Source organism: Procambarus clarkii, chromosome 45 (assembly GCF_040958095.1).
Source record: "Procambarus clarkii isolate CNS0578487 chromosome 45, FALCON_Pclarkii_2.0, whole genome shotgun sequence".
Taxonomy (NCBI): Eukaryota; Metazoa; Arthropoda; class Malacostraca; order Decapoda; family Cambaridae; genus Procambarus; species Procambarus clarkii.
The window spans coordinates 22715467-22787555 of NC_091194.1; positions in this window are offsets into that span (position 1 = coordinate 22715467).

The following is a 72089-nucleotide window of genomic DNA, read 5'->3' on the forward strand; positions in this document are numbered from 1 at the left end:
TTATGCGTTTGCATTATTTTTATCGTATATATAATGAATTAATAACAATAAACTGAAAATTCACAAAAACGTGGAAATAACGGCAAAATATTGCCTAATTCGATGATATTTTGTTTAAATCACATAAAGGAAAAGGGGTTTCGCAATATAAAGCAATATAAACGTCAAAATATTGCTAAATTCGATGATTTTTAGTACGAAACAAAATGCAAGAAAACTTGCTTAAAATGCAATATTATGCGACATTTTGAGATTTGAAGGCCAAATCACATATTGTGATACTATATGAAATAGTATCGAAATATTGGTAAAAATGAATATATTTACGTAATATCAAACTACATGATTAACGTGAAAAAGTCACTATTTTAACATTTTTTATGATTTTAGCTTCAAATCATAGAGCGCCGTTTCGTATTATTGAGATCCAAGAAAAGACATATGACAATGTTGTTTCCAATAAAAATGATAAAAATCAATGTGTTTTCATTAGAATTACCTAAAATGTTCCTGATTTTCTGTTTATATTACCGATGGAAAATGTACACGTAAAACCGCTCTAATCCAGCTGAAACGTCGATATATGCAATAAAAACCGAACTTCTCCCCTTTTCAATATCCTACTCAGAATTTTAACGAGAAACAAATGGTTGATTGAAAAAGAAGTATTTAAGGTTAATTTCTAATCAATTATGTGTTTGCATCATTTTTATCGTATATTTAATGAATTAATAACAATAAACTGAAAATTCACAAAAACCAGGAAAAACGGCAAAATATTGCCTAATTCGATGATATTTTGTTTAAATATCATGAAGCAAAAGGGGATGATAAACGTCAAAATATTGCTAAATTCGATGATTTTTCGTACGAAACAAAATGCAAGAAAACTTGCTTAAAATTCATTATAATGCGAAATTCTGAGATTTGAAGGCCAAATCACATATCGTGATACTACATGAAATAGTATCGAAATATTGGTAAAAATGAATGTATCAAACTACATGAAAAACGTGAAAAAATCACTATTTACCCATATTTGAGTATTTTAACTTCAAATCATAGAGCGAGATTTCATATTATTTAGAACCAAGAAAAGACATATGACAATGTTGTTTCCAATACAAATGATAAAAACCAATGGAATTAACTGAAATTTTCCTGATTTTCCGTTTATATTACCGATGGAAGATGTACACGTAAAACCGTTTCAATCCGGCTGAAATGTCGATATATGCAATAAAAACCGAACTTCTCCCCTTTTCAATATCCTACTCAGTATTTTAACAAGAAACAAATGGCTGATTAAAAATGAAGTATAGAAGGTTATTATCTAATCAATTATGTGTTTGCATCATTTTTATCGTATATTTAAGGAATTAATAACAATAAACTGAAAATTCATAAAAACGTGGAAAATTGTCAAAATATTGCCTAATTCGATGATATTTTGTTTAAATATCATAAAGGAAAAGGGGATGATAAACGTCAAAATATTGCTAAATTCGATGATTTTTGGTAGGAAACAAAATGCAAGAAAACTTGCTTAAAATGCATTATTATGCGAAATTCTGAGATTTGAAGGCCAAATCACCTATCTTGATACTTCAAGAAAAAGTATCGAAATATTGGTAAAAATGAATATATTTACGTAATGTTAAACTAAATGAAAAACGTGAAAAAAGTCACTATTTAACCATATATGAGGATTTTAACTTCAAATCATAGAGCGAGGTTTCGTATTATTTAGATCCAAGAAAAGACATATGACAATGTGTCCGATACAAATGATAAAAATCAATGTGTTTTCATTAGATTTAAATAAAATGTTCCTGATTTTCCGTTTATATTACCGATGAAAGATGTACACGAAAACCGCTCTATTCCGGCTGAAACGTCGATATATGCAATAAAAATAGAACTTCTCCCCTTCTTAATATCTTACTGCGTATTTTAACGAGAAACAAATAGATGATTGAAAATGAAGTATTTAAGGTTATTATCTAATCAATTATGTGCTTGCATTATTTTTATCGTATATATAATGAATTAATAACAATAAACTGAAAATTCACAAAAACGTGGAAAAACGGCAAAATATTGCCTAATTCGATGATAATTTGTTTAAATCACATAGAGGAAAAGGGGATGATAAACGTCAAAATATTGCTAAATTCGATGATTTTTCGTACGAAACAAAATGCAAGAAAACTTGCTTAAAACGCAATATTTTGCGAAATTCTGAGATTTGAAGGCCAAATCACATATCGTGATACTACATGAAATAGTATCGAAATATTGGTAAAAATTAATATATTTACGTAATATCAAACTACATGAAAAACGTGAAAAAAGTCACTTTTTAACCATATTTGAGGATTTTAACTTATAATCATAGAGTGAGGTTTCGTATTATTTAGATCCAAGAAAAGACATATGACAATGTTGTTTCCAATACAAATGATAAAAATCAATGTGTTTTCATTAGAATGAACTAAAATGTTCCTGATTTTCCGTTTATATTACCGATGGAAGATGTTCACGAAAACATCTCTATTCCGGCTGAAACGTCGATATATGCAATAAAAACAGATTTTCTCCCCTTCCCCCCCCCTTCCCTTATCTTACTCAGTATTTTAACGAGAAACAAATAGTTGATTGAAAATGAAGTATATAAGGTTATTATCTAATCAATTATGTGTTTGCATCATTTTTATCGTATATATAATGAATTAATACCCATAAACTGAAAATTCACAAAAACGTAGAAAAACGGCAAAATATTGCCTAATTCGATGATATTTTGTTTAAATCTCATAGAGGAAAAGGGGATGATAAACGTCAAAATATTGCTAAATTCAATGATTTTTCGTACAAAACAAAAGGCAAGAAAACTTGCTTAAAATGCAATATTATGCGACATTCTGAGATTTGAAGGCCAAATCACATATTGTGATACTACATGAAATAGTATCGAAATATTGGTAAAAATGAAGATATTTACGTAATATCAAACTATAAGATTAACGTGAAAAAGTCACTATTTTACCATATTTGAGGATTTTACCTTCAAATCATAGAGTGAGGTTTCGTATTATTTAGATCCAAGAAAAGACATACGACAATGTTGTTTCCAATAAAAATGATAAAAATCAATGTGTTTTCATTAGAATTAACTAAAATGTTCCTGATTTTTCGTTTATATTACCGATGGAAGATGTATACGTAAAAAAGCTCTAATCCAGCTGAAACGTCGATATATGCAATAAAAACCGAACTTCTCCCCTTTTCAATATCCTACTCAGTATTTTAACGAGAAACAAATGGTTGATTGAAAATAAAGTATTTAAGGTTAATTTCTAGTCAATAATGTGTTTGCATCATTTTTATCGTATATTTAATGAATTATTAACAATAAACTGAAAATTCACAAAAACGTGGAAAGACGGCAAAATATTGCCTAATTCGATGATATTTTGTTTAAATAACATAAAGGAAAAGGGGATGATTAACGTCAAAATATTGCTAAATTCGATGATTTTTGGTACGAAACAAAATGCAAGAAAACTTGCTTAAAATGAATTATTATGCGAAATTCTGAGATTTGAAGGCCAAATCACATATCGTGATACTACATGAAATAGTATCGAAATATTGGTAAAAATGAATATATATACGTAATATCAAACTACATGAAAAACGTGAAAAAAGTCACTATATAACCATATTTGAGGATTTTAACTTCAAATCATAGAGCGAAGTTTCGTATTATTTTGATCCAAGAAAAGACATATGACAATGTTGTTTCCAATAAAAATGATAAAAATCAATGTGTTTTCATTAGAATTAACTAAAATGTACCTGATTTTCCGTTTATATTACCGATTTAAGATGTACATGAAAACATCTCTATTCCGGCTGAAACGTAGATATATGCAATAAAAACAGAACTTCTCCCCTTTTAAATATCTTACTCAGTATTTTAACGAGAAACATATAGTTGATTGAAAATGAAGTATTTAAGGTTATTATCTAATCAATTGTGTGTTTGCATCATTTTTATCGTATATATAATGAATTAATAACAATAAACTGAAAATTCACAAAAACGTGGCAATGACGGCAAAATATTGCCTAATTCACATAATTTTGTAATTTCACATAATTCACATAATATATTTTGTTTAAATCACATAAAGGAAAAGGGGGATGATAAACGTCAAAATATTGCTAAATTCGATGATTTTTCGTACGAAACAAAATGCAAGAAAACTTGCTTAAAATGCAATATTATGCGACATTCTGAGATTTGAAGGCCAAATCACATATTGTGATACTACATGAAATAGTATCGAAATATTGGTAAAAATGAATATATTTACGTAATATCAAACTACATGATTAACGTGAAAAAGTCACTATTTTACCATATTTGAGGATTTTAGCTTCAAATCATAGAGCGAGGTTTCGTATTATTGAGATCCAAGAAAAGACACATGACAATGTTGTTTCCAATAAAAATGATAAAAATCAATGTGTTTTCATTAGAATTACCTAAAATGTTCCTGATTTTCCGTTTATATTACCGATGGAAGATGTACACGTAAAACCGCTCTAATCCGGCTGAAACGTCGATATATGCAATAAAAACCGAACTTCTCCCCTTTTCAATATCCTACTCAGAATTTTAACGAGAAACAAATGGTTGATTGAAAATAAAGTATTTAAGGTTAATTTCTAATCAATTATGTGTTTGCATCATTTTTATCGTACATTTAATGAATTAATAACAATAAACTGAAAATTTACAAGAACGTGGAAAAACGGCAAAATATTGCCTAATTCGATGATATTTTGTTTAAATATCATAAAGGAAAAGGGGATGATAAACGTCAAAATATTGCTAAATTCGATGATTTTTCGTACGAAACAAAATGCAAGAAAACTTGCTTAAAATGCATTATTATGCGAAATTCTGAGATTTGAAGGCCAAATCACATATCGTGATACTACATGAAATAGTATCGAAATATTGGTAAAAATGAATGTATCAAACTACATGAAAATCGTGAAAAAATCACTGTTTACCCATATTTGAGTATTTTAACTTCAAATCATAGAGCGAGATTTCATATTATTTAGAACCAAGAAAAGACATATGACAATGTTGTTTCCAATACAAATGATAAAAACCAATGGAATTATCTAAAATGTTCCTGGTTTTCCGTTTATATTACCGATGGAAGATGTACACGTAAAACCGCTCTAATCCGGCTGAAACGTCGATATATGCAATAAAAACCGAACTTCTCCCCTTTTCAATATCCTACTCAGTATTTTAACGAGAAACAAATGGTTGATTGAAAATGAAGTATTTAAGGTTATTATCTAATCAATTATGTGTTTGCATCATTTTTATCGTATATTTAATGAATTAATAACAATAAACTGAAAATTCACAAAAACCAGGAAAAACGGCAAAATATTGCCTAATTCGATGATATTTTGTTTAAATATTATAAAGGAAAAGGGGATGATAAACGTCAAAATATTGCTAAATTCTATGATTTTTCGTACGAAACAAAATGCAAGAAAACTTGCCTAAATGCATTATTTTGCGAAATTCTGAGATTTGAAGGCTAAATCACATATCGTGATACTACATGAAATAGTATCGAAATATTGGCAAAAATGAATGTATCAAACTACATGAAAAACGTGAAAAAATCACTATTTACCCATATTTGAGTATTTTAACTTCAAATCATAGAGCGAGATTTCATATTATTTAGAACCAAGAAAAGACATATGACAATGTTGTTTCCAATACAAATGATAAAAACCAATGGAATTATCTAAAATGTTCCTGATTTTCCGTTTATATTACCGATGGAAGATGTACACGTAAAACCGCTCTAATCCGGCTGAAACGTCGATATATGCAATAAAAACCGAACTTCTCCCCTTTTCAATATCCTACTCAGTATTTTAACGAGAAACAAATGGTTGATTGAAAATGAAGTATTTAAGGTTATTATCTAATCAATTATGTGTTTGCATCATTTTTATCGTATATTTAATGAATTAATAACAATAAACTGAAAATTCACAAAAACCAGGAAAAACGGCAAAATATTGCCTAATTCGATGATATTTTGTTTTAAATATTATAAAGGAAAAGGGGATGATAAACGTCAAAATATTGCTAAATTCGATGATTTTTCGTACGAAACAAAATGCAAGAAAACTTGCTTAAATGCATTATTTTGCGAAATTCTGAGATTTGAAGGCCAAATCACATATCGTGATACTACATGAAATAGTATCGAAATATTGGTAAAAATGAATGTATCAAACTACATGAAAAACGTGAAAAAATCACTATTTACCCATATTTGAGTATTTTAACTTCAAATCATAGAGCGAGATTTCATATTATTTAGAACCAAGAAAAGACATATGACAATGTTGTTTCCAATACAAATGATAAAAACCAATGGAATTATCTAAAATGTTCCTGATTTTCCGTTTATATTACCGATGGAATATGTACACGTAAAACCGCTCTAATCCGGCTGAAACGTCGATATATGCAATAAAAACCGAACTTCTCCCCTTTTCAATATCCTACTCAGTATTTTAACGAGAAACAAATGGTTGATTGAAAATGAAGTGTTTAAGGTTATTATCTAATCAATTATGTGTTTGCATCATTTTTATCGTATATTTAATGAATTAATAACAATAAACTGAAAATTCACAAAAACCAGGAAAAACGGCAAAATATTGCCTAATTCGATGGTATTTTGTTTAAATATTATAAAGGAAAAGGGGATGATAAACGTCAAAATATTGCTAAATTCGATGATTTTTCGTACGAAACAAAATGCAAGAAAACTTGCTTAAATGCATTATTTTGCGAAATTCTGAGATTTGAAGGCCATATCACATATCGTGATACTACATGAAATAGTATCGAAATATTGGTAAAAATGAATGTATCAAACTACATGAAAAACGTGAAAAAATCACTATTTACCCATATTTGAGTATTTTAACTTCAAATCATAGAGCGAGATTTCATATTATTTAGAACCAAGAAAAGACATATGACAATGTTGTTTCCAATGCAAATGATAAAAACCAATGGAATTATCTAAAATGTTCCTGATTTTCCGTTTATATTACCGATGGAAGATGTACACGTAAAACCGCTCTAATCCGGCTGAAACGTCGATATATGCAATAAAAACCGAACTTCTCCCCTTTTCAATATCCTACTCAGTATTTTAACGAGAAACAAATGGTTGATTGAAAATGAAGTATTTAAGGTTATTATCTAATCAATTATGTGTTTGCATCATTTTTATCGTATATTTAATGAATTATTAACAATAAACTGAAAATTCACAAAAACGTGGAAAAACGGCAAAATATTGCCTAATTCGATGATATTTTGTTTAAATAACAAAAAGGAAAAGGGGATGATAAACGTCAAAATATTGCTAAATTCGATGATTTTTGGTACGAAACAAAATGCAAGAAAACTTGCTTAAAATGAATTATTATGCGAAATTCTGAGATTTGAAGGCCAAATCACATATCGTGATACTACAAGAAATAGTATCGAAATATTGGTAAAAATGAATATATTTACATAATGTTAAACTAAATGTAAAACGTGAAAAAAGTCACTATTTAACCATATTTGAGGATTTTAACTTCAAATCATAGAGCGAGGTTTCGTATTATTTAGATCCAAGAAAAGACATATGACAATGTGTCCGATACAAATGATAAAAATCAATGTGTTTTCATTAGAATTAAATAAAATGTTCCTGATTTTCCGTTTATATTACCGATGAAAGATGTACGCGAAAACCGCTCTATTCCGGCTGAAACGTCGATATATGCAATAAAAATAGAACTTCTCCCCTTCTTAATATCTTACTGCGTATTTTAACGAGAAACAAATAGATGATTGAAAATGAACGAGAAACAAATAGATGATTGAAAATGCCCAAACTCCTCCCCCCCCCCCCCACTGCAGAGTTCAAAATATCCCAAACATCCCAAATTCGACCTTTGAGCCATATTTTGGAGCCAAAATCTGGCTCTCCGCACGTATTCGCAGTTTGAAATTAAGACATTTTATACTGAAAATATGCCAATTACTGAAAGCGGCGATGGATCACATTTTGCCCAAACCCTCCTTGCAGTTTTCAAAATATCCCAAACATCCCAAATCCGATCCTTGAACCATATTTTGGAGCGAAAATCTGGCTCTCTGCACGTATTTGCAGTTTGAAATTAAGACATTTTTTACCGAAAATATGCCAATTACTGAAGGCGCCGATGGATCATGTTTTGCCCAAACCCTCCTTGCAGTTTTCAAAATATCCCAAACATCCCAAATTTGACGCTTGAGCCATGTTTTGAAGAAAAATTCTGGCACTCTGCACGTATACGCAGTTTGAAATTACGACTTTTTATACCGAAAATATGCGAATTACTGAGAGCGGCGATGGGTCACATTTTGCCCAAACCCTCACGGCAGTGTTCAAAATATCTCAAACAATCCAAATTCGATCCTTGAGCCATATTTTGGAGACAAAATCTGGCTCTCTGCACGTATTCGCAGTTTGAAATTACGACATTTTATACCGAAAATATGCCAATTACTAAGAGCGTCGATGGATCACATTTTGACCCAAATCCTCCCTGCAGTTTTCAAAATATCCCAAACATCCCAAATTCGACGCTTGAGCATTATTTTGGAGCCAAATTCTGGCTCTCTACACGTATTCGCAGTTTGAAATTATGACTTTTTATACCGAAAATATGCCAATTACTGACCGCTGCGATATGTCATATTTCGCCCAAACCCCCCTGCAGTTTTCAAAATATACCAAACATCTCAAATTCAACCCTTGATCCATATTTTAGAGCCAAATTCTGGCTTTCTGCACGTATTCGCAGTTTGAAATTAGAACTTTTTATACCGAAAATATGCCAATTACTAAGAGCGTCGATGGATCACATTTTGACCCAAATCCTCCCTGCAGTTTTCAAAATATCCCAAACATCCCAAATTCGACGCTTGAGCATTATTTTGGAGCCAAATTCTGGCTCTCTGCACGTATCCGCAGTTTGAAATTACGAGTTTTTATACCGTAAATATGCCAATTACTGAGAGCGGAGATGGGTCACATTTTGCCCAAACTCCCACCCCCCCCCACTGCAGTGTTCAAAATATCCCAAACATCCCAAATTCGACCCTTGAGCCATGATTTGGAGCCAAAATCTGGCGCTATAGTCGTATTCTCAGTATGAAATTACGACTTTTTATACCGAAAATATGCCAATTACTGAGAGCGGCGATCGGTCACATTTTGCCCAAACACACTTACAGTTTTCAAAATATCCCAAACATCCTAAATTCGACCCTTTAGCCTTATTTTGGAGCCAAATTCTGGCTCTCAGCACCTATTCGCAGTTTGAAATTATAACTTTTTATACCGAAAATACGCCAATTACTGAGAGCCGCGATGGGTCACATTTTGCCCAAACCCCCCTTCAGTTTTCAACATATCCCAAACATACCAAAATCGACCCTCAAGCCATATTTTGGATCCAAATTTTGGCTCTCTGCACGTATTCGCAGTTTGAAATTACGACTTTTTATACTGAAAATATGCCAATTACTGAAATCTGCGATGGATCACATTTTGCCCAAACCCCCCCTGCAGTGTTCAAAATATCCTAAACATCCCAAATTCGACCCTTGAGCCATATTTTTAAGCGAAAATCTGGTTCTCTGCACGTATTCGCAGTTTCAAATTAAGACATTTTGTACTGAAAATATGCCAATTACTGAAAGCGCCGATGGATCATGTTTTTCCCAAACCCTCCTTGCTGTTTTCAAAATATCCCAAACATCCCAAATTCAACGCTTGAACCATATTTTGGAGCAAAATTCTGGCTCTCTGCACGTATTCGCAGTTTAAAATTATGACTTTTTATACCGAAAATATGCCAATTACTGTGAGCGGCGATGGGTCACATTTTGCCCAAAGCCACTTACAGTTTTCAAAATAACCCATACATCCCAAATTTGACCTTTGAGCCATATTTTGGAGCCAAGTTCTGGCTCTTAGCACGTATTCGCAGTTTGAAATTACGACTTTTTTTTACCGATAATATGCCAATTACTGAAAGCGGCGATTGATCACATTTTGCCTAAACACTCTCTGCAGTTTTCAAAATATCCCAAACATCCCAAATTCGACCCTCAATCCATATTTTGGAGCCAAATTCTGGCTCTCTGCACGTATTCGCAGTTTGAAACTACGTATTTTTATATCGAAAATATGCCAATTACTGAGAGCGGCGATGGGTCACATTTTGACCAAACCCCCCCCCCCCCCGTAAGTAGTATCAAAAATACTACTTACGTACTTAAGTAGTATCAAAATATTAGTAAATTCGAACATTTTTACCTAAAATCACCCAACATGAAAACATGAAAAAAGTCAGTATAATACCACTAGTCACTATAATAAAAAGTCACTAGGTTGCGAATTATTTTGATAATTAAAAAGGCATATGAAAACGTTGTTTCCAATTCAAATGATAAAAATCTTTGTTTTTTCTTTAGAATTAACTAAGATGTTTCTGAATTTCCGTTTATATTACTGAGAGATGAGGTACTCGAAAACTGCTCTAATCCGGCTGAAACGTCGAAATATGCAATAAAACAGAAAATCTCTCTTAATCAATATTTGACTCACTATTTTAACAAGGTACAAATAGTTGATTGAAAATCAAATATTTAATTTTAATTTGCAATTCATTACGTGTTTGCATCATATTTATCGTAAATATAAGTAATTAATGGCAATAAACCGAAAATGCTTGAAAACGTGGAAAAACGGCCAAATATGGCCTAAACCGTTGATAATTGGATGAAATCTCAAAAAGGAAACAACGATGAAAAACCTCAAAATATTGCTAAATTCGATGATTTTATGTACAAGGCACAATGCAAGAAAACTTGCTTAAAACACAATAATATGTGAAATGTTAAGATTTGTAGGCCAAATCACAAATAGAGAGACAACATGAAGTAGTATCAAAATATTAGCAAGTTCGAACATTTTTACCTAAAATCACCCTACATGGAAAACGTGTAAAAAGTCACTATAATACCAAATTCGAGGATTTTTACTTAAAATTATAGAGCGAGGTTGCGTATTATTTTGATCATTAAAAAGGCATGTGAAAACGATGTTTTCAATTCAAATGATAAAAATCAATGTGTTTTCTTAATAATTACCTAAAATGTTCCTGAATTTCCGTTTTTTTCTGAATTAGTATAACAGCTCTAATCTGGCTGAAACGTCGAAATATGCAATAAAAGCAGAAATTCTCTCCTAATCAACATCTTACTCACTATTTTAACGAGGTACAAATACGTGATTTAAAATGAAGTATTTATTTTTAATTTGCAATTAATTACGTGTAAATCCCATACATCCCAAATTCGCCCTTCAACCATATTTTAAAGCAAATTTCTGGCTCTCTGCACGTATTCGCAGTATGAAATTACGACTTTTTATTCCGAAAATAAGGCAATTACTGAGAGCAGCGATTGGTCACATTTTGTCCAAACCCCCCCCCCCCTCCAATTTTCAAAATATTCCAAACATCCCAATTCGACGCTTGAGCCATATTTTGGAGCCAAATTCAGGCTTTCAGCACGTATTCGCATTATGAAATTACGACTTTTTATACCGAAAATACGCCAAGTACTGAGAGCGGCGATGGGTCACATTTTGCCCAAACCCACTTACAGTTTTCAAAATATCCCAAACGTCCCAAATTCGACCCTTGAGCCATATTTTGGAGCCAAATTCTGGCTATCTGCACGTATTCGCAGTTTGAAATTACGACTTATTTTTCCAAAAATATGCCAATTCCTGAAAGCGGCGATTAATCACATTTTGACCAAATACTCCCTGCAGTTTTCAAAATACGCCAAACATCCCAAATTCGACCCTTGAGTCATATGTTGGAGCCAAATTCTGGCTCTCAGCACGTATTCGCAGTTTGAAATTACGAATTTTTATACCGAAAATACGCCAATTACTTAAAGTAGCGATGGGTTACATTTTGCCCAAACCCCCCTGCAGTTTTCAAAATATCCCAAACATCCCAAACTCGACCCTCAAGCCATATTTTGGAGCCAAATTCTGGCACTCTTCACGTATTCGCAGTTTGAAATTACGACTTTTTATACCGAAAATATGCCAATTACTGAGAGCGGCGATGGGTCACATTTTGCCCAAACCCACTTACAGTTTTCAAAATATCCAAAACATCCTAAATTCGACCCTTGAGCCATATTTTGGAGCCAAATTCTGGCTCTCTGCACGTATTCGCAGTTTGAAATAAAGATTTTTTATACCGATAATATGCCAATTACGAAAGGCTGTGATGGATCACATTTTGACCCAACCCCTCAATGCAGTTTTCAAAATATTCCAAACATCCCAAATTCGATGTTGAGCATTATTTTGGAGCCAAATTCTGGTTCACTGCACGTATTCGCAGTTTGAAATTACGACTTTTTATACCGTTAAAAGGACAATTACTGAGAGCGGCGAGTGTTCAAATTTTGCCCAATCTCCCCCCCTCCCCCACCGCAGTGTTAAAAATATCCCAAACATCCCAAATTAGACCCTTGAGCCATATTTTGGAGACAAAATCTGGCTCTATAGTCGTATTTTCAGTTTGAAATTACGAATTTTTATATCGAAAATATGACAACTACTGAGAGCAGCGATGGAACACATTTTGCCCAAAACTTCCCTGCAGTTTTAAAAATATCCCAAACATCCACAATTCAACGCTTGAGCCATATTTTGGAGCCAAATTCTAGCTTTCTGCACATATTTGCAGTTTGAAATTAGGATTTTTTATACCGAAAATATGCCAAGTACTGAAAGAGGCGATTGATCACATTTTCCCTAAACTCTCCCTGCACTTTTCAAAATATCCCAAACATCCCAAATTCGACGCTTGAGCCATATTTTGGAGCCAACTTCTGGCTCTCAGCACCTATTCGCAGTTTGAAATTAAAGCATTTTATACCGATAATACGCAAATTACTGAGAGCGGCGATGAGTCACATTTTGCCCAAACCCCCCCTGCAGTTTTCAAAATATCCCAAACATTCCAAAATCGACCCTCAAGCTATATTTTGGAGCCAAATTGTGGCTCTCTGCACGTATTCGCAGTTTGAAATTACGACTTTTTATACTGAAAACCTGCCAATTACTGAAAGCGGCAATGGATCACATTTTGCCCAAACCCGCCCCTGCAGTTTTCAAAATATACCAAACATCCCAAATTCGACCCTTGAGCCATATTTTGGAGCGAAAATCTGGCTATCTGCACGTATTCGCAGTTTGAAATTACGACATTTTATACCGAAAATATGACAATTACTGAAAACGCAGATGGATCACGTTTTGCCCAAACCCTCCCCACAGTTTTCAAAATATCCCAAACATCCCAAATTCGACGCTTGAGCCATATTTTGAAGCAAAATTCTGGCTCTCTGCACGAATTCGCAGTTTGAAATTGCGAATTTTTATACCGAAAATATGCCAATTACTGAAAGCGGCGATCGGTCACATTTTGCCCAAACCCACTTACAGTTTTCAAAATATCCCAAACATCCCAAATTCGACCCTTTAGCCATATTTTGGAGCCAAATTCTGGCTCTCAGCACCTATTCGCAGTTTGAAATTAAGACTTTTATACCGAAAATACGCCAATTACTGAGAGCCGCGATGGGTCACATTTTGCCCAAACCCCCCTTCTGTTTTCAACATTTCCTAAACATACCAAAATCGACCCTCAAGCCGTATTTTGGCTCTCTGCACTTATTCGCAGTTTGAAATCACGACTTTTAATACTGAAAATATACAAATTACTGAAAGCGGCGATGGATCACATTTTGCTCAAACCCCCTCCCTGCAGTGTTCAAAATATCTCAAACATCCCAAATTCGACCCTTGAGCCATATTTTGGAGCCAAAATCTGGCTCTCTGCACGTATTCGCAGTTTGAAATTAAGACATTTTATACTGAAAATATGCCAATTACTGAAAGCGCCGATGGATCATGTTTTGCCCAAACCCTCCTTGCAGTTTTCAAAATATCCCAAACATCCAAAATTCGACGCTTGAGCCATATTTTGGAGCAAAATTCTGGCTCTCTGCACGTATTCGCAGTTTGAAATTACGACTTTTTATACCGAAAATATGCAATTACTGAGAGCGGCGATCGGTCACATTTTGCCCAAACCCACTTACAGTTTTCAAAATATCCCAAACATCCCAAATTCGACCCTTTAGCCATATTTTGGAGCCAAATTCTGGCTCTCAGCACCTATTCGCAGTTTGAAATTAAGACTTTTTATACCGAAAATACGCCAATTACTGAGAGCCGCGATGGGTCACATTTTGTCCAAACCCCCCTTCAGTTTTCAACATTTCCTAAACATACCAAAATCGACCCTCAAGCCATATTTTGGAGCCAAATTTTGGCTCTCTGCACGTATTCGCAGTTTGAAATTAAGACTTTTTATACCGAAAATATGCCAATTACTGTGAGCGGCGATGGGTCACATTTTGCCCAAACCCACTTACAGTTTTCAAAATACCCCAAACATCCCAAATTCGACCCTTGCGCCATATTTTGGAGGCAAATTCTGGCTCTTTGCACGTATTTGCAGTTTGAAATTACGACTTTTTATACCGAAAATATGCCAATTACTTACCGCGGAGATAAGTCACATTACGCCCAAACCCCCCTGCAGCTTTCAAAATATCCCAAATATCCCAAATTCAACGCTTGAGCCATATTTTAGAGCCAACTTCTGGCTTTCTGCACGTATTCGCAGTTTGAAATTAGGATTTTTATACCGAAAATATGCCAAGTACTGAAAGAGGCGATTGATCACATTTTCCCTAAACCATTCCTGCACTTTTCAAAATATCCCAAACATCCCAAATTCGACGATTGAGCCATATTTTGGAGCCAACTTCTGGCTCTCAGCACCTATTCGCAGTTTGAAATTAAAGCATTTTATACCGAAAATACGCAAATTACTGAGAGCGGCGATGGGTCACATTTTGCCCAAAGCCCCCCTGCAGTTTTCAAAATATACCAAACATCCCAAATTCGACCCTTGAGCAATATTTTGGAGCCAAAATCTGGCTCTCTGCGCGTATTCGCAGTTTGAAATTACGACATTTTATACCGAAAATATGCGAATTACTGAAAACGCAGATGGATCAAGTTATGCCCAAACCCTCCCTACAGTTTTCAAAATATCCCAAACATCCCAAATTCGACGCTTGAGCCATATTTTGGAGCAAAATTCTGGCTCTCTGCACGTATTCGCAGTTTGAAATTACGAATTTTTATACCGAAAATATGCAATTACTGAGAGCGGCGATCGGTCACATTTTGCCCAAACCCACTTACAGTTTTAAAAATATCCCAAACATCCCAAATTCGACCCTTTAGCCATATTTTGGAGCCAAATTCTGGCTCTCAGCACCTATTCGCAGTTTAAAATTAAGACTTTTTATACCGAAAATACGCCAATTACTGGGAGCCGCGATGGGTCACATTTTGCCCAAACCCCCCTTCAGTTTTCAACATTTCCTAAACATACCAAAATCGACCCTCAAGCCATATTTTGGAGCCAAATTTTGGCTCTCTGCACCTATTCGCAGTTTGAAATTACGACTTTTTATACCGAAAATATGCCAATTACTGTGAGCGGCGATGGGTCACATTTTGCACAAACCCACTAACAGTTTTCAAAATATCCCAAACATCCCAAATTCGACCCTTGAGCCATATTTTGGAGGCAAATTCTGGCTCTTTGCACGTATTCGCAGTTTGAAATTACGACTTTTTTTTTACCGAAAATATGCCAATTACTGAATGCGGCGATTGATCACATTTTGCCTAAACACTCTCTGCAGTTTTCAAAATATCCCAAACATCCCAAATTCGACGCCTGAGCCATATTTTGAAGCAAAATTCTGGCTCTCTGCACGTATTCGCAGTTTGAAATTACGACTTTTTATACCGAAAATATGCCAATTACTGAGAGCGGCGATGGGTCACATTTTGCCCAAACCCACTTACAGTTTTCAAAATATCCCAAACATCCCAAAATTCGACCCTTGAGCCATATTTTGGAGCCAAAATCTGGCTCTATTGTCGTATTCTCAGTTTGAAATTACGACTTTTTATACCGAAAATATGCCAATTACTGAGAGCGGCGATGGGTCACATTTTGCCCAAACTCCTCCCCCCCCCCTCCCCACTGCAGTGTTCAAAATATCCCAAACATCCCAAATTCAACCCTTGAGCCATATTTTGGAGCCAAAATCTGGCTCTATAGTCGTATTCTCAGTTTGAAATTACGAATTTTTATACCGAAAATATGACAATTACTGAGAGCAGCGATGGGTCACATTTTGCCCCAACTCCCCCTGCAGTTTTCGAAATATCCCAAACATCCTAAATCCGACTCTTGAGCCATATTTTGGAGCCAAATTCTGGCTCTCTGCACGTATTCGCAATTTTAAATTACGACTTTTTATACCGAAAATAGGCAAGTACTGAAAGAGGCGATTCATCACATTTTCCCTAAACCCTCCCTGCACTTTCAAAATATCGCAAACATCCCAAATTTGACGCTTGAGCCATATTTTGGAGCCAAATTCTGGCGGTCAGCACCTATTCGCAGTTTGAAATTAAAGCATTTTATACCGAAAATACGCAAATTACTGAGAGCGGCGATGGGTCACATTTTGCCCAAAGCCCCCCTGCAGTTTTCAAAATATACCAAACATCCCAAATTCGACCCTTGAGCAATATTTTAGAGCCAAAATCTGGCTCTCTGCGCGTATTCGCAGTTTGAAATTACGACATTTTATACCGAAAATATGCCAATTACTGAAAACGCAGATGGATCACGTTATGCCCAAACCCTCCCTACAGTTTTCAAAATATCCCAAACATCCCAAATTCGACGCTTGAGCCATATTTTGGAGCAAAATTCTGGCTCTCTGCACGTATTCGCAGTTTGAAATTACGACTTTTTATACCGAAAATATGCAATTACTGAGAGCGGCGATCGGTCACATTTTGCCCAAACCCACTTACAGTTTTCAAAATATCCCAAACATCCCAAATTCGACCCTTTAGCCATATTTTGGAGCCAAATTCTGGCTCTCAGCACCTATTCGCTGTTTGAAATTAAGACTTTTTATACCGAAAATATGCCAATTACTGAGAGCGGCGATGGGTCACATTTTGCCCAAACCCACTTACAGTTTTCAAAATATCCCAAACATCCCAAAATTCGACCCTTGAGCCATATTTTGGAGCCAAAATCTGGCTCTATTGTCGTATTCTCAGTTTGAAATTACGACTTTTTATACCGAAAATATGCCAATTACTGAGAGCGGCGATGGGTCACATTTTGCCCAAACTCCTCCCCCCCCCCTCCCCACTGCAGTGTTCAAAATATCCCAAAAATCCCAAATTCAACCCTTGAGCCATATTTTGGAGCCAAAATCTGGCTCTATAGTCGCATTCTCAGTTTGAAATTACGAATTTTTATGCCGAAAATATGACAATTACTGAGAGCAGCGATGGGTCACATTTTGCCCCAACTCCCCCTTCAGTTTTCAAAATATCCCAAACATCCTAAATCCGACTCTTGAGCCATATTTTGGATCCAAATTCTGGCTCTCTGCACGTATTCGCAATTTTAAATTACGACTTTTTATACCGAAAATAGGCAAGTACTGAAAGAGGCGAATCATCACATTTTCCCTAAACCCTCCCTGCACTTTCAAAATATCCCAAACATCCCAAATTTGACGCTTGAGCCATATTTTGGAGCCAAATTCTGGCGGTCAGCACCTATTCGCAGTTTGAAATTAAAGCATTTTATACCGAAAATACGCAAATTACTGAGAGCGGCGATGGGTCACATTTTGCCCAAAGCCCCCCTGCAGTTTTCAAAATATACCAAACATCCCAAATTCGACCCTTGAGCAATATTTTGGAGCCAAAATCTGGCTCTCTGCGCGTATTCGCAGTTTGAAATTACGACATTTTATACCGAAAATATGCCAATTACTGAAAACGCAGATGGATCACGTTATGCCCAAACCCTCCCTACAGTTTTCAAAATATCCAAAACATCCCAAATTTGACGCTTGAGCCATATTTTGGAGCAAAATTCTGGCTCTCTGCACGTATTCGCAGTTTGAAATTACGACTTTTTATACCGAAAATATGCAATTACTGAGAGCGGCGATCGGTCACATTTTGCCCAAACCCACTTACAGTTTTCAAAATATCCCAAACATCCCAAATTCGACCCTTTAGCCATATTTTGGAGCCAAATTCTGGCTCTCAGCACCTATTCGCAGTTTGAAATTATGACTTTTTATACCGAAAATAGGCAAGTACTGAAAGAGGCGAATCATCACATTTTCCCTAAACCCTCCCTGCACTTTCAAAATATCCCAAACATCCCAAATTTGACGCTTGAGCCATATTTTGGAGCCAAATTCTGGCGGTCAGCACCTATTCGCAGTTTGAAATTAAAGCATTTTATACCGAAAATACGCCAATTACTGAGAGCCGCGATGGGTCACATTTTGCCCAAACCCCCCTTCAGTTTTCAACATTTCCTAAACATACCAAAATCGACCCTCAAGCCATATTTTGGAGCCAAATTTTGGCTTTCTGCACCTATTCGCAGTTTGAAATTACGACTTTTTATACTGAAAATATGCCAATTACTGAAAGCGGCGATGGATCACATTTTGCTCAACCCCCCCCCCCCTGCAGTGGTCAAAATATCTCAAACATCCCAAATTCGACCCTTGAGCCATATTTTGGAGCGAAAATCTGGCTCTCTGCACGTATTCGCAGTTTGAAATTAAGACATTTTATACTGAAAATATGCCAATTACTGAAAGCGCCGATGGATCATGTTTTGCCCGAACCCTCCTTGCAGTTTTCAAAATATCCCAAACATCCCAAATTCGACGCTTGAGTTATATTTTGGAGCAAAATTCTGGCTCTCTGCACGTATTCGCAGTTTGAAATTACGACTTTTTATACCGAAAATATGACAATTACTGAGAGCAGCGATGGGTCACATTTTGCCCCAACTCCCCCTGCAGTTTTCAAAATATCCCAAACATCCTAAATCCGACTCTTGAGCCATATTTTGGAGCCAAATTCTGGCTCTCTGCACGTATTCGCAATTTTAAATTACGACTTTTTATACCGAAAATAGGCAAGTACTGAAAGAGGCGATTCATCACATTTTCCCTAAACCCTCCCTGCACTTTCAAAATATCCCAAACATCCCAAATTTGACGTTTGAGCCATATTTTGGAGCCAAATTCTGGCGGTCAGCACCTATTCGCAGTTTGAAATTAAAGCATTTTATACCGAAAATACGCAAATTACTGAGAGCGGCAATGGGTCATATTTTGCCCAAAGCCCCCCTGCAGTTTTCAAAATATACCAAACATCCCAAATTCGACCCTTGAGCCATATTTTGGAGCCAAAATCTGGCTCTCTGCGCGTATTCGCAGTTTGAAATTACGACATTTTATACCGAAAATATGCCAATTACTGAAAACGCAGATGGATCACGTTATGCCCAAACCCTCCCTACAGTTTTCAAAATATCCCAAACATCCCAAATTCGACGCTTGAGCCATATTTTGGAGCAAAATTCTGGCTCGCTGCACGTATTCGCAGTTTGAAATTACGACTTTTTATACTGAAAATATGCCAATTACTGAAAGCGGCAATGGATCACATTTTGCCCCCCCCCCCTGCAGTGTTCAAAATATCCTAAACATCCCAAATTCGACCCTTGAGCCATATTTTGGAGCGAAAATCTGGCTCTCTGCACGTATTCGCAGTTTGAAATTAAGACATTTTATATTGAAAATATGCCAATTACTGAAAGCGCCGATGGATCATGTTTTGCCCAAACCCTCCTTGCAGTTTTCAAAATATCTCAAACATCCCAAATTCGACGCTTGAGCCATATTTTGGAGCAAAATTCTGGCTCTCTGCACATATTCGCAGTTTGAAATTACGACTTTTTATACCAAAAATATGCCAATTACTGTGAGCGGCGATGGGTCACATTTTGCCCAAACCCACTTACAGTTTTCAAAATATCCCAAACGTCCCAAATTCGACCCTTGAGATATATTTTGGAGCCAAATTCTGGCACTCTTCACGCATTCGCAGTTTGAAATTACGACTTTTTATACCGAAAATATGCCAATTACTGAGAGCGGCGATGGGTCATTTTTTGCCCAAACCCACTTACAGTTTTCAAAATATCCCAAACATCCCAAATTCGACCCATGAGCCATATTTTGGAGCCAAACAAAGTTTTTTCGCTATTTTCGTTTATAAACCAGCCGGTTTATAAACGAAAATTGCGTTTCGGGCAGGTCCCTGGAATGCGATCCCCTGCCGCGAAGAATCGTTTTTTCATCCAAGTACACATTATACTGTTGCGTTAAACAGAGGCTACAGTTAACGAATTGCGCCCAGTAAATCCTCCACGGCCAAGTTACGAACCAATGACAGCGCTCGCGGAACGCCAGGCGAGTGTCTTACCACTACACCACGGAGACTGTTTTTGTTGAAACCCTCTCTGCAGTTTTCAAAATATCCCAAACATTCTAAATTCGACCATTGAGCCATATTTTGGAGACAAATTCTGGCTTTCTGCAAGTATTCGCAGTCAGAAATTACGACGTTTTATACCGAAAATATGCCAACTACTGAAAGCGTCGATGAATCACATTTTGCCCAAACCCTCCCTGCAGTTTTCAATATATCCCAAACGTCACAAATTCGACCCATGAGGCATAATTTGGAGCCAAATTCTGGCTCTCTGCTTGTATTCGCAGTTTGAAATTACGACTTTTTACACCGAAAATATGCCAATTACTGAAAAGATATGATATGCCAAGAAAATCTCTCTTAATCAATATTTGACTCACTATTTTAACAAGGTACAAATAGTTGATTGAAAATCAAATATTTAAGGGTTTTTTGCAATTCATTAGGTGTTTGGCTCATATTTATAGTAAATTTAATGAATTTCGGCAATAAACCGAAAATGCTTGAAAACGTGGAAAAACGGCCAAATATGGCCTAAATCGTTGATATTTGGATGAAATCTCATACAGGAAACAACGATGAAAATGCTCAAAATGTTGCTAAATTCGATGATATGAAGTACAAAGCACAATGCAAGAAAACTTGCTTAAAAACGCAATATTATGTGAAATTCTGAGATTTGTTAGCCAAATCACATATAGTGGGACAACATGAAGTAGTATCAAAATATTAGTAAATTCGAACATTTTTACCTAAAATTACTCAACATGAAAACGTGAAAAAATCAATATAATACCAAATTCGAAGATTTTTACATAAAATCATAGAGCGAGGTTGGTTATTATTTTGATAATTAAAAAGGCATATGGAAACGATGTTTCCAATTCAAATGATAAAAATCAATGTGTTTTCTTTAGAATTACCTAAAATGTTCCTGAATTTCCGTTTAAATTACCGAAAGAAGAGGTACTCGTAAAACCGCTTTAATCCGGCTGAAACGTCGAAATATACAATTAAAATAGAAAATCTCTCTATAATCAATATCTTACTCACTATTTTAACGAGGTACAAATAGTTGATTTAAAATGAAGTATTTAATTTTAATTTGCAATTAATTACGTGTTATCTTATCTTGAGGTTATCTTGAGATGATTTCGGGGCTTTTAGTGTCCCCGCGGCCCGGTCCTCGACCAGGCCTCCACCCCCAGGAAGCAGCCCGTGGCAGCTTACTAACACCCAGGTACCTAATTTACTGCTAGGTAACAGGGGCATAGGGTGAAAGAAACTCTGCACCTTGTTTCTCGCCGGCGCCTGGGATCGAACCCAGGACCACAGGATCACAAGTACAGCGTGCTGTCCGCTCGGCCGACCGGCTCCCTCCATCGCATCATATTGCACCATATTTAATGTAATTTTATTGAATTAATAGCAATAAACCGAAAATGCTTGAAAACGTGGAAAAACGGCCAAATATGGCCTAAATCGTTGATATTTGGATGAAATCTCATAAAGGAAACAACGATGAAAAACCTCAAAATGTTGCTAAATTCGATGATTTTATGTACAAGGCACAATGCAAGAAAACTTGCTTAAAAACGCAATATTATGTGAAATGTTGAGATTTGTAGGCCAAATAACAAATAGAGAGACAACATGAAGTAGTATCAAAATATTAGAAAGTTCGAACAATTTTACCTAAAATCACCCTACATGGAAAACGTGAAAAAAGTCACTATAATACCAAATTCGAGGATTTTTACTTAAAATTATAGAGCGAGGTTGCGTATTATTTTGATCATTAAAAAGGCATGTGAAAACGATGTTTTCAATTCAAATGATAAAAATCAATGTGTTTTCTTTATAATTACCTTAAATTTTCCTGAATTTCCGTTTTTTTCTGAATTCGTATAACTGCTCTAATCTGGCTGAAACGTCGAAATATGCAATAAAAGCAGAAATTCTCTCCTAATCAATATCTTACTCACTATTTTAACGAGGTACAAATAGTTGATTTAAAATGAAGTATTTAAATTTAATTTGCAATTAATTACGTGTTAATCCCAAACATCCCAAATTCGCCCTTCAGAAATATTTTAAAGCCAAATTCTGGCTCTCAGCACGTATTCGCAGTTTGAAATTACGACTTTTTATTCCGAAAATAAGCCAATTACTGAGAGCAGGGATTGGTCACATTTTGTCCAAACCCCCCCCCCCTTCCAATTTTCAAAATATTCCTAACATCCCAAATTCGACGCTTGAGCCATATTTTGGAGCCTAATTCGGGCTTTCAGCACGTATTCGCAGTTTGAAATTACGACTTTTTTATACCGAAAATACGCCAATTACTGAGAGCGGCGATGGGTCACATTTTGCCCAAACCCTCCCTGCAGTTTTCAAAATATCCCAAACATCCAAAATTCGACCCATGAGCCATATTTTGTAGCAAATTCAGGCTTTCTGCACGTATCGCCGTAGGAAATTTCGACTTTTTATACAGAAAATATGCCAATTACTGAAAGCGTAGATGGATCATATTTTGTCCAAACACTCTCTTTAAAATATCCTAAACATCCCAAATTTAACGCTTGAGCCATATTTTGGAGCCAAATTCTGGCTTTCTGCCCGTATTCGCTTTTTAAAATTACGACTTTTTACACCGAAAAATATGCCAATTATTGGGAGCTCCGATGGGTAACATTTTTCCACCCCCCCCCCCTTGCAGTTTTCAAAATATCCCAAACATCCCAAATTGGACGGTTTAGCCATATTTTGGAGCCAAATTCTGGCACTCGGCACGTATTCGCAGTTCGAAATTACGACTTTTTATACCGAAAATATGCCAATTACTGAAAGCGGCAATGGGTCACATTTTGCCCAAACCTTCCCTGCAGTTATCAAAATATCCTAAACATCCCAAATTCGACGCTTGAGCCATATTTTGAAGTCAAACTCTGGCTCTCTGCACGTATTCGCAGTTTTAAATTACGGCTTTTTATGCCGAATATATGCCAATTACTGAGAGCGGAGAGGGTCACATTTTGCCCAAACCCCCCCCCCCCTGCAGTTTTCAAAATATCCCAAACATTTCATATTCGACGCTTTAGCCATATTTTTGAGCAAAATTCGGGCTCTCTGCACGTATTCCCAGTTTGAAATTACGACTTTTTATACCGAAAATACGCCAATTACTGAGACCGGCAATCGGTCACATTTTGCCCAAACCCTCGCTGCAGTTTTGAAAATATCCCAAACATTGCAAATTCGACCCTTGGGCCATATTTTGGAGCCAAATTCTGGCTCTCAGAACCTATTCGCAGTTTTAAATTACGACTTTTTATACCGAAAATATGCCAATTACTGAGAGCGGCGATGGATCACATTTTGCCCTAACTCTCCCCGCAGTTTTTAAAATATCCCAAACATCTCTAATTCGATGCTTGAACCATATTTTGGAGCCAAATTATGGCTGTCTGCACGTATTCGCAGTTTGAAATTACGAATATTTATTTATTTATTTACGGCTTTTTATAATGAAAATATGCCAATTACTTAGAGCGGCGATGGCTCACATTTTGCCCAAACCCCCCTCACCACCTGCAGTTTTCAAAATATCCCAAACATTCCAAATTCGCCCTTCAGCCATATTTTAAAGCCAAATTCTGGCTCTCTGCACCTTCTTGTTACCACTACCTTTAGCGTGGTAACACCACGCCAAAGGTAGTGAGCACCACACTAAGGGTAGTGAAAACCATGCTAAGGGTAGTGAACACCAAGCTAAGGATAGTGAACACCACGTTAAGGATAGTGAACACCACGCCAAGTTCAGTGAACACCAAATCAAGGGTAGTGAACACAACGCCAAAGGGAAGTGAACACCACGAAATAGTGAACAACACACCAAGGGTAGTGAACATGACGCCAAGGGTAGTGAGCAGCACGCAAATGGTAGTGAACACCACGCAAAGGGTAGTGAACACCACGCCAAGAGTAGTGAACACTCTGCCAAGGGTAGTGAACAACATGCTAAGGGTAGTGAACACCACGCCGAAGGTAGTGAACACCACGTCAAGGGTAGTGAACACCATGCCAAGGGCAGTGAACACCACACTAAGGGTAGTGAAAACCATGCTAAGGGTAGTGAACACCACGCTAAGGATAGTGAACACCACGTTAAGGATAGTGAACACCACGCCAAGTTCAGTGAACACCAAATCAAGGGTAGTGAACACAACGCCAAAGGGTAGTGAACACCACGAAAGAGTAGTGAACAACACACCAAGGGTAGTGAACATGACGTCAAGGGTAGTGAACACCACGTTAAGGGTAGTGAACACCACGCCAAGTGTAGTGAACACCACGCCAAGGGTAGTGAACATCACGCCAAGGGTAGAGAACATCAAGCCAATGTTATTGAACACCAAGCCAAAGGTAGTGAACACCACGCCAAGGGTAGTGAAGTTAACGCCAAGGGTAGTGAAGACCACGCGAAGGGTAGTGAACACCACGCTATGGGTTGTGAACACCATGCCATGGGTAGTGAGCACCACACCAAGGGTAGTGAACACCACGCCAAGGGTGGTGAACACCACGCTAAGGTTAATGAACTCCACGCCAAGGGTAGTGAACACCACGCCAAGGGTAGTGAACACAACGCTAAGGGTAGTGAACACCACGCCAAGGGGAGTGAACACCACGCCAAGGGGAGTGAACACCACACAAAAGGTGGTGAACACCACGTCAAGGGTAGTGAACACCATGTCAGGGGTGGTGAACACCACGTCATGGGTAGTGATCACCACGTCACGGGTAGTGAACACCACGCCAAGGGTAGTGAACACAACGCCATGGGTAGTGAATACCATGCTCAGGGTAGGGAACACCACGCAAAGGGTAGTGAACACCACGCCAAGGGTAGTGAACACAACGCCATGGGAAGTGAATACCATGCTCAGGGTAGGGAACACCACGCAAAGGGTAGTGAACAACATGCAAAGGGTAGTGAACACCACGCCATGGATAGTGAACAAAACGCTAAGGGTAGTGAACACCACGCGAAGGGTAATGAACACCACTCCACTGGTAGTGAACACCACGTCATGGGTAGTGAACACCACGCCAAGGGTAGTGAACACCATGCAAAGGGAAATGAACACCATGCCAAAGGTAGTGAACACTACGCCAAGGGTAATGAACCCCACGCCAAGGGTAGTGAACACCACGTCAAGGGTAGTGAACACAACGCCAAGGGTAGTGATCACCACACTAAGGGTAGTAAACACAACGGTTGGGGTAGTGAACACCACGCCAAGGATAGTGAACAACACACTAAGGGTAGTGAACACCACGCTAAGAGTAGTGAACACCACACAATGGGAAGTGAACACCACGCCAAGAGTAGTGAAAATTACGCCAAGGGTAGTGAACACCACGCCAAGGGTAGTGAAAATCAAGCTAATGGTATTGAACACCAAGCCAAAGGTAGTGAACACCACGCCAAGGGTAGTGAATATATCGTTTAGGATATTGAACACCACGCCAAGGATAGTGAACACCACGCCATGGGTAGTGAACACCATGCCATGGGTAGTGAACACCACGCCACGTTCAGTGAATACCACGCCAAGGGTTGTGAACACCACGCCAAGGGTAGTGAACACCACGCCCAGGGTAGTAAACACCACGTCAAGAGTAGTGAACACCACGCCAGGGGTCGTGAACACCACTCCAAGGGTAGTGAACACCATGCCAAAGGTAGTGAAGACCACGCTAAGGGCAGTGAACACCACGCTAGGGGTAGTGAACCCTTTGCCAAGGGTAGTGAACACCATGCCAATGGTAGTGAACACCAAGCCAAGGGTAGTAAACACCAAGCTAAGGGTAGTGAACACCACGCCAAGGGTAGTCAACATGACGCCATGGGTAGTGACCACCACGTTAAGGGTAGTGAACACCACGCCAGGGGTAGTGAACACCACGCCAAGGGTGGTGAACACCACGCTAGGTGTAGTGAACACCACACCAAGGGTAGTGAAGACCACGTAAAGGGTAGTGAATATCACGCCAAGGGTAGTGAACATCAAGCCAATGGTAGTGAACACTACGCCAAGGGTAGTGAACACAACGCCATGGATAGTGAACACCACGCCAAGGGTAGTGAACACCACGCCATGGGTAGTGAACAGCATGCCATGGGTAGTGAACACCACGCCAAAGGTAGTGAACACCACGTCAAGGTTAGTGAAAACAATGCTCAGGGTAGTGAAAACCATGCCAAGGGATGTGAACACTATGCCAAGGGTAGTGAACACCATGCCAAGGTTAATGAACACCTCGCCAGGGGTAGTGAACACCACGCTAAGGGTAGTGAACATCAAACGAAGGGTAGTGAACACCATGCCAAGGTTAATGAACACATTAAAGTTAGTAAATACCAAGCTAAGGGTAGTGAACACCATGCAAAGGGAAGTGAACACCATGCGAAGGGTAGTGAACACCACGCCACGGGTAATGAACCCCCCGCCAAGGGTAGTGAACACAACGCCTAGGTTAGTGATCACCGCGCTATGGGTAGTGAACACCACGCCAAGGGTAGTAAACATCAAGCCAATGGTATTGAACACCAAGCTAAAGGTAGTGAATACCACGCCAACGGTAGTAAACATAACGTCAAGGGTAGTGAACACCTCGCTATGGGTAGTAAACACCATGCAATGGGTAGTGAACACCTCACTAAGAGTAGTGAACACCACGAAAAGGCTAGTGAACAGCACGCCAAGGGTAGTGAGCACCACGCCAAGGGTATTGATCACTATGCCAAGGGTAGTGAACACCATGCCAAGGGTAGTGAACACCACGCCCAGGGTAGTGAACACTACGTCAAGGGTAGTGAACACCATGCCAAGGGTAGTGAACACCATGCGAATAATAATGAACACCACGCAAAGGGTATTGATCACTATGCCAAGGGTAGTGAACACCATGCCAAGGGTAGTGAACACCACGTCAAGGGTAGTGAACACCACGTCAAGGGTAGTGAACACCATGCCAAGGGAAGTGAACACCACGCCCAGGGTAGTGAACACCACGTCAAGGGTAGTGAACACCATGCAAAGGGTAGTGAACACCATACCAAGGGTAGTGAACATCATGCGAATAATAATGAACACCACGCAAAGGGTAGTGAAGACCACGCCAAGGGTAGTGAACATCACGCCAAAGGTAGTGAACATCAAGCCAATAGTAGTGAACACCAAGCCAAAGGTAGTGAACACCACGCCAAGGGTAGTGAACTTAACACCAAGGGTAGTGAACACCACGGCAAGAGTAGTTGAACACCACGCTATGGGTAGTGAACACAATGCCATTGGTAGTGAACACCACGACAAGGGTAATGAACACCACGCTAAGGGTAGTGAACACCACGCAAATGGTACTGAACACCACACCACAGGTAGTGAACACCACGTCAAGGGTAGTGAACACCACGTCACGGGTAGTGAACACCACGTCACGGGTAGTGAACACCACGATAAGGGTAGTGAACACTACGTCATGGGTAGTGAACACCATGCTAAGGGTAGGGAACACCACGCGAAGGGTAGTGAACAACATGCAAAGAGGAGTGAACACCACGCCATGGGTAGTGAACACCACGCTAAGGGTAGTGAACACCAGGCGAAGGGTACTGAACACCACACCACTGGTAGTGAACACCACGTAAAGGGTAATGAACCCCATGCCAAGGGTAGTGAACACCATGCAAAGGGAAACGAACACCATGCCAAAGGTAGTGAACACCACGCCAAAAGTAATGAACCCCACGCCCAGGGTAGTGAACACCACGTTAAGAGTAGTGATCAACATGCAAAGGGTAGTGAACACCACGCCAAGGGTAGTGAACACAATGCCAACGGTAGTGATCTCCACGCTAAGGTTAGTGAACACCACGCCAAGGGTAGTGAACACCACACTAAGGGTAGTGAACACCACGTTTGGGGTAGTGAACACCACGCCAAGGGTAGTGAACAACACACGTAGGGTAGTGAACACCATGCGAATAATAATGAACACCGCGCAAAGGGTAGTGAAGACCACGCCAAGGGTAGTGAACATCACGCAAAAGGTAGTGAACATCAAGCCAATGGTAGTGAACACCAAGCCAAAGGTAGTGAACACCATTCCAAGGGTAGAGAACTTAACGCCAAGGGTAGTGAACACCACGCCAAGAGAAGTGAACACCACGCTATGGGTAGTGAACACCACGCTATGGGTAGTGAACACCACGCCAAGGGTAGTGAACACCACGCGAAGGGTACTGAACACCACACCACAGGTAGTGAACACCACGTCAAGGGTAGTGATCACCACACTAAGGGTAGTGAACACCACGTCACGGGTAGTGAACACCACGCCAAGGGTAATGAACACTACGTCATTGGTAGTGAACACCATGCTAAGGGTAGGGAACACCACGCGATGGGTAGTGAACAACATGCAAAGAGGAGTGAACACCACGCCATGGGTAGTGAACACCACGCTAAGGGTAGTGAACACCAGGCGAAGGGTACTGAACACCACACCACTGGTAGTGAACACCACGTAAAGGGTAATGAACACCATGCCAAGGGTAGTGAACACCATGCAAAGGGAAACGAACACCATGCCAAAGGTAGTGAACACCACGCCAAAAGCAATGAACCCCACGCGAAGGGTAGTGAACACCACGTTAAGAGTAGTGAACACCACGCTTAATTTCTTCTCTGCATAAGAAAGGCTGAAGAGAGTGATGCAAAGGCTCAAGAGAGTGATGCAGAGGCTGAAGAGAGTGTTGCAGAGGCTTACGAGAGGGATGTAGAGGCTCAAGAGAATGATGCAGAGGCTCAATAGAGTGATGCAGAGGCTGAAGAGAGAGATGCAGAGGCTTAAGAGAGTGATGCAGAGGTTCGAGAGAGTGATGCAGAGGCACAAGAGAATGATGTAGAGCCTTAAGAGAGGGATGCAGAGGCTCAAGATAATGATGCAGGGGCTTAGGAAAATGATGCAGAGGCTTAAGAGAGGGATGCAGAGGATCAAGAGAGTGATGGAGAGGCTTACGAGAGTGATGCAGATGATCAAGAGAGGGATGCAGAGGCTTAAGAGAGTGATACAGAGGCTTAAGAGAGGGATGCAAAGGCTTAAGAGAGTGATGCAGCGTCTGATGAGAGTGCTGCAGAGGCTTAAGAGAGGGATGCAGAGGCTTAAGAGAGTTATGCAGAGGCTCAAGAGAGCGATGCAGAGGCTTAAGAGAGGGATACAGAGGCTCAAGAGAGGGATGTAGAGGCTCAAGAGAGTGATGCAGAGGCTCAAGAGAGTGATGCAGAGGCTCAAGAGAGGGATGCAGAGCTCAAGAGAGTGATTCAGAGGCTCAAGAGAGTGTTGCAGAGGCCTCAAGAGAGGGATTCAGAGGCTTAAGAGAGTGATGCAGAGGCGGAAGAGATTGTTGCAGAGGCTCAAGAGAGGGATGTAGAGGCTCAAGAGAGTGATGCAGAGGCTCAATAAGAGAGTGATGCAGAGGCTCAAGAAAGGGATGGAGAGGCTAAAGAGAGTGATGCAGAGGCACAAGAGAAGGATGCAGAGGCTCAAGAGAGGGATGCAGAGTCTCAAGAGAGGGATGCAGGGGCTCAAGAGAGGGATGCAGAAGCTCAAGTGAGGGATGCAGAGGCACAAGAGAGGGTATGCAGAGGCTCCAGAGAGGGATGCAGAGGCTCAAGTGAGGGAAGCAGAGGCACAAGAGAGGGATGCAGAGGCTTAAGAGAGGGATGTAGAGGATCAAGAGAGTGATACAGAGGTTTATGAGAGGAATGCAGAGGCTGAAGAGAATGATGCAAAGGCTTAAGAGAGGGATGCAGAGGCTAAAGAGAATGATGCAGAAGCTTCATGCTAAGGGTAGTGAACACCACGCCAAGGGTAATGAACCCCACGCCAAGGGTAGTGAACACCACGTCAAGGGTATTGAACACCATGTCAGGGGTAGTGAACACCACGTCAAGGGTAGTGAACACCACGCCAAGGGTATTGAACACTACGCCACGGGTAATGAACACCATACTAAGGGTAGGGAACACCATGCCAAGGGTAGTGAACATCACGCCATTAGTAGTGAACACCACGCTAAGGGTAGTGAACACCACGCGAAGGGTTCTGAACACCACACCACAGGTAGAGAACACCACGTCAAGGGTAGTGAACACCACGTCACAGGTAGTGAACACCACGTCACGGGTAGTGAACACCACGCAAAGGGTAGTGAACACTACGCCATGGGTTGTGAACACCATGCTAAGGGTAGGGAACACCACGCAAAGGGTAGTGAACAACATGCAAAGGGTAGTGAACAACATGCAAAGGGTAGTGAACACCACGCCATAAGTATTAAACACCACGCTAAGGGTAGTGAACACCAGGCGAAGGGTACTGAACACCACACCACTGGTAGTGAACACCATGTCAAGGGAAATGAACACCATGCCAAAGGTAGTGAACACCACGCCAAAATTAATGAAACCCACGCCAGGGTAGTGAACACCACGTCAAGGGTAGTGAACACCATGCAAAGGGTAGTGAACACCACGCCAAGGGTAGTGAAGACAACGCCAACAGTAGTGATCACCACACTAAGGGAAGTGAACACCACGCCAAGGGTAGTGAACAACACACGAAGGGTAGTGAACACCACGCTAAGAGTAGTGAACACCACACAATGGGAAGTGAACACCACTCCAAGAGTAGTGAACATTACGCCAAGGGTAGTGAACACCACGCCAAGGGTAGTGAACATAACGCCAAGGATAGTGAACACCACGCCAAGGGTAGTGAACACCACGCCATGGGTAGTGAACACCATGCCATGGGAAGTGAACACCACGCCACGTTCAGTGAATACCAAGCCAAGGGTAGTGAACACCACGCCCAGGGTAGTAAACACCACGTCAAGAGAAGTGAACACCACGCCAGGGGTCGTGAACACCACCCCAAGGGTAGTGAACACCATGCCAAGTGTAGTGAACACCTTGCTAATGGTAGTGAACACTACGCCAAGGGTAGTGAAGACCACGCCAAGGGTAGTGAAGACCACGCCAAGGGTAGTGAACACCACGCTAAGGATAGTGAACTCCATGCCAATGGTAGTGAACACCAAGCCAAGGGTAGTGAACACCAACCTAAGGGTAGTGAACACCACGCCAAGGGTAGTCAACATGACGCTAAAGGTAGTGAACACAACGCTAATGGTAGTGAACACCACGCCAATGGGAGTGAACACCACACAAAGGGTAGTGAACACAACGTCAAGGGTAGTGAACACCATGTCAGGGGTAGTGAACACCACGTCAAGGGTAGTGAACACCACGCCTAGGGTAGTGAACACTACGCCATAGGTAGTGAACACCATGCTAAGGGTAGGGAACACCACGCCAAGGGTAGTGAACAACATGCCAAGGGTAGTGAACACCACGCCATTATTAGTGAACACCACGCTAAGGATAGTGAACACCACGCGAAGGGTACTGAACACCACATCACAGGTAGTGAACACCACGTCAAGGGTAGTGAACACCATGTCAGGGGTAGTGAACACCACGTCAAGGGTAGTGAACACTACGCCAAGAGTAGTGAACACTAAGCCATGGGTAGTGAACACCATGCTAAAGGTAGGGAACACCACGCAAAGGGTAGTGAACAACATGCCAAGGGTAGTGAAAACCAAGCCATTATTAGTGAACACCACGCTCAGGATAGTGAACACCACGCGATGGGTACTGAACACCACACCACAGGTAGTGAACACCACGCCAAGGGTAGTGAACACCATGCCAAGGGTAGTGAACAACACGCCAAGGGTTGTGAACACCATGCAAAGGGAAATGAACACCATGCTAAGGGTAGTGAACACCACGCCAAGGGAAATGAACCCCACGCCAAGGGTAGTGAACACCACGTCAAGGGTAGTGAACACCATGTCAGGGGTAGTGAACACCACGTCAATGGTAGTGAACACCACGCCAACGGTAGTGAACACGACGCCATGGGTAGTGAACACCATGCTAAGGGTAGGGAACACCACGCCAAGGGTAGTGAACAACATGCCAAGGGTAGTGAACACCACGCTAAGGATAGTGAACACCACGCGAAGGGTACTGAACACCACACCACAGGTAGTGAACACCACGCCAAGGGTAGTGAACACCATGCCAAGGGTAGTGAACAACACGCCAAGGGTAGTGAACACCATGCAAAGGGAAATGAACACCATACTATTGGTAGTGAACACCACGCCAAGGGTAGTGAACACCACGTCAAGGTTAGTGAAAACCGTGCTAAGGGTAGTGAACACCAAGCCAAGGGATGTGAACATTATGCCAAGGGTAGTGAACACCATACTATTGGTAGTGAACACCACGCCAAGGGTAGTGAACACAACGCTAAGGGTAGTTAACACTACGCCAGAGTAGTGAACACCACACTAAGGGTAGTGAACACAACGTTAGGTGTAGTGAACACCACGCCAAGGGTAGTGAACAACACACGAAGGGTAGTGAACACCTCGCAAAGGGCAGTGAGCGCCACACCAAGGGTAGTGAGAACCATGTCAAGGTTAGTGAACACCACGCCTAGTTCAGTGAACACCACGCCACGTTCAGTGAATACCACGTCAAATGTAGTGAACACCACGCCAAGGGTAGTGAACACCACGCCCAGGGTAGTAAACATCACGTCAAGAGTAGTGAACACCACGCCAGAGGTCGTGAACACCACCCCAAGGGTTTTGAACACCATGCCAAGGGTAGTGAACACCTTGCCAATGTAAGTGAACACCACGCCTAGGGTAGTGAAGACCACGCCAAGGGTAGTGAACACCACGCCAAGGGTAGTAAACACCACGCTAAGGGTAGTGAACATAACACTAAGGTTAGTGAACACTACGCTAAGGATAGTGAACACCACACTAAGGATAGTGAACATAACACTAAGGATAGTGAACACTACGCTAAGGATAGTGAACACCACACTAAGGATAGTGAACACTACGCTAAGGATAGTGAACACCACACCAAGGATAGTGAACACCACGCCAAGGATAGTGAACATTATGCTAAGGATAGTGAACATCACACATAGGATAGTGAACACCACACTAAGGATAGTGAACATAACACTAAGGATAGTGAACACCACACTAAGGATAGTGAACATAACACTAAGGATAGTGAACATCACACATAGGATAGTGAACACCACACTAAGGATAGTGAACACCACACTAAGGATAGTGAACACCACACTTAGGATAGTGAACACCACACTAAGGATAGTGAACATAACACTAAGGATAGTGAACACCACACTAAGGATAGTGAACATAACACTAAGGATAGTGAACACTACGCTAAGGATAGTGAACACCACACCAAGGGTCGATGAAAAGAAAACATCAATATTATGGTGCTTTTATTTTAACTAATTTGTTCGTCACATTTTTAACGTATTGCTCGACTACGTAAGTTGTGATGTATTAGGAGTAGGCCACTATCTCCAGAGGAAGATCACATCTCGAGAAGATCACATCTCGAGAAGATCACATCACAGGAAGATCACATCTCGAGAAGATCACATCTCGAGAAGATCACATCTCGAGAAGATTACATCTCGAGAAGATCACATCTCGAGAAGATCACATCACAGGAAGATCACATCTCGAGAAGATCACATCTCGAGAAGATCACATCTCGAGAAGGTCACATCACAGGAAGATCACATCTCGAGTAGATCACATCTCGAGACGATCACATCTCGAGAAGATCACATCACAAGAAGATCACATCTCGAGAAGATCACATCTCGAGAAGATCACATCTCGAGAAGATCACATCACAGGAAGATCACATCTCGAGAAGATTACATCACAGGAAGATCACATCTCGAGATCACATCTCCAGAAGATCACAGCTCCAGAAGATCACATCTCCAGAAGATAACATTCCCAGAAAATCACATCTCCAGAAGATAACATCTCCAGAAGATCACATCACCAGAAGATCACATTCCCAGAAAATCACATCTCCAAAAGATAACATCTCCAGAAGATCACATCACCAGAAGATCGCATCAGCCTAGGAAGTGATGTGGTGGAGGCTGCCTCCATACACAGTTTCAAGTGTAGATATGATAGAGCCCGATAGGCTCAGGAATCTGTACACCTGTTGATTGACGGTTGAGAGGCGGGACCAAAGAGCCAGAGCTCAACCCCCGCAAACACAACTAGGTGAGTACAACTAGGTGAGTACATCACAGGAAGATCACATCTCGAGAAGATCACATCTCGAGAAGATCACATCTCGAGAAGATCACATCACAGGAAGATCACATCTCGAGAAGATCACATCTCGAAAAGATCACATCTCGAGAAGATCACATCACAGGAAGATCACATCTCGAGAAGATCACATCTCGAGAAGATCACATCTCGAGAAGATCACATCACAGGAAGATCACATCTCGAGAAGATCACATCTCGAGAAGATCACATCTCGAGAAGATCACATCACCAGAAGATCACATCACAGGAAGATCACACCTCGAGAAGATCACATCTCGAGAAGATCACATCTCGAGAAGATCACATCTCCAGAAGATCACATTCCCAGAAGATAACATCTCCAGAAGATAACATCTCCAGAAGATCACATTACCAAAAGATCACATTCCCAGAAGATCACATCTCCAGAAGATAACATCTCCAGAAGATCACATCTCCAGATGATCACATCTCCAGAAGATCACATCACCAGAAGATCACATTTCGAGAAGATCACATCTCGAGATGATCACATCACCAGAAGATCACATCTCGAGAAGATCACATCTCGAGAAGATCACACCTCCAGAAGATCACATCCTTGTGAACCACATTTATTCCTGATAGAGTCTGTACGTACCAGAAATATCGAAGTTTAACTGTTTTATGATATATAATGAGATAAAGAGAAAGATATGTATAGCGAGAGGAAGACATGGAGACAGAGAGAGTAAGCCACACAAGCACACATATACTCAAACTTCGACAAATATGAAAGTTTTACGTGTTCATTGTTGACTCAAAATCCAGAATTCTAGGTTCGATTACCAGTGGCTGCAGAAATGGCTTGGGCACATTTCCTCTCACCTAATGCATCTGTTCACCTAGCAGTAAATATGAACCCAGTACTTAGTCAGCATGTTGTGGGGTTGTATCGTGGGGTAGGGTAGTAATTGGACCTACTAAGCCGTTCACGACATAAAATGTTTGGGCACATTTCCTCTCATTAAATGCATCTGTTCACCTAGCAGTAAATTGGTAGCCAGGAGTTAGTCAGCATGTTGTGAACTGGTATCATGGGAGAACGAGAGAGGCAGAAATACAGAGAAAGAAACAGGCATAACATACAAAGTCAGAAAGAGAACAGAAGAGAGGAAGATCAGAGGAAGATGAGAGAGAGACAGCGAGAGAACGGCAACAGCCTGTTTGTATAAATTAGCTGTCCTCACTCCTACTCTGCAGATAAGGAGAAAAAACTCTTACAATGTTGATTGCCCTTTTTTTCTAACTAATAGCTTACCACAATTCCTACAACTTCTCTCACAAAGTGAAAATAGTCCCTTTCAGTACCATAAAAGTTAGTAAATTATTAACCTTCATGAGTCAAAAAAACACTTGAGTTTCTCTCTTTAAATTTTACTTCCGTGTATATTAATTTAAATGTCGAAAAATGCCCTCAATAATGTCTAAGTTATCAACGTGTTGGTCTCCTTCTGGGCTTCACACTCCCCCTTCAGCTTCCAGTCAAGATGTCATCCTCCTCCTCCTCCCCAAATAGCCCAAACAAAAACCCATCCACGCCAGGCAAATTTACGTCGGAGCTTTACCCTGTTTATTAACGCCCAAATACAATAATTACAGATATTATTTACTCAAACGTATCAAAGTTAACTGTTGCAGCCAAATATATATTTTGTTCAGCTGGAATATTGGAGCATTAAACCGCCGACGACATGTTACCAAATTACTCAATATAAATATAAGAACCAGCTTTGGAAAACTTGGCGACCCCAGAATGGCCTAGTCGGATGGGAATCTGTTCTCATGAGAACTGACGTGTGTTCGAGTCTGTCAAAACGGTGTAACTACAGGGCACAGATTTGTGTGTGTCTCGTCCTGTAGCTGCGTCCGTCCATCTCGACTGTGAGGTCTCTGGGTAGCTAAAACTTGACCTGACCTGACCTGACCCTGGGATGTGGGGAAGGGTGGAAGTCCGGGGGCCCACGGACCCACACCTGGACCCGAGTTAGATTAGGTAAGGCGAGGTCAGGTCGTGTCGGGTCAGGTCGTGTCGGGTCAGGTCGTGTCTATATAATAAAATAAATAATATGTATATATCTAATGTCTGTAATCTAATATCTAATGTAATGTAATGTAATGTAATATGTAATGTAATGTAATGTAATATGTAATGTAATGTAATGTAATATGTAATGTAATGTAATGTAATGTAATGTAATGTAATGTAATATGTAATGTAATGTCATGTAATGTAATATGTAATGTAATATGTAATATGTAATGTAATGTAATGTAATATGTAATATGTAATATGTAATATGTAATGTAATATGTAATGTAATGTAATGTAATATGTAATGTAATGTAATGTAATATGTAATGTAATGTAATATGTAATGTAATGTAATATCTAATGTAATGTAATGTAATATGTAATGTAATATAATGTAATATCTAATGTAATGTAATATGTAATGTAATGTAATATGTAATGTAATATGTAATGTAATGTAATATGTAATGTAATGTAATATCTAATGTAATGTAATGTAATGTAATGTAATATGTAATGTAATGTAATATGTAATGTAATGTAATGTAATATCTAATGTAATCTGTATATCTAATGTAATGTATATATATAATGTCTATAAAATAAATAAAAAATTAAAAAATAAAAATAAAATAAATAAAAATGAATAAATAAAGCGCCGAATGAATCGTCGGGTAAATCGTCGGGTAAATCGTCGGGTAAATCGTCGGGTAAATCGTCGGGTAATTTTTACCCGTTTTTTACCCGTGTAAAAACGGGTAAACCCGACAGGTAAACCTGACGGGGTTTACCCGCCGTGTAAGTCGTCGAATAAATAAAATAAAATAGTCGAAAATCTGTTCTCATGATAACTGACGTGTAAACTGTAAACTAAACACGTCGGGTAAACCGTCATTGTAAACCGTTGGGTAAACTGTCGGGTAAACCGTCGGGTAAACTGTCAGAGTAAAGCGTCGGGTAAACCGTCGGGTAAATGTCGGATAAAACGTCGGGTAAACTGTCAGGGTAAACCGTCGGGTAAACCGTCGGGTAAACGTCGGATAAAGCGTCGGGTAAAGCGTGAAAGACCCCTGCCAGTGTGTTGCTGGAGACCCCTGCCAGTGTGTTGCTGGAGACCTCTGCCAGTGTGTTGCTGGAGACCTCTGCCAGTGTGTTGCTGGAGACCTCTGCCAGTGTGTTGCTGGAGACCTCTGCCAGTGTGTTGCTGGAGACCTCTGCCAGTGTGTTGCTGGAGACCTCTGCCAGTGTGTTGCTGGAGACCTCTGCCAGTGTGTTGCTGGAGACCTCTGCCAGTGTGTTGCTGGAGACCCCTGCCAGTGTGTTGCTGGAGACCTCTGCCAGTGTGTTGCTGGAGACCCCTGCCAGTGTGTTGCTGGAGACCTCTGCCAGTGTGTTGCTGGAGACCCCTGCCAGTGTGTTGCTGGAGACCTCTGCCAGTGTGTTGCTGGAGACCCCTGCCAGTGTGTTGCTGGAGACCCCTGCCAGTGTGTTGCTGGAGACCTCTGCCAGTGTGTTGCTGGAGACCCCTGCCAGTGTGTTGCTGGAGACCTCTACCAGTGTGTTGCTGGAGACCCCTGCCAGTGTGTTGCTGGAGACCTCTGCCAGTGTGTTGCTGGAGACCCCTGCCAGTGTGTTGCTGGAGACCCCTGCCAGTGTGTTGCTGGAGACCCCTGCCAGTGTGTTGCTGGAGACCCCTGCCAGTGTGTTGCTGGAGACCCCTGCCAGTGTGTTGCTGGAGACCTCTGCCAGTGTGTTGCTGGAGACCCCTGCCAGTGTGTTGCTGGAGACCTTTGCCAGTGTGTTGCTGGAGACCCCTGCCAGTGTGTTGCTGGAGACCTCTGCCAGTGTGTTGCTGGAGATCCCTGCCAGTGTGTTGCTGGAGACCTCTGCCAGTGTGTTGCTGGAGACCCCTGCCAGTGTGTTGCTGGAGACCTCTGCCAGTGTGTTGCTGGAGACCTCTGCCAGTGTTTTGCTGTGTGTGTGAGTGTGTGTACTCACCTAGTTGTACTCACCTATTTGTGCTTGCGGGGGTTGAGCTTTGGCTCTTTGGTCCCGGCTGTCAACGGTCAATCAACTGGTGTATAGATTCCTGAGCCTACTGGGCTCTATCATATCTACATTTGAAACTGTGTATGGAGTCAGCCTCCACCACATCACTGCCTAATGCATTCCATCCGTTAACTACTCTGACACTGAAAAAGTTCCTTCAAACGTCTCTGTGGCTCATATGGGTACTCAGTTTCCACCTGTGTCCCTTGATCGTGTCCCATCAGTGTTGAATAGTTTATCCTTGTTTACCCGGTCGATTCCTCTTAGGATTTTGTAGGTTGTGATCATGTCTTCCCTTACTCTTCTGTCTTCCAGTGTCGTAAGGTGCATTTCCCGCTCCCTTTCCTCTTAACTCATGCCTCTTAGTTTGTGTGTGTGTAACTCATGCCTCTTAGCTGTGTGTGTTTGTGTGTGTGTGTGTGTGTGTGTGTATATATATATATGTATATATATATATATATATATATATATATATATATATATATATATATATATATATATATATATATATATATATATATATATATATATATGTCGTACCTAATAGCCAGAACGCACTTCTCAGCCAACTATTCAAGGCCCGATTTGCCTAATAAGCCAAGTTTTCATGAATTAATGTTTTTTCGTCTACCTAACCTACCTAACCTAACCTAACCTAGCTTTTTTTGGCTACCTAACCTAACCTTACCTATAAATATAGGTTAGGTTAGGTTTGGTAGGGTTGGTTAGGTTCGGTCATATATCTATGTTAATTTTAACTCCAATAAAAAAAAATTGACCTCATACATAGAGAAAAGGGTTGCTTTATCTTTTCATAAGAAAAAAATTATAGTAAATATATTAATTCAGGAAAACTTGGCTTATTAGGCAAATCGGGCCTTGAATAGTAGGCTGAGAAGTGAGTTCTGGCTACTAGGTACGACATATATATATATATATATATATATATACATATATATATGCGAACAAGCCTGAATGGTCCCCAGGACTATATGCGACTGAAAACTCACACCCCAGAAGTGACTCGAACCCATACTCCCAGGAGCAACGCAACTGGTAACTACAGGGCGCCTTAATCCGCTTGACCATCACGGCCGGACAAAAGGAAGTGGTAGCCGAAGCTATTTGAACCACTTCTCCGCCGGCAACTCGGATGGTAATCTTGGGCATAGCATTTCACGAAATCACCTCATTCTTTGGGGCACACGTGAGGAACACAAATGCGAACAAGCCTGAATGGTCCCCAGGACTATATGCGACTAAAAACTCACACCCCAGAAGTGACTCGAACCCATACTCCCAGGAGCAACGCAACTGGTAACTACAGGGCGCCTTAATCTGCTTGACCATCATTGACCTGGGGACCATTCAGGCTTGTTCGCATTTGTGTTCCTCACGTGTGCCCCAAAGAATGAGGTGATTTGGTGAAATGCTATGCCCAAGATTACCATCCGAGTTGCCGGCGGGGAAGTGGTTCAAATAGCTTCGGCTACCACTTCCTTTTGTCCGGCCGTGATGGTCAAGCGGATTAAGGCGCCCTGTAGTTACCAGTTGCGTTGCTCCTGGGAGTATGGGTTCGAGTCACTTCTGGGGTGTGAGTTTTCAGTCATATATATATATATATATATATGTCGTACCTAGTAGCCAGAACGCACTTCTCAGCCTACTATGCATGGCCCGAATTTCCTAATAAGCCAAGTTTTCCTGAATTAATATATTTTCTAAAAAAATTTCTTATGAAATGATAAAGCTACCCATTTCATTGTGTATGAGGTCAATTTTCTTTTATTGGAGTTAAAATTAACGTAGATATATGACCGAACCTAACCAACCCTACCTAACCTAACCTAACCTATCTTTATAGGTTAGGTTAGGTTAGGTAGCCGAAAAAGTTAGGTTATATATATATATATATATATATATATATATATATATACACATATATTTGCGTTATTTGAACTTTGTTACCAAAAAGGAGTTACATATAGGTTACGAAGATGGTTCTCATAGGTTGTCGAGTTCCTCCAGCTCCTCAGATGGCGGGCAGGAACCCTGGATGCAGTGCGCATTTCCCCTCTGTATCACCATGCTGAGGCGCTGGAAAAGAAAGCTGGCAGCTCTAGGGTCCCTTGTTGTTTCAATGAGCCTAGAACCCAGTTCCTTCAAAAAACTGGTAGCACTTTTACCCCAGGCGCCGAGTGTCTCAGAAGCAATAGGAACAAAATTGTAGTGGTGATCCAGTTCTCTATACTTACGGGATTTGGCTGCTTCCCTGTGGGTGGCAGCGCCACCTGGTTGTGCAACACTCAGGTTAATGTAGGTGTTAGCCAGGGTTGATACGCACGTGTAGTCCGATACCAACTGCTTGCCATTCTTCCAGGGGCTCACTGTGATACCATCCGGGCGACCAATAAGAGCATCAGAGTTACGGGGCGTTAGGTAACGGGGCTCTCTTTCAGCTAGGTATCCAGCTGTGGTGAGGCTCCTCTTGATGATGTCGTTAACTTCACTGTGCCTCGAGTGCCATACCCCTGTGCTTTGGCAGAGTAGGCCATGGTGACCGTACGTGTCAGCCACCACCTCGCCGCAAATACACCTATATCTGGTGTGGATTGGGGCAGCAAGGCGGAGGGCCACAGCAATTCGGAGGGCGTGTGGTGTGAGACGCGTGTCAGTTGCCGACATTGGGGTTGCTAACAGGAAATCCCATGCATGTGGGGCTTCTACTGCTGTAAGGCGAGCAATGTCGTGTTGTGTTGTTGCAGCACCCAAGCACTTGCAGCAACTTGGTCTACAATGGGGCCATCCCAGCTGGATTGCTTGTGGGCTTTTGGGGATGGTGGTTGAGGTGATGGGCCTGCACGAGATGCCCACCCTGTGGCACAGCGTGTAAAATTGGGATCATGTACACCTGCCAGCTGATGTAAGTTGGCAGGTAGAATTTCCTTCACAAGGTCGTCGGATGCTGATAAGGAGGACAAGAAGGCTGGAACAGCGATTTGCGTTGCTGTTCGAACTCCGAGGCCCCCAAGTCTTACAGGAAGACATGCTTGTTTCTACTGTAGGTCATCAAGAGAGAGGTTAAGGGCTTTTTCTAGCATTGATTTCAGTAACCGGTCATACTCACTTAGTTTTTGGCTACTGTAAGATGGTGAACACCTCAGAAAGTAGGTTAACCTGGGGAGGGATAGACATCTGGTGATGAGGTAGAGTGCATCATGAGCATCAATATCCTCAATCCTGGATATTGGTCGAGGACCGGGCCGCGGGGACACTAAAGCCCCGAAATCATCTCAAGATCTCAAGATAACCATCCTCCCATCCATCCTCTTAAGGTCGGCGATTTTCTTATCAAGGACCTCATCGATGGCTTTCAACCCCAGGGGAGCTCCTAGGAGTGTGCTGTCTTCAGGTTTAGTTTTATGGATATTTGGCAGAAGACCCTCTATTCTCTCTACGATGCCCTGGTTGGAACATATTATTTCACATTTAGAAGGGTTCAGGGTGAGGCCTAAAACTGCACCATGCTCCTGGATTTTTCTGATGTCCTCCAGAAGGGAGTCTTGGGAACCAGCTAGGGTACCATCATCCAAGAACCAGATGTTAAGCTCGCTGGACAGGACCTCTGTGACTTGTTTGATGACTAAGCAGAAAAGGAGAGGAGCAAGGGGGTCACCCTGTTGGACGCCTTCTCGCGAGTCAATTTCATGTTCGCCAAAAAGTAGCTTAAGATCCATACTGTAGCATGAATGTACAAAAGGGTAGAGGGAAGGGAAATGACTATGAACCGCACGGAGTACAGCATCCCTCCGCACCAAATTGAAGGCATTTTTGAAATCTAGCTTGATAAGGGCCTTTTCGTCTGTGATGTTGGCGATGAAGGCTCGAGCTGCATGGGCTGCCGCCTCACATCCTTGTGGAATGCCGAACCCGAGCTGTTTTGGCTTCAGCATGTTGGCCGCAGCATCACTAACTGTTCTTGCAGCTGCCTTTGCGACGAGACGCCGGAGAGAATTGCCCACAGCTATTGGCCTGATCCCTCCATCCTTTTTCTTTAGAGCACAGAGAGATGCTCCAAAAAAGATAAGTTATGGTCGCTGGTATGTTGCCAGCTAGACATGTGTTGGTGAATCTGGTTAATTACACCAAGAGGTTCTTTGCAATGTCACCCAGTGCAGGGTTGAGCATTTGCTTGAGGTGGTTAGGTTTTAGTCCTGTGAACCCACCTCCTGATCCTGTTGGGAAGGACAAGGCTGCTTTATGGACCACAGATTCAGCCCCCCAGAGAGGTTCTGCTCCGGTAGCCCCCACTTGTACAATGTCGTCCTCACGCGGAGCCCTGGGTGGGTGTTTCTCCCTTAGGGCTTGAGCTGTTGCGGCATCTCTGTCGGCAATTGAGTCCTCACTGGTGATGACTCTTATTGCGCCAATAGTGTTTCCTTCTTCTATTTTCTTGTTGACTGATGTTCAGATTTTTGATGTCTCGGATATGGCACTGTTGCTCTTCCTGCCGTGGGTGTTTCTCGCGCGAGTGGGAAGGCGCACCTGGTTGTCCTCCCTGGGAAAATCATTTATAGCTTTGATGACTGAGGCAGCTAAGGTTTTGTCTCTCCTTGCAGGGGTGGCTAGATATATGTTGCCAAACATTAGGAGGTTGTGCCATGCTTGGGTCGTTCCAGGAGAGTCGTTGACCTTTCTCAGGAGGGCAGATAATTTGGCTGCTGCATAGGGGCGGGCTGCTTTAGGTATGTGTTGCAAGGTTCTGGCTGATGTTGCTTTGATAGCTTCTAATAAATTTTCTGTGGGAATGAAGGTCTAGGAGGTGTTTTGCCTTACGGGCGGTGTGGGCTGTTGATTGGTGTTCTCCCTGGGAGGGCGCCCAGAACCCAAACACCTGGCTCCGTTGTGGTAATGATTGCGCACATTACCGTCACTCGACCGGATATAGATCCTTGTCACACGTCTGACATCTGCCTTGTCTACCTCTGCTTGATGGCTCATCTTGGCTTGGAGAAGCCTGGCTGTCTGTTGAGAGTTGCGACTTGGGCGGGCGCTGGGCGGGCGCTGAGCGGGAGAACTTCTGTTTTTATTACATATTTCGACGTTTCAGCCTGATTAGAGCAGTTGTACGAATTCAGAAAAAAACGGAAATTCAGGAACATTTTAGGTAATTCTCAAGAAAACACATTGATTTTTATCATTTGAATTGAAAACATCGTTTTCAATTCATATGCCTTTTTAATTATCAAAATAATACGCAACCTCGCTCTATGATTTTATGTAAAAATCCTCAAATTTGGTATTATAGTGATTTTTTTCACGTTTATCATGTAGGGTGATTTTAGGTAAAAATGTTCGAACTTTCTAATATTTTGATCCTACTTCATGTTGTCTCTCTATTTGGGATTAGGCCTACGAATCTCAGAATTTCACAAAATATTGCGTTTTTAAGCGTTTTCTTGCATTGTGCCTTGTACATAAAATCATCGAATTTAGCAATATTTTGAGGTTTTTCATCGTTGTTTCCTTTATGAGATTTCATCCAAATATAAACGATTTAGGCCATATTTTGCCATTTTTCCACGTTTTCAAGCATATTCGGTTTATTGCCATTAATTCATTAAATTTACGATAAAAATGATGCAAACACGTAATGAATTGCAAATTACCCTTAAATATTGGATTTTCAATCAACTATTTGTACCTTGTTAAAATAGTGAGTCAAATATTGATTAAGAGAGATTTTCTGTTTTTATTGCATATTTCGACGTTTCAGCCGGACTAGAGCAGTTTTCGAGTACCTCATCTCTCAGTAATATAAACGGAAATTCAGAAACATTTTAGTTAATTCTAAAGAAAAAACACAGATTTTTATTATTTGAATTGGAAACAACGTTTTCATATTCCTTTTTAATGATTAAAATAATTCGCAACCTCGCTCTATGATTTGATGTAAAAATCTTCGAATTTGTTACTATAGTGGCTTTTTTCACGTTTTCATGAAAAGTGATTATAGGTAAAAATGTTCGAATTTACTAATATTTTGATACAACTTCATGCTGTCCCACTATGTGATTTTGCCTGTATATCCCAGAATTTCACATAATATTGCGTTTTTAAGCAAATTTTCTTGCATTGTGCTTTGTACATAAAATCATCGAATTTAGCAAAACTTTGAGGTTTTTCATCGTTGTTTCTTTTATAAGATTTCATCGAAATATACACGATTTAGGCAATATTTTGCCGTTTTTTCAGCGTTTTCAACCCTTTTCGGTTTATTGCCATTAATTCAAAATTTACTTTAAATATGATACAAACACATAATTAATTGCAAATTAAAGTTAAATTCTTCATTTTCAATCAACTATTTTTACCTCGTTAAAATAGTGAGTAATATATTGATTAGGAGAGGTTTTCTGTTTTTATTGTATATATCGACGTTTCAGCCGGATTGAAGCGGTTTTACGAGTACCTCTTCCTTCGGTAATATAAACGGAAATTCAGGAACATTTTAGGTAATTCTAAAGAAAACACATTGATTTTTATCATTTGAATTGGAAACATCGTTTCCATATGCCTTTTTAATGATCAAAATAAAACGCAACCTCGCTCTATGATTTGAAGTAAAAAATCCTAAAATTTGGTATTATAGTGACGTTTTTCACGTTTTTCATGTAGGGTGATTTTAGGTAAAAATGTTCAAACTTACTAATATTTTGATACTACTTCATGTTGTCTCTATTTGTGATTTGGCCTACAAATCTCAGAATCTCTGAGATTTGATTTCAAATTGCGAATACGTGCAGAGAGCCAGAATTTGGCTCCAAAATATGGCTCAAGCATCGAATTTGGGATGTTTGGGATATTTTGAAAACTGCAGGGGGGGGGGGGGGAGGGGCAAAATGTGACTCATCGCCGCTCTCAGTAATTGATATATTTTCATTATAAAATGAAGTAATTTCAAACTGCGAATACGTGCAGAGAGCCCGAATTTGGCTACAAAATATGGCTCAAGCGTCGATTTTGGGATGTTTGGGATATTTTGAAAACTGCGGAGGAGGGTTTGGGCAAAATGTGACCCATCGCTGCTTTCAGTAATTGGCATATTTTCGGTATAAAATGTAATTTCAACCTGCGAATATGTGCAGAGAGCAAGAATTTGGCTCCAAAATATGGCTCAAGGGTCGATTTTGGGATATTTGGGATATTTTAAAAACTGCAGGGAGGGTTTGGGCAGAATGTGATCCATCGCTGCTCTCAGTAATTGGCATATTTTCGGTATAAAAAGTCGTAATTTCAAACTGCGAATACGTGCAGAGAGCCAGAATTTGGCTCCAAAATAATTATCAAGGGTCGAATTTGAGATGTTTGGGATGTTTTAAAAACTGCAGCGAGAGTTTTGGCAGAATGTGATCCATCGCTGCTTTCAGTAATTGGCATATTTTCGGTATAAAAAGTCGTAATTTCAAACTGCAAATACGTGTAGAGAGCCAGATTTTGGCTCCAAATATGGCTCAAGCTTTGAATTTGGGATGTTTGGGATATTTTGAAAACTGCAGGGAGTGTTTGGGCAAAATGTGATCCATCGCCACTTTCAGTAATTAGCATATTTTAGGTATAAAAAGTCGTAATTTCAAACTGCGAATACGTGATGAGAGCAAGAATTTGGCCCCAAAATATGGCTGAAGGGTCGAATTTGAGATGTTTTTGATATTGTAAAAACTGCAGGGAGGGGTTGGGCAAAATGTGATCTATCACCGCTCTCAGTAATTGGCATATTTTCGGTATAAATTTCGTATTTTCAAACTGCGTATACGTGATGAGAGCCAGAATTTGGCTCCAAAATAAGGCTCAAGCGTCGAATTTGGGATGTTTGGGGGTTTTTGAAAACTGCATGGAGGGTTTGGGCAAAATGTGATCCATCGCCGCTTTCAGTAATTAGCATTTTTTCGGTATAAAAAGTCGTAATTTCAAACTCCGAATACATGCAGAGAGCCAGAATTTGGCTCTAAAATATGGCTCACGGGTCGAATTTGGGTTGTTTGGGATATTTTGAAAACTACAAGGAGGGTTTCTGCAAAATGTGATCCATCGCCGCTGTATATAATTGGCATTATTTTGGAATAAAAAGTCGTAATTTCAAACTGCGAATTCGTGCAGAAAGCTAAAATTTGGCTCCATAATATGGCTCAAGGGTCGAATTTCGGATGTTTGGGATATTTTGCAAAAGGCGGGGGGGGGGGGGGCAAAATGTGACCCATCGCCGCTCTCAGTAATAGGCGTATTTTGGTATAAAAATTCGTAACTTCAAACTGCGAATACGTAAAGAGAGACAGAATTTGGCTCCAAAATATAGCTCAAGCATCGAATTTGGGATGTTTAGGATATTTTGAAAACTGCAGGGAGGGTTTGGGCAAAAGGTGATACATCGCCGCATACAGTAATTGGCATATTTTCGGTATAAAAAGTCGTAATTTCAAACTGCGAATTCGTGCATTGAGCCAGAACTTGGCTCCAAGATATGGCTCAAGCAACGAATTTGGGATGTTTGGGATATTTTGAAAACTGCATGGAGGGTTTGGGCAAAATGTGATCCATCGCTGCTTTCAGTAATTGGCATCTTTTCGGTATAAAAATTAATAATTTCAAACTGCGAATATGTGCAAAGAGCCAGAATTTGGCTCCAAAATATAGCTCAAGAGTCGAACTATGGATGTTTGGGATATTTTCAAAACTGCAGGGGGGGTTTCGGGTAATATGTGACCGATCGCCGCTCTCAGTAATTTATATATTTTCGGTATAAAAATTCGTAATTTGAAACTGCGAATATATGCAGGGAGCCAGAATTTGTCTCCAAAATATGGCTCAAGGGGCGAATTTGAGATGTTTGGAATATTTTGAAAACTGCAGGGGGGTTTGGGCAAAATGTGACCCATCGCTGCTTTCAGTAATTGGTATATTTTCAGTATAAAAATTAGTAACTTCAAACTGCGAATACGTGCAGGGAGCCAGAATTTGGCCCCAAAATAAGGCTCAAGGGTCGAATTTGGGATGTTTCGGATATTTTGGAAACTGCAGGGAGGGTTTGGGCAAAATGTGATCCATCGCCGCTTTCAGTAATTGGCATATTTTCGGTATAAAAAGTCGTAATATCAAACTGCGAATACGTGCAGAGAGCCAGAATTTGGCTCCAAAATATGGCTCAAGCGTCGAATTTGGGATGTTTTGGATATTTTTAAAAATGCAAGGAAGGTTTGGGCAAAATGTGATCCATCGCCGCTCTTAGTAATTGGCATATTTTCGGTATAAAATGACGTAATTTCAAACTGCGAATACGTCCTCAGAGCCAGAATTTGGTTCCAAAATAAAGCTCAAGGGTCGAATTTGGGATGTTTGGGATATTTTGAAAACTGCAGGGGGGTTTGTTTTCAAAATATCCCAAACATCCCAAATTCGACCCTTGAGCTATATTTTGGAACCAAATTCTGGCTCTGAGGACGTATTCGCAGTTTGAAATTACGTCATTTAAATCTCATGAAGGAAACAAGGATGAAAAACCTCAAAATATTACTAAATTCGATGATATTAAGTACAAAGAACAATGCAAGAAAACTTGCTTAAAAACGCAATATTATGTGATATTCTGAGATTTGTAGGCCAAATCATAAATAGAGAGACAACATGAAAAAGTATCAAAATATTAGTAAATTCGAACATTTTTACCTAAAATCACCCTACATGAAAAACGTCAAAAAAGTCACTATAATACCATATTCGATGATTTTTGCTTCAAATCATAGAGCGAGGTTGCGAATTATTTTGATCATTAATAAGGCATATGAAAACGATGTTTTCAATTCAAATGATAAAAATCAATGTGTTTTCTTTAGAACTAACTAAAATGTTCCAGAATTTCGTTTATATTACTGAATTCGTAAAACCGCTCTAATCCGGCTGAAACGTCGAAATATGCAATAAAAACAGAAAATCTCTCCTAATCAATCTATTACTTTCTATTTTTAACGAGGTACAAATAGTCGATTTAATATAAGGTATTTAATTTTAATTTGCAATTAATTACGTGTTTGCATCATATTTCTCGTAAATTTATTGAATAAATGGCAATAAACCTAAAAGGCTTGAAACGCGGAAAACGGCAAAATATTGCCTAAATCGTTGATCTTTAGTTTAAATATCATAAAGGAAAAAAAGGATGAAAAAAATAAAAAAATTACTAAATTCGATTATTTTAAGTTCAAAGCACAATGCAAGAAAACTTGCTTAAAAACGCAATATTATGCTAAATACTTAGATTTGTAGGCCAAATTACATATCCCGAGACAACATTAAATAGTATCAAAATATTAGTAAATTCGAACGTTTTTACCTGAAATTACTCTACATGAAAAACGTGAGAAAGGCACTATAATACCAAATTCGAGGATTTTTACATCAAATCATAGAGCTTGGCTGCTTATAATTTTGATCATTAAAAAGTTATATGAAAACGTTGTTTCCAATTCAAATTCTAAAAATCAAGGTGCTTTATTTAGAATTAACTGAAATGTTCCTGAATTTCCGTTTATATTTCTGTAGGAAGAGGTACTCGTAAAATGCTCTAATCCGACTGAAACATAGAAATATGCAATAAAAAGAGAAATTCTCTCCTAATACATACCTTACTCATTATTTTAACGAGGTACCAATAGTTGATTGAAAATCTTGTATATAAGGTTAATTTGCAATTATTTACGTGTTTGCATCATATTTTATCGTAAATTTATTGAATAAATGGCAATAAACCGAAAATGCTTGAAAAAGCGGAAAAAACGGCGAAATATTGCCTAAATCGTTGATATTTGGTTTAAATCTCACGAAGGAAAAAAGGATGAAAAACCTCAAAATATTACTAAATTCGATTATTTTAAGTTCAAAGCACAATGCAAGAAAACTTGCTTAAAACGCAATATTATGCAATTTAATATATTTAATCTCAATATTATGAGAATTGTAGGCTAAGTTACATATCGCGAGACAACATTAAGTAGTATCAAAATATAAGTAAATTCGAACATTTTTTCCTAAAATCACTCTACATGAAAAATGTGAAAAAAGTCACTATAATACCAAATTCGAGGATTTTTACTTCAAACCATAGAGCGAGTTTGCGTATTATTTTGACCATTAAAAAGCAACATGAAAACGTTGTTACCAATTCAAATGAATTGAATTTCAATTGTGTAAATCAATGTGTTTTCATTAGAATTAATTAAATGTTCCTTTAATTTCCGTTTATATTACTAAAGAAAGAAAGAGGTACTCATAAAACCGCTCTAATCCGGCTGAAACGTCGAAATATGCAATAATAACAAAAAATCTCTCCTAATCAATATCTGACTCACTATTTTAACGAGGTACAAATAGTTGATTGAAAATCAAGTATTTAAGGGTAATTTGCAATTAATTACGTGTTTGTATCATATTTCTCGTAAATTTAATGAATTAATAACAATAAACCGAAAAGGCTTTAAAACGCGGTAAAACGGCAAAATTTTGCCTAAATCGAAGATATTTGGTTTAAATTTCGTAAAGGAAAATAGGATGAAAAAACCTCAAAATATTGCTAAATTTGATTATTTTAAGTACAAAGCACAATGCAAGAAAACTTCCATAGAAAGGCAATATTATCTGAAATTCTGAGATTTGTAGGCCAAATCACATATAGTGGGACAACAAGAAGTAGTATCAAAATATTAGTAAATTCGAACATTTTTACCTAAAATCACTCTACATGAAAAACGTGAAAAAGTCACCATAATACCAAATTCGGTGATTTTAACATCAAATCATAGAGCGAGATTGCCTATTATTTGGATCATTAAAAAGTCATATGAAAACGTTGTTTCCAATTCAAATGATAAAAATCAATGTGCTTTCTTTAGAATTAACTAAAATGTTCCTGAATTTCCGTTTACATTACTGAAAGAAGAGATACTCGTAAAACCGCTCTAATCCGGCTGAAAAGTCGAAATATGCAATAAAATCAGAAAATCTTTCCGAATCAATATCTTTCACACTATTTTAATGAGGTACAAATAGTCGATTTAAAATAAGGTATTTAATTTTAATTTGCAAATAATTACGTGTTTGCATCATATTTATCGTTAATATATTGAATTAGGAGAGCCTTTTAGGCAATGAACCTAAAAGGCTTGAAAACGCTGAAAAACGGCTAAATATTGCCTAAATCGTTGATATTTGGTTTAAATCTCATAAACGAAACAAGGATGAAAAACTTCAAAATATTGCTAAATTCGATGATATTAAGTACAAAGTACGATTCAAGAAAACTTGCTTAAAAACGCCATATTATGCGAAATTCTGAGATTTGTAGGCTAAATTACATATCGCAAGACAACATGAAGTAGTATCAAAATGAACATTTTTACCTAAAATCACTCTACATGAAAAACGTAAGAAAAGTCACTATAATACTATAGTCACTATAATTCGAGGACTTTTACATCAAATCATACAACGAGGCTGCGTATAATTTGGATCATTAAAAAGGCATATGAAAACGTTGTTTCCAACTCAAATGATAAAAATCAATGTGCTTTCTTTAAAACTAACTGAAATGTTCCTGAATTTCCGTTTATATTACTGGAGGAAGAGGTACTCGTAAAACCGCTCTAAATCTGGCTGAAACTTAGAAATATGCAATAAAAACCGAAATTCTCTCCTAATCAATACCTAACTCAATATTTTAACGAGGTACAAATAGTTGATTGAAAATCTTGTATTTAAGGTTAATTTGCAATTATGTACGTGTTTGCATCATTTTTATCGTAAATTTATTGAATTACTGGCAATAAACCAAAAATGCTTGAAAACGTTGAAAAACGGCCAAATATTGCCTAAATCGTTGATATTTGGATGAAATCTCATAATGGAAACAACGATGAAAAACCTAAAAATACTGCTAAATTCAATAATATTAAGTACAAAGCAAAATGCAACAAAACTTGATTAAAAACACAATATTATGCGAAATTCTGAGATTTGTAGGCTAAATTACATATCGCGAGACAACATGAAGTAGTATCAAAATATAAATTTATTTGAACATTTTTTCCTAAAATCACGCAACATGAAAAACGTGAAAAAAGTCACTATAATACCAAATTCGAAGATTGTTACTTCAAATAATTTTTACATCAAATCATACAGCGAGGCTGCGTATTATTTTGATCATTAAAAAGGCATATGAAAACGTTGTTTCCAATTCAAATGATAATAAACAATGTGTTTTCATTAGAATTAACTAAAACGTTCCGGAATTCCCGTTTATATTACTGAAAGAAGAGGTACTCGAAAAACCGCTCTAACCCGGATGAAACGTCGAAACATGTAATAAAAACAGAAAATCTCTCCTAATTAATATCTTACTCACTATTTTACCGAGGTACAAATAGTTGATTGAAAATCAAGTAATTAATTTTAATTGCAATTAATTACGTGTTTGCATCATATTTATCGTAAATTTATTGAATTAATGGCAATAAACATAAAAGGCTTGAAAAAGCGGAAAAACGGCAAAATGTTGCCTAAATCGTTGATATTTGGTTTATATCTCATGAAGGAAAACAGGATGAAAAACCTCAAAATATTACTAAATTCGACGATTTTAAGTTCAAAACACAATGCAAGAAAACTTGCTTAAATACGCAGTATTATCCGAATTACTGAGATTTGAAGGTTAAATTACATATCGCGAGACAACATAGAGTAGTATCAAAATATTAGTAAATTCGAACTTTTTTATCTGAAATCACTCTACATGAAAAACGTAAAAAAAATAACCATAATACCAAATTTTATGATTTTTACATCAAATCGTAGAGCGAAGCTGCGTATAATTTTGATTATTAAAAAGTCATATGAAAACGTTGTTTCCAATTCAAATGATAAAAATCAATGTGCTTTCTGAATGTTCCTGAATTTCCATTTACATTACTGGAAGAAGAGATACTCGTAAAACCGCTCTTATCCGGCTGAAACGTCGATATATGCAATAAAAACAGAAAATCTCTCCTAATCAATATCTGTCACACTATTCCAACGAGGTACAAATAGACGAATGAAAATAGGGTATTTAATTTTAATTTGCAAATAATTACGTGTTTGCATCATAATTATCGCAAATATATTGAATTAATGGCAATAAACCTAAAAGGCTTGAAAACGCAGAAAAACGGCAAAAAATTGCCTAAATCGTTGATATTTGGTTAAAATCTCATAAAGGAAACAAGGATGAAAAACTTCGAAATATTGCTATATACGATGATATTAAGTACAAAGCACAATTCAAGAAAACTTGCTTAAAAACGCAATATTATGCGAAATTCTGAGATTGGTAGGCTAAATTACATATCGCAAGACAACATGAAGTAGTATCAAAATATAAGTAAATTCGAAAAAAATTTCCTAACATCACTAAACATGAAAAACGTGAAAAAAGTCACTATAATACCAAATTCGAGGATTTTTACATCACACCATAGAGCGATGTTGCGTATTATTTTGATCATTAAAAATGCATATGAACGGTGTTTCCAATTCAAATGATAAAAATCAATGTGTTTTCTTTAGAATTAACTAAAAATGTTCCTGAATTTCAGTTTATATTACTGAAAGAAGAGGTACTCGTAAAACCGCTCTAATCCGGATGAAATGTCAAAATATGTAATAAAAACAGAAAATCTCTCCTAATCAATATTTTACTCACTATTTTAACGAGGTACAAATAGTTGATTGAAAATCAAATATTTAATTTTAATTTGCAATTAATTACGTGTTTGAATTATATTTATCGTAAATTTATTGAATTAATGGCAATGAACCTAAAGGCTTGAAAACGCGGAAAAACGGCAAAATATTGCCTAAATCATTGATATTTGATTTAAATCTCATGAAGGAAACAAGGATGAAAAACCTCAAAATATTGGTAAATTCGATGATTTTAAGAACAAAGCTCCATGGAAGGAAACTTGCTTAAAGCCATATCGCCGCTCTCAGTAATTGGCATATTTTCGGTATAAAAAGTCGTAATTTCAAACTGCGAATACGTACAGAGAGCCAGAATTTGGCTTCAAAATATGGTTCAGGCGACGAATTCGGGATTTTTATAATTAAGGATATGTTGATGGAAAATTTCCTAAACATCTTTAGTTTTTCTAATACAAATTTTGAAAGTTACCCCCAAAATTATGCAAATAACTCATGTTTATTCCTATTATAAAATCAATAAATGAACTTTGAGAAAAAACCTATCAACAACACTTGAAGACATGCACTCTACATACACTGCGCAAGTTTCATGTAAATTGAATAAAAAATGAAGAAGTTATTTGAATGTTTATGTTAATTGAAAAAACAGGCAAATAATAAAGTCTAAGATTCTAAAATCTGTGGGTGAGGTTGACATCAACCACTTTTCTTTAAAATTGGCCCCCTTACAGATTCACGCCGGATTAGAGCGTGACCGTAAAATGTGACCCATCACCGTTCTCAGTAATTAGCATATTTTCTGTATAAAAAGTCGTAATTTCAAACTGCGAATACGTGCAGAGAGCCAGAATTTGGCTCCAAAATATAGCTCAAGCGTCGAATTTGGGATGACTGGGATATTTTGAAAAGTGCATGGAGGGTTTAGGCAAAATGTGATCAATCGCCGATTTCAGTAATTGGCATATTTTTGGTATAAAAAGTCGAAATTTCAAGCTGCGAATACGTGCAGAGAGCCAGAATTTGGCTTCAAAATATGGCTCAAGGGTCGAATTTGGGATGTTTGGGATATTTTGAACACTGCAGGGAGGGTTTAGGCAAAATGTGATACATCGCCGCTCTCAGTAATTGGCATATTTTCGGTATAATAAGTCGTAATTTCAAACTGCGAGTACGTGCAGAGAGCCAGAATTTTGCTCCAAAATATGGCTCAAGTGTCGAATTTGGGATGTTTGGGATATTTTGAAAACTACAGGGAGGGTTTAGGCAAAATGTGATACATCGCCGCACTCAGTAATTGGCATATTTTCGGTATAAAAAGTCTTATTTTCAAACTGCGAATACGTGCTGAGTAGATATTTTGGTGACAGATATACCCACCTATGTATGGCAATCAGATACGAAAATCAGAAGCGGAGTGTCACATAGTGCCACTCCATATTAGGTCACCCAAGGTGTGAGTGGTAGAAGTCGAAAAAACAGTGAAGATAAGTATCTATTATGTACCGATATGACAATGTTCATTTATACAGTTAAGTATGGCAGTATATTTAAGTAAAAAATTATTTTATTTGTATAATAAACACACACAGGTGAGTGCCAGTTATGCCCCCACATTCCTCTATGGGGCAGGTGTAAAACAGGTTCCTCTCAGTAGGGGTGGTCGCCCGTACCCTTCCTCGCACCTAATGACCTTGACTTTACCGTAACAGAGTTCCACACCCAGTGGGGTCGTGTGGGTTTAATATAAGAGTATTAAATTATAAATCTCCCCCAGGGGTTAAAAAAATCAAAGAATTTATTAATGCTTTATTAGGTAAAAATCACAAGTGATGTATATGAGGTTAATTATGAGAGTTAATAAATGTAGTTATGGATTCCTCACTCTTATTCCTCACTCCCCTCCACCTCCCCATCCTCATCTGAGTAGGATTCTGACGTCTCCCCATCTGTGGTTTTGGCTCTCTGCACGTATTCGCAGATTGAAATTACGACTTTTTATACCGAAAATATGCCAATTACTGAAAGCGGCGATTCATCACATTTTGCATAAACCCACCCTGCAGTTTTCAAAATATCCCAAATATCCTAAATTCGACACTTGAGCCATATTTTGGAGCCAAATTCTGGCTTTCTGCACATAATTGCAGTTTGAAATTAAGAATTTTTATACCGAAAATATGCCAATTACTGATAGCGGCGATGGATCACCTTTTGCCCAAATCTTCCCTGCAGTTTTCAAAATATTCCAAACATCCCAAATTCGACGCTTGAGCCATATTTTGAAGCAAAATTCTGGCTCTCTGCAAGAATTCGCAGTTTGAAATTACGACTTTTTATACCGTAAATATGCCAACTACTGCGAGCGGCAATGGGTCACAATTTGACCAAACTCCCCCCCCCCCTCCTGCAGTGTTCAAAATATCCCAAACTTTCCAAACTCGACCCTTGAGCCATATTTTAGAGCCAAAATCTGACTCTTTAGTCGTATTCGCAGTTTGAAATTACGAATTTTTATACCGAAAATATGCCAATTACTGAGAGCAGCGATGGGTCACATTTTGCCAAAACCCCCCCTGGAGTTTTCAAAATATCGCAAACATCCTAACTTCGACCCTTGAGCCATATTTTGGAGTAAAATTCTGGCTCTCTGCACATATTCGCAGTTTGAAATTACGACATTTAATACCGAAAATATGCCAATTACTGAAAGCGGCGATTGATCACATTTTGCCCCCCCCCCTGCAGTTATCAAAATATCCCAAGCATCCCAAATTCGACACTTGAGCCATATTTTGGAGCCAAATTCTGGCTTTCTGCACATATTCGCAGTTTGAAATTAAGAATTTTTATACCGAAAATATGCCAATTACTGAAAGCGGCGATTCATCACATTTTGCATAAACCCACTCTGCAGCTTTCAAAATATCCCAAACATCCCAAATTCGACGCTTGAGCCATTATTTTGGAGCCAAATTCTGGCTCTCAGCACGTATTCGCAGTTTGAAATTACGACTTTTTTTACCGAAAATACGTCAATTACTGAGAGCTGGGATGGGTCACATTTTGCCCAAACCCCACTGCAGTTTTCAAAATATCCCAAATATCCTAAATTCGACACTCGAGCCATATTTTGGAGCCAAATACTGGCTTTCTGCACATATTCGTAGTTTGAAATTAAGAATTTTTATACCGAAAATATGCCAATTACTGAGAGCAGCGATGGGTCACATTTTGCCCAAACTCTTCCAGCAGTTTTTAAAATATCCCAAACATCCCAAATTCGACGCTTGAGCTATATTTTGGAGCCAAATTCTGGCTCTCAACACTTATTCGCACTTTGAAATTACGACGTTTTATACCGAAAATACGCCAATTACTGAAAGCAGCGATGGGTCACATTTTGCCCAAATCCCCCTGCAGTTTTCAAAATATCCCAAACATCCCAAATTCGACCCTCAAGCCATATTTTGGAGCCAAATTCTGGCACTCTTCACGTATTCGCATTTTGAAATTACGAATTTTTATACCGAAAATATGCCAATTACTGAGAGCGGCGATGGATCACATTTTGCCCAAACCCTCCCGGCAGTTTTCAAAATATCCCAAACATCCAAAATTCAACGCTTAAGCATTATTTTGGAGCCAAATTCTGGCTCTCTGCACGAATCCGCAGTTTGAAATTACGAATTTTTAAACCGTAAATATGTTAATTACTGAGAGCGGCAATGGGTCACATTTGCCCAAACCCCTCTGCAGTTTTCAAAATATCCCAAATATCCTAAATTCGACACTCGAGCCATATTTTGGAGCCAAATACTGGCTTTCTGCACAAATTCGTAGTTTGAAATTAAGAATTTTTATACCGAAAATATGCCAATTACTGAGAGCAGCGATGGGTCACATTTTGCCCAAACTCTTCCAGCAGTTTTTAAAATATCCCAAACATCCCAAATTCGACGCTTGAGCTATATTTTGGAGCCAAATTCTGGCTCTCAACACTTATTCGCACTTTGAAATTACGACGTTTTATACCGAAAATACGCCAATTACTGAAAGCAGCGATGGGTCACATTTTGCCCAAATCCCCCTGCAGTTTTCAAAATATCCCAAACATCCCAAATTCGACCCTCAAGCCATATTTTGGAGCCAAATTCTGGCACTCTTCACGTATTCGCATTTTGAAATTACGAATTTTTATACCGAAAATATGCCAATTACTGAGAGCGGCGATGGATCACATTTTGCCCAAACCCTCCCGGCAGTTTTCAAAATATCCCAAACATCCAAAATTCAACGCTTAAGCATTATTTTGGAGCCAAATTCTGGCTCTCTGCACGAATCCGCAGTTTGAAATTACGAATTTTTAAACCGTAAATATGTTAATTACTGAGAGCGGCAATGGGTCACATTTGCCCAAACCCCTCTGCAGTTTTCAAAATATCCCAAATATCCTAAATTCGACACTCGAGCCATATTTTGGAGCCAAATACTGGCTTTCTGCACATATTCGTAGTTTGAAATTAAGAATTTTTATACCGAAAATATGCCAATTACTGAGAGCAGCGATGGGTCACATTTTGCCCAAACTCTTCCAGCAGTTTTTAAAATATCCCAAACATCCCAAATTCGACGCTTGAGCTATATTTTGGAGCCAAATTCTGGCTCTCAACACTTATTCGCACTTTGAAATTACGACGTTTTATACCGAAAATACGCCAATTACTGAAAGCAGCGATGGGTCACATTTTGCCCAAATCCCCCTGCAGTTTTCAAAATATCCCAAACATCCCAAATTCGACCCTCAAGCCATATTTTGGAGCCAAATTCTGGCACTCTTCACGTATTCGCATTTTGAAATTACGAATTTTTATACCGAAAATATGCCAATTACTGAGAGCGGAGATGGATCACATTTTGCCCAAACCCTCCCGGCAGTTTTCAAAATATCCCAAACATCCAAAATTCAACGCTTAAGCATTATTTTGGAGCCAAATTCTGGCTCTCTGCACGAATCCGCAGTTTGAAATTACGACTTTTTAAACCGTAAATATGTTAATTACTGAGAGCGGCAATGGGTCACATTTGCCCAAACTCCTCCCCCCCCCCCATTGCAGAGTTCAAAATATCCCAACATCTCAAATTCGACCTTTGAGCCATATTTTGGAGCCAAAATCTGGCTCTCTGCACGTATTCGCAGTTTGAAATTAAGACATTTTATACTGAAAATATGCCAATTACTGAAAGCGGCGATGGATCACATTTTGCCCAAACCCTCCTTGCAGTTTTCAAAATATCCCAAACATCCCAAATTCGACCCTTGAGCCATATTTTGGAGCGAAAATCTGGCTCTCTGCACGTATTCGCAGTTTGAAATTAAGACATTTTTTACCGAAAATATGCCAATTACTGAAAGCGCCGATGGATCATGTTTTGCCCAAACCCTCCTTGCAGTTTTCAAAATACCCCAAACATCCCAAATTCGACGCTTGAGCTATGTTTTGAAGAAAAATTCTGGCACTCTGCACGTATACGCAGTTTGAAATTACGACTTTTTATACCGAAAATATGCGAATTACTGAGAGCGGCGATCGGTCACATTTTGCCCAAACCCTCCCGGCAGTGTTCAAAATATCTCAAACATCCCAAATTCGACCCTTGAGCCATATTTTGGAGACAAAATCTGGCTCTCTGCTCGTATTCACAGTTTGAAATTACGACATTTTATACCGAAAATATGCCAATTACTGAAAACTCCGATGGATCACGTTTTGCCCGAACCCTCCTTACAGTTTTAAAAATATCCTTAACATACACAATTCAACGCTTCAGCCATATTTTGGAGCCAAATTCTGGCTCTCTACACGTATTCGCAGTTTGAAATTATGACTTTTTATACCGAAAATATGCCAATTACTGACCGCTGCGATATGTCATATTTCCCCCAAACCCCCCTGCAGTTTTCAAAATATCCCAAACATCTCAGATTCAACCCTTGATCCATATTTTTGAGCCAAATTCTGGCTTTCTGCACATAATTGCAGTTTGAAATTAAGAATTTTTATACCGAAAATATGCCAATTACTGATAGCGGCGATGGATCACCTTTTGCCCAAATCTTCCCTGCAGTTTTCAAAATATTCCAAACATCCCAAATTCGACGCTTGAGCCATATTTTGGAGCAAAATTCTGGCTCTCTGCAAGAATTCGCAGTTTGAAATTACGACTTTTTATACCGTAAATATGCCAACTACTGCGAGCGGCAATGGGTCACAATTTGACCAAACTCCCCCCCCCCTCCTGCAGTGTTCAAAATATCCCAAACTTTCCAAACTCGACCCTTGAGCCATATTTTAGAGCCAAAATCTGACTCTTTAGTCGTATTCGCAGTTTGAAATTACGAATTTTTATACCGAAAATATGCCAATTACTGAGAGCAGCGATGGGTCACATTTTGCCAAAACCCCCCCTGGAGTTTTCAAAATATCGCAAACATCCTAACTTCGACCCTTGAGCCATATTTTGGAGTAAAATTCTGGCTCTCTGCACATATTCGCAGTTTGAAATTACGACATTTAATACCGAAAATATGCCAATTACTGAAAGCGGCGATTGATCACATTTTGCCCCCCCCCCTGCAGTTATCAAAATATCCCAAGCATCCCAAATTCGACACTTGAGCCATATTTTGGAGCCAAATTCTGGCTTTCTGCACATATTCGCAGTTTGAAATTAAGAATTTTTATACCGAAAATATGCCAATTACTGAAAGCGGCGATTCATCACATTTTGCATAAACCCACCCTGCAGCTTTCAAAATATCCCAAACATCCCAAATTCGACGCTTGAGCCATTATTTTGGAGCCAAATTCTGGCTCTCAGCACGTATTCGCATTTTGAAATTACGACTTTTTATACCGAAAATACGTCAATTACTGAGAGCTGCGATGGGTCACATTTTGCCCAAACCCCTCTGCAGTTTTCAAAATATCCCAAATATCCTAAATTCGACACTCGAGCCATATTTTGGAGCCAAATACTGGCTTTCTGCACATATTCGTAGTTTGAAATTAAGAATTTTTATACCGAAAATATGCCAATTACTGAGAGCAGCGATGGGTCACATTTTGCCCAAACTCTTCCAGCAGTTTTTAAAATATCCCAAACATCCCAAATTCGACGCTTGAGCTATATTTTGGAGCCAAATTCTGGCTCTCAACACTTATTCGCACTTTGAAATTACGACGTTTTATACCGAAAATACGCCAATTACTGAAAGCAGCGATGGGTCACATTTTGCCCAAATCCCCCTGCAGTTTTCAAAATATCCCAAACATCCCAAATTCGACCCTCAAGCCATATTTTGGAGCCAAATTCTGGCACTCTTCACGTATTCGCAGTTTGAAATTACGAATTTTTATACCGAAAATATGCCAATTACTGAGAGCGGCGATGGATCACATTTTGCCCAAACCCTCCCGGCAGTTTTCAAAATATCCCAAACATCCAAAATTCAACGCTTAAGCATTATTTTGGAGCCAAATTCTGGCTCTCTGCACGAATCCGCAGTTTGAAATTACGACTTTTTAAACCGTAAATATGTTAATTACTGAGAGCGGCAATGGGTCACATTTGCCCAAACTCCTCCCCCCCCCCCCATTGCAGAGTTCAAAATATCCCAACATCTCAAATTCGACCTTTGAGCCATATTTTGGAGCCAAAATCTGGCTCTCTGCACGTATTCGCAGTTTGAAATTAAGACATTTTATACTGAAAATATGCCAATTACTGAAAGCGGCGATGGATCACATTTTGCCCAAACCCTCCTTGCAGTTTTCAAAATATCCCAAACATCCCAAATTCGACCCTTGAGCCATATTTTGGAGCGAAAATCTGGCTCTCTGCACGTATTCGCAGTTTGAAATTAAGACATTTTTTACCGAAAATATGCCAATTACTGAAAGCGCCGATGGATCATGTTTTGCCCAAACCCTCCTTGCAGTTTTCAAAATACCCCAAACATCCCAAATTCGACCCTTGAGCCATATTTTGGAGACAAAATCTGGCTCTCTGCTCGTATTCACAGTTTGAAATTACGACATTTTATACCGAAAATATGCCAATTACTGAAAACTCCGATGGATCACGTTTTGCCCGAACCCTCCTTACAGTTTTAAAAATATCCTTAACATACACAATTCAACGCTTCAGCCATATTTTGGAGCCAAATTCTGGCTCTCTACACGTATTCGCAGTTTGAAATTATGACTTTTTATACCGAAAATATGCCAATTACTGACCGCTGCGATATGTCATATTTCCCCCAAACCCCCCTGCAGTTTTCAAAATATCCCAAACATCTCAGATTCAACCCTTGATCCATATTTTTGAGCCAAATTCTGGCTTTCTGCACGTATTCGCAGTTTGAAATTAGGACTTTTTATACCGAAAATATGCCAATTACTAAGAGCGTCGATGGATCACATTTTGACCAAAACCCTCCCTGCAGTTTTCAAAATATCCCAAACATCCCAAATTCGACGCTTGAGCATTATTTTGGAGCCAAATTCTGGCTCTCTGCACGTATCCGCAGTTTGAAATTACGAGTTTTTATACCGTAAATATGCCAATTACTGAGAGCGGAGATGGGTCACATTTTGCCCAAACTCCCCTCCTCCTGCAGTGTTCAAAATATCCCAAACATCCAAAATTCGACCCCTGAGCCATGATTTGGAGCCAAAATCTGGCTCTATAGTCGTATTCTCAGTATGAAATTACGACATTTTTATTCCGTAAATATGCCAATTACTGAGAGCGGCGATCGGTCACATTTTGCCCAAACCCACATACAGTTTTCAAAATATCCCAAACATCCTAAATTCGACCCTTTAGCCTTATTTTGGAGCCAAATTCTGGCTCTCAGCACCTATTCGCAGTTTGAAATTAAAACTTTTTATACCGAAAATACGCCAATTACTGAGAGCCGCGATCCGTCACATTTTGCCCAAACCCCCCTTCAGTTTTCAACATGTCCTAAACATACCAAAATCGACCTTCATGCCCTATTTTGGATCCAAATTCTGGCTCTCTGCACGTATTCGCAGTTTGAAATTACGACTTTTTATATTGAAAATATGCCAATTACTGAAATCTGCGATGGATCACATTTTGCCCAAACCCCCCCTGCAGTGTTCAAAATATCCTAAACATCCCAAATTCGACCGTTGAGCCATATTTTGGAGCGGAAATCTGGCTCTCTGCACGTATTCGCAGTTTGGAATTAAGACATTTTATACTGAAAATATGCCAATTACTGAAAGCGCCGATGGATCATGTTTTTCCGAAACCCTCCTTGCAGTTTTCAAAATATCCCAAACATCCCAAATTCGACGCTTGAACCATATTTTGGAGCAAAATTCTGGCTCTCTGCACGTATTCGCAGTTTGAATTTACGACTTTTTATACCGAAAATATGCCAATTACTGTGAGCGGCGATTGGTCACATTTTGCCCAAAGCCACTTACAGTTTTCAAAATAACCCATACATCCGAAATTTGACCTGTGAGCCATATTTTGGAGCCAAATTCTGGCTCTTAGCACATATTCGCAGTTTGAAATTACGACTTTTTTTTACCGATAATATGACAATTACTGAAAGCGGCGATTGATCACATTTTGCCTAAACACTCTCTGCAGTTTTCACAATACGCCAAACATCCCAACTTCGACGCTTGAGTCATATTTTGAGTCATTATTATCTCAGCACGTATTCGCAGTTTGAAATTGCGACTTTTTATACCGAAAATACGCAAATTAATGTAAGCAGCGATGGGTCACATTTTGCCCAAACCCCCTGCAGTTTTCAAAATGTCACAAACATCCCAAATTCGACCCTCAAGCCATATTTTGGAGCCAATTTCTGGCACTCTTCACGTATTCGCAGTTTGAAATTACGACTTTTTATACCGAAAATATGCCAATTACTGAGAGCGGCGATGGGTCACTTTTTGCCCAAAACACTTACAGTTTTCAAAATATCCCAAACATCCCAAATTCGACCCTTGAGCCATATTTTGGAGCCAAACAAAGTTTTTTTCGCTATTTTCGTTTATAAAGCAGCCGGTTTATAAACGAAAATTGCGTTTCGGGCAGGTCCCTGGAATGCGATCCCCTGCCGCGAAGAATCGTTTTTTCATCCAAGTACACATTATACTGTTGCGTTAAACAGAGGCTACATTTAACGAATTGCGCCCAGTAAATCCTCCCCGGCCAGGTTACGAACCCATGACATAGCGCTCGCGGAACGCCAGGCGAGTGTCTTACCACTACACCACGGGGACTGTTTTTGTCCAAACCCTCTCTGCAGTTTTCAAAATATCCCAAACATCCCAAATTCGACCCTCAAGCCATATTTTGGAGCCAAATTCTGGCTCTCTGTGCGTATTCGCAGTTTGAAACTACGTATTTTTATACCGAAAATATGCCAATTACTGAGAGCGGCGATGGGTCACATTTTGCCCAAACCCACTTACAGTTTTCAAAATACACCAAACGTCCCAAATTCGACCCTTGAGCCATATTTTGGAGCCAAATTCTGGCTGTCTGCACGTATTCGCAGTTTGAAATTACGACTTATTTTTCCGAAAATATGCCAATTCCTGAAAGCGGCGATTGATCACATTTTGACCAAACACTCCCTGCAGTTTTCACAATACGCCAAACATCCGAAATTCGACGCTTGAGTCATATTTTGAGTCATTATTATCTCAGCACGTATTCGCAGTTTGAAATTGCGACTTTTTATACCGAAAATACACCAATTAATGTAAGCAGCGATGGGTCACATTTTGCCCAAACCCCCCTGCAGTTTTCAAAATATCACAAACATCCCAAATTCGACCCTCAAGCCATATTTTGGAGCCAATTTCTAGCACTCTTCACGTATTCGCAGTTTGAAATTACGACTTTTTATACCGAAAATATGCCAATTACTGAGAGCTGCGATAGGTCACTTTTTGCCCAAACCCACTTACAGTTTTCAAAATATCCCAAACATCCCAAATTCGACCCTTGAGCCATATTTTGGAGCCAAACAAAGTTTTTTCGCTATTTTCGTTTATAAACCAGCCGGTTTATAAACGAAAATTGCGTTTCGGGCAGGTCCCTGGAATGCGATCCCCTGCCGCGAAGAATCGTTTTTTCATCCAAGTACACATTATACTGTTGCGTTAAACAGAGGCTACAGTTAACGAATTGCGCCCAGTAAATCCTCCCCGGCCAGGTTACGAACCCATGACATAGCGCTCGCGGAACGCCAGGCGAGTGTCTTACCACTACACCACGGGGACTGTTTTTGTCCAAACCCTCTCTGCAGTTTTCAAAATATCCCAAACATCCTAAATTCGACCATTGAGCCATATTTTGGAGACAAATTCTGGCTTTCTGCAGGTATTCGGAGTATGAAATTACGACGTTTTATACCGAAAATATGCCAACTACTGAAAGCGTCGATGAATCACATTTTGCCCAAACCCTCCCTGCAGTTTTCAATATATCCCAAACGTCACAAATTCGACCCATGAGGCATAATTTTGAGCCAAATTCTGGCTCTTTGCTTGTATTCGCAGTTTGAAATTACGACTTTTTACACCGAAAATATGCAAATTACTGAAAAGATATGATATGCCAAGAAAATCTCTCTTAATCAATATTTGACTCACTATTTTAACAAGGTACAAATAGTTGATTGAAAATAAAATATTTAAGGGTTTTTTGCAATTCATTACGTGTTTGCTTCATATTTATCGTAAATTTAATAAATTTCGGCAATAAACCGAAAATGCTTGAAAACGTGGAAAAACAGCCAAATATGGCCTAAATCGTTGATATTTGGATGAAATCTCATAAAGGAAACAACGATGAAAAACCTCAAAATGTTGCTAAATTCGATGATATTAAGTACAAAGCACAATGCAAGAAAACTTGCTTAAAAACGCAATATTATGTGAAATTCTGAGATTTGTTAGCCAAATCATATATAGTGGGAAAACATGAAGTAGTATCAAAATATTAGTAAATTCGAACATTTTTACCTAAAATCACTCAACATGAAAAACGTGAAAAAATCAATATAATACCTAATTCGAAGAATTTTACAAAAAATCATAGAGCGAGGTTGGTTATTATTTTGATAAATAAAAAGGCATATGGAAACGATGTTTCCAATTCAAATGATAAAAATCAATGTGTTTTCTTTAGAATTACCTAAAATGTTCCCGAATTTCCGTTTATATTACCGAAAGAAGAGGTACTCGTAAAACCGCTTTAATCCGGCTGAAACGTCGAAATATACAATAAAAAACAGAAAATCTCTCCTAATCAATATCTTACTCACTATTTTAAAGAGGTACAAATAGTTGATTAAAAATTAAGTATTTAATTTTAATTTGCAATTAATTATGTGTTTGCATCATATTTAAAGTAAATTTATTGAATTAATGGCAATAAACCGAAAAGGCTTGAAAACGCGGAAAAAACGGCAAAATATTGCCTAAATCGTTGATATTTGGATGAAATCTCATAAAGGAAACAACGACGAAATACCTCAAAGTTTTGCTAAATTCGATGATTTTATGTACAAGGCACAATGCAAGAAAACTTGCTTAAAAACGCAATATTATGTGAAATTCTGAGATTTATAGGCAAAATCACATATAGTGGGACAACATGAAGTAGTATCAAAATATTAGTAAATTCGAACATTTTTACCTAAAATCACCCAACATGAAAACGTGAAAAAAGTCACTATAATACCAAATTCGAGGATTTTTACATGAAATCATAGAGCGAGGTTACGAATTATTTTGATAATTAAAAAGGCATATGAAAACGTTGTTTCCAATTCAAATGATAAAAATCTTTGTTTTTTCTTTAGAATTAACTAAGATGTTTCTGAATTTCCGTTTATATTACTGAGAGATGAGGTACTCGAAAACTGCTCTAATCCGGCTGAAACGTCGAAATATGCAATAAAACAGAAAATCTCTCTTAATCAATATTTGACTCACTATTTTAACAAGGTACAAATAGTTGATTGAAAATCAAATATTTAAGGGTTTTTGCAATTCATTACGTGTTTGCATCATATTTATCGTAAATTTAAGGAATTAATGGCAATAAACCGAAAATGCTTGAAAACGTGGAAAAACGGCCAAATATGGCCTAAACCGTTGATATTTGGATGAAATCTCATAAAGGAAACAACGATCAAAAACCTCAAAATATTGTTAAATTCGATGATTTTATGTACAAGGCACAATGAAAGAAAACTTGCTTAAAAACGCAATATTATGTGAAATGTTAAGATGAGACAACATGAAGTAGTATCAAAATATTAGAAAGTTCGAACATTTTTACCTAAAATCACCCTACATGGAAAACGTGAAAAATGTCACTATAATACCAAATTCGAGGATTTTTACTTAAAATTATAGTGCGAGGTTGCGTATTATTTTGATAATTAAAAAGGCATGTGAAAACGATGTTTTCAATTCAAATTATAAAAATCAATGTGTTTTCTTAATAATTACCTAAAATGTTCCTGAATTTCCGTTTTTTTCCGAATTAGTATAACTGCTCTAATCTGGCTGAAACGTCGAAATATGCAATAAAAGCAGAAATTCTCTCCTAATCAATATCTTACTCACTATTTTAACGAGGTACAAATACGTGATTTAAAATGAAGTATTTATTTTTAATTTGCAATTAATTACGTGTAAATCCCAAACATCCCAAATTCGTCCTTCAACCATATTTTAAAGCAAATTTCTGGCTCTCTGCACGTATTCGCAGTATGAAATTACGACTTTTTATACCGAAAATACGCCAAGTACTGAGAGCAGCGATGGGTCACATTTTGCCCAAACCCACTTACAGTTTTCAAAATATCCCAAACGTCCCAAATTCGACCCTTGAGCCATATTTTGGAGCCAAATTCTGGCTATCTGCACGTATTCGCAGTTTGAAATTACCACTTATTTTTCCAAAAATATGCCAATTCCTGAAAGCGGCGATTAATCACATTTTGACCAAACACTCCCTGCAGTTTTCAAAATACGCCAAACATCCCAAATTCGACGCTTGAGTCATATTTTGGAGCCAAATTCTGGCTCTCAGCACGTATTCGCAGTTTGAAATTACGAATTTTTATACCGAAAATACGCCAATTACTGACAGTAGCGATGTGTTACATTTTGCCCAAACCCCCCTGCAGTTTTCAAAATATCCCAAACATCCCAAACTCGACCCTCAAGCCATATTTTGGAGCCAAATTCTGGCACTCTTCACGTATTCGCAGTTTGAAATTACGACTTTTTATACCGAAAATATGCCAATTACTGAAAACGCCGATGGATCACGTTTTGCCCGAACCCTCTCTACAGTTTTCAAAATATCCTAAACATCCCAAATTCGACGCTTGAGCCATATTTTGGAGCAAAATTCTGGGTCTCTGAGCGTATTCGTAGTTTGAAATTATGACTTTATACCGAAAATATGCCAATTACTGAGAGCGGCGATGGGTCACATTTTACCCAAACCCACTTACAGTTTTCAAAATATCCAAAACATCCCAAATTCGATCCACAAGCCATATTTTGGAGCCAAATTCTGGCTCGCTGCACGTATTCGCAGTTTGAAATTACGATTTTTTATACCGAAAATATGCCAATTACTGAGAGAGGCGACGGATCACATTTTGCCCAAACCCTCCCTACAGCTTTCCAAATAACACAAACATTCCAAATTCGACGCTTGAGTCATATTTTGGAGCAAAATTCTGGCTCTCTGCGCGTATTCGCAGTTTGAAACTACGTATTTTTATACCGAAAATATGCCAATTACTGAGAGCGGCGATGGGTCACATTTTTGGAGCAAAATTCATTTTTGGAGCAAAAACATTTTGGAGCAAAAACATTTTTGGAGCAAAATTCTGGCTCTCTGCACGTATTCGCAGTTTGAAATTACGACTTTTTATACCGAAAATATGCAATTACTGAGAGCGGCGATCGGTCACATTTTGCCCAAACCCACTTACAGTTTTCAAAATATCCCAAACATCCCAAATTCGACCCTTTAGCCATATTTTGGAGCCAAATTCTGGCTCTCAGCACCTATTCGCAGTTTAAAATTAAGACTTTTTATACCGAAAATACGCCAATTACAGGGAGCCGCGATGGGTCACATTTTGCCCAAACCCCCCTTCAGTTTTCAACATTTCCTAAACATACCAAAATCGACCCTCAAGCCATATTTTGGAGCCAAATTTTGGCTCTCTGCACCTATTCGCAGTTTGAAATTACGACTTTTTATACCGAAAATATGCCAATTACTGTGAGCAGCGATGGGTCACATTTTGCACAAACCCACTAACAGTTTTCAAAATATCCCAAACATCCCAAATTCGACCCTCGAGCCATATTTTGGAGGCAAATTCTGGCTCTTTGCACGTATTCGCAGTTTGAAATTACGACTTTTTTTTACCGAAAATATGCCAATTACTGAATGCGGCGATTGATCACATTTTGCCTAAACACTTTCTGCAGTTTTCAAAATATCCCAAACATCCCAAATTCGACGCTTGAGCCATATTTTGGAGCAAAATTCTGGGTCTCTGCACGTATTCGCAGTTTGAAATTACGACTTTTTATACCGAAAATATGCCAATTACTGTGAGCGGCGATGGGTCACATTTTGTCCAAACCCACTTACAGTTTTCAAAATACCCCAAACATCCCAAATTCGACCCTTGCGCCATATTTTGGAGGCAAATTCTGGCTCTTTGCACGAATTCGCAGTTTGAAATTACGACTTTTTATACCGAAAATATGCCAATTACTTACCGCGGAGATAAGTCACATTACGCCCAAACCCCCCTGCAGCTTTCAAAATATCCCAAATATCCCAAATTCAACGCTTGAGCCATATTTTAGAGCCAACTTCTGGCTTTCTGCACGTATTCGCAGTTTGAAATTAGGATTTTTTATACCGAAAATATGCCAAGTACTGAAAGAGGCGATTGATCACATTTTCCCTAAACCATCCCTGCACTTTTCAAAATATCCCAAACATCCCAAATTCGACGATTGAGCCATATTTTGGAGCCAACTTCTGGCTCTCAGCACCTATTCGCAGTTTGAAATTAAAGCATTTTATACCGAAAATACGCAAATTACTGAGAGCGGCGATGGGTCACATTTTGCCCAAAGCCCCCCTGCAGTTTTCAAAATATACCAAACATCCCAAATTCGACCCTTGAGCAATATTTTGGAGCCAAAATCTGGCTCTCTGCGCGTATTCGCAGTTTGAAATTACGACATTTTATACCGAAAATATGCCAATTACTGAAAACGCAGATGGATCAAGTTATGCCCAAACCCTCCCTACAGTTTTAAAAATATCCCAAACATCCCAAATTCGACGCTTGAGCCATATTTTGGAGCAAAATTCTGGCTCTCTGCACGTATTCGCAGTTTGAAATTACGACTTTTTATACCGAAAATATGCAATTACTGACAGCGGCGATCGGTCACATTTTGCCCAAACCCACTTACAGTTTTCAAAATATCCCAAACATCCCAAATTCGACCCTTTAGCCATATTTTGGAGCCAAATTCTGGCTCTCAGCACCTATTCGCAGTTTAAAATTAAGACTTTTTATACCGAAAATACGCCAATTACTGGGAGCCGCGATGGGTCACATTTTGCCCAAACCCCCCTTCAGTTTTCAACATTTCCTAAACATACCAAAATCGACCCTCAAGCCATATTTTGGAGCCAAATTTTGGCTCTCTGCACCTATTCGCAGTTTGAAATTACGACTTTTTATACCGAAAATATGCCAATTACTGTGAGCGGCGATGGGTCACATTTTGCACAAACCCACTAACAGTTTTCAAAATATCCCAAACATCCCAAATTCGACCCTTGAGCCATATTTTGGAGGCAAATTCTGGCTCTTTGCACGGATTCGCAGTTTGAAATTACGACTTTTTTTTACCGAAAATATGCCAATTACTGAATGCGGCGATTGATCACATTTTGCCTAAACACTCTCTGCAGTTTTCAAAATATCCCAAACATCCCAAATTCGACGCCTGAGCCATATTTTGAAGCAAAATTCTGGCTCTCTGCACGTATTCGCAGTTTGAAATTACGATTTTTTATACCGAAAATATGCCAATTACTGAGAGCGGCGATGGGTCACACTTTGCCCAAACCCACTTACAGTTTTCAAAATATCCCAAACATCCCAAAATTCGACCCTTGAGCCATATTTTGGAGCCAAAATTTGGCTCTATTGTCGTATTCTCAGTTTGAAATTACGACTTTTTATACCGAAAATATGCCAATTACTGAAAAAGGCGATTCATCACATTTTCCCTAAACCCTCCCTGCACTTTCAAAATATCCCAAACATCCCAAATTTGACGCTTGAGCCATATTTTGGAGCCAAATTCTGGCGGTCAGCACCTATTCGCAGTTTGAAATTAAAGCATTTTATACCGAAAATACGCAAATTACTGAGAGCGGCGATGGATCACATTTTGCCCAAAGCCCCCCTGCAGTTTTCAAAATATACCAAACATCCCAAATTCGACCCTTGAGCCATATTTTGGAGCGAAAATCTGGCTCTCTGCACGTATTCGCAGTTTGAAATTAAGACATTTTATACTGAAAATATGCCAATTACTGAAAGCGCCGATGGATCATGTTTTGCCCAAACCCTCCTTGCAGTTTTCAAAATATCCCAAACATCCCAAATTCGACGCTTGAGCCATATTTTGGAGCAAAATTCTGGCTCTCTGCACGTATTCGCAGTTTGAAATTACGACTTTTTATACCGAAAATATGCCAATTACTGTGAGCGGCGATGGGTCACATTTTGCACAAACCCACTTACAGTTTTCAAAATATCCCAAACATCCCAAATTCGACCCTTGAGCCATATTTTGGAGGCAAATTCTGGCTCTTTGCACGTATTCGCAGTTTGAATTTACGACTTTTTTTA